The following is a 60,948-nucleotide window of genomic DNA, read 5'->3' on the forward strand; positions in this document are numbered from 1 at the left end:
CCGCCTTGGTCTTAGAAGATGAAAAAGTCTCCTCTTGGGAGGACAGCACAGGTGGCTTTGGCTTAGGCAATAGTCCCCTCCTCCACACAGGCCACAACACCAAAAGATCCCATAGCTCTAGCTAAACAGTCCTGAACCACAGATCCAGGGCCTGGCTCTTCAGATGTCTTCCCCTCACCCAAGAGATCCAGTCCCTCAGTGTCAATGATGAAGACCTAAGAGACCACATAGTAAAACCCTGTGTTGTACAAAAGACAACCAAGGCTCTTATGTGAAATCCACTCATCCATTTTTTAATTGACAAATATTCACTGCTTATCTGCTAGGAAGGTACTCATAAAAGGGAGAGACATAATGCTTATTTGCTGTCACAGCTTAGCACACTGATTCTCAGGGTGGCACCCAGAACAGTAGCATCAGCCTCACCTAAGACCTTGTTAGAAATGCATATGTATCACTCCAGACATATTAAAGCAGAGAATCTGAGAGTGAGGCCAAGGAAACTGTTTTAACCAAGCCTGTATGTATTTATTTTACTTTCTTTCCCAGATATTTCTGATACCCAATAATGTTTGGTCATTATTGATTTAGTGAAATGCCTCCTGCAGGTAGAAAATGAATATATATATGAATGTACATGTGTATGTCTATATATGTATATTGTATGTTGTTGTATGTATATGTGTATATATATATATTCTCTAATTTCTATAACAATCCATCACAAAGACATTACCAACTTACCGTTTGACAGAGGCGGAAACCTAATCCCATAGGATTTATGTGACTTGCCTAGTCGTGCAGCCAGATGTCATTCACAATCTACACTCTTTCTTGTTACACATGGTCCCACCCATCTTGGTCACAGCCTCTTCCATAGATCTTTCCTGTATCACCTAAGTCATTCTTCCAACATTTTGGAGTTGTCTCACAGGTTTTTCTCCACTTTCACCTTGCTTCTTCTCTGAAAATCCAGGCTGCTCTGCAATTGCACTTGCTCTGTGGCCTAGGTCCCAGAGGTCTGGCTGGGCCCCAGTGGCTCCCATGGGCATCTGAAGGTTTCCATCACCCAGGCCCTTGAGTTGGACTGAAGATAGCAGGACAGGGAGAGGCCTGGAAGCCCCAGATGGCAATTTTCATTAGATCTTTCCCCTGTTGTCACAAACACACTACTGACAGGAACCCCCTTGTCTGGGGGGAGGTGGGGAATACCCCCCTCCACCCCCTAACCCAGGTACAGAAGAAACTCAACTGGCTGGGAGGGAAAGGCTTTCACTTCTAAGAAACTGCTCCCTCTGCGGGTGCAGGAGAAGGTCATGATGCAGGCTCTTGATTACAGTGTCCCACTACCTGTCCTATCCTCAGGGGACACACTCTGGTCCCCAGGATAACTAGGTCTGGATATGCAAAGGGACTGGAAGATGGTGGAATATAGGGGTGCCTGGGTGAGTCAGTCTGGGGTTGAGCCAGGGAACCCCTGACAGCCTGGTGCCCCCTGGCAGACTGAGGCTGTGATGCCATCTCCCAGTAACCAGAGGGGCTCAAGGTCCAGCACTCCTCTCTCCCAGCACTAGTCTGAACTGGTCTCAATGGTCCTCCACTTCCTCTGACAGAATGCCCTGCCTTGAGCACCCAGGCAGGCCCATAGTGAAGAGTCACAACCCATCTTAGCACTCAGAGAAAAGGGGTACCCAGGAGAGTGTGTGTTACATGTCTTTTTGGAGGCTTTACATGTTTCTCAGTATGTCCGTTTGGCTGTTGTTTCTGTCTGTGTGCTTTAGAAGCTCAGGGCTTTTAAAATGCATTCGGCAGTGGGGGCTGGGGACTCAGAAGCAAGGTTCCGGAAACCCTGCAGTCCCTCAACACTCGCTTTGGATGGTCATCTGCTCACTCCCCACCCTCCATCTCTTTGCTGAATCTCTCTCTCTTTTCCTTCTACATCAACCATTTGAACAAAACTTAAAGTGTCTCCTGGACCAGGGCTGAACATTCCAGAGGATTAAAAAATCATTCTAAAATGCTTTAAAGGTGTTCAAAGACCTGTGAAAGACTCCACTTGAATTCCACACTAACCTGAGGCAACCCACGTGTTGCACAGTATCATTTCCATTTAACAATTTCATGGACTATTGCTAGAAATGCCACTGCACTAGCCAAGTCACAAGCAATGTGAGGCACGGGTCAGCCGAACCTCTGTGCCTAGCATCCAGTCATGCTGCATCAGTTTCCAGAGATGAGGGCTAAGTAGTCCAAGGGAATGTACGAAATTGGGTCTAAGGCTCAGGTCTCGTTCCTTGGAATCCTGCTTCTATCTCTCTGCAGTTCTCCTTTCTTTCCTTTCTTCTAAGCCTCCTTTTTTATTGCAAAATTCAGACTGAAATTGAAAAAAGTAGGGAAAACTACTAGACCATTCAGGTATGACCTAAATCAAATCCCTTACGATTAGACAGTGGAAGTGGCAGACAGATTCAAGGGATTAGATATGATAGACAGAATCCCTGAAGAGCAATGGACAGATGTTTGTGACATTGTAGAGGAGGCAGTGCTCAAGACCATCCCCCAGAAAAAGAAATGCGAAAAGGCAAAATGGTTGTCTGAGGAAGCCTTACAAATGCTGAGAAAAGAAGAGAAGCTAAAGGTCAAGGAGTCAAGGAAATATATACCCATTTGAATGTAGAGTTCCAAAGAATAGCAAGGAGAGATGAGAAAGCCTTCCTCAGTGATCAATGCAAAGAAATAGAGGAAAACAATAGGATGAGAAAGACTAGAGATCTCTTCAAGAAAATAAAAGATACCAAGGGAACATTTCATGCAAAGATGGGCACAATAAAGAACAGAAACGGCATGTACCTAACAGAAGCAGAAGATATTAAGAAGAGGTGGCAAAAATACACATAACTGTACAAAAAAGATCTTCATGACCCAGATCACCACGATGGTGTGATCAGCCACCTAAAGCCAGACATCCTGGAATGCGAAGTCAAGTGGGCCTTAAGAAACATCACAATGGACAAAACTAGTGGAGGTGATGGAATTCCAGCTGAGCTGTTTCAAATCCTAAAAGATGATGCTGTAAAAGTGGTGCACTCAATACGCCAGCAAATTTGGAAAACTCAGCAGTGGCCACAGGACTGGAAAAGGTTAGTTTTCATTCCAATCCTAAAGAAAGGCAATGCCAAAGAATGCTCAAACTACTGCACAATTGCACTCATCTTACATGCTAGCAAAGTAATGCTCAAAACTCTGCAAGCCAGGCTTCAACAGTACATGAACCATGAAATTACAGGTGTTCAAGCTGGATTTAGAAAAGGCAGAGGAACCAGAGATCAAATTGCCAACATCTGTTGGATCATGAAAAAAAACAAGAGAGTTCCAGAAACACATCTATTTCTGCCTTATTGACTACACCGAAGCCTTTGACTGTGTGAATCACAACAAACTGGAAAATTCTTAAAGAGATGGGAATATCAGACCACCTGACCTGCCTCCTGAGAAATCTGTATGCAGGTCAAGAAGCCACAGTTAGAACTGGGCATGGAACAACAGACTGGCTCCAAATTGGGAAATGAATACATCAAGGCTGTATACTGTCACCCTGCTTATTTAACTTAAATGCAGAGTACATCATGTGAAATGTGGGACTGGATGAAGCACAAGCTAGAATCAAGATTGCTGGGGAAAATACCAAAAACCTCAGATATGCAGATGACACCACCCTTATGTCAGAAAGTGAAGAAGAACTAAAGAGCCCCTTGATGAAAGAAAAGAGTAAAAAAGCTGTCTTAAAACTCAACATTCAGAAAATTAAGATCATGGTATCTGGTCCCATCACTTCATGGCAAATAGATGGGGAAACAATAAAAACAGTGAGACATATTATTTTGGGGGGCTCCAAAATCATTATAGATGGTGATTGCAGCCATGAAATTAAAAGACGCTTGCTCCTTGAAAGAAAAGCTGTGACCAACCTAGGAAGCATATTAAAAGCAGAGACATTACTTTGCCAACAAAGGTCCATCTAGTCAATGATATGATTTCTCCAGTAGTCATGTATGGATGTGAGAGTTGGACTATAAAGAAAGCTGAGCGCCAAAGAATTAATGCTTTTGAACTGTGGTGTTGATGAAGACTCTTGAGAGTCCCTTGGACTACAAGGAGATCAAACCAGTCTATCCAAAAGGAAATCAGTCCTGAATATTCATCGGAAGGACTGAGGCTGAAGCTGTAACTCCAATACTTTGGCTACCTGATGGGAAGAACTGACTTACTGGAAAAGACCCTGATTGAAGGCAGGAGGAGAAGGGGACAACAGAGGATGAAGTGGTATTACCGACTTGATGGACATGAGTTTGAGGAAGCTCCAGGAGTTGGTGATGGACAGGGAAGCCTGCGGTGCTGCAGTCCATGGGTTCACAAATAGTTGGACATGATTGTGTGACTGAACCAAACTGAACTGAAGCCTCCCTCCTTGAGATTAGCATCCTCACTGTCGAATGAGGAAATCAGCCCCTTAGGGGGTGTCTTCACACCAGGTAAATTTCCATAATTCCTCTTTGTTACAGGCACAAGGCTAAGGTGCAGTAAGCTGGGAACCCACTTAAAGACATGGAATCTAGGAACCAGCCCAGAACTACTTAATCTGAATTTCCAGCAATAAAATCTTGGACTATAGATGAAAATTATTCTAATTAGCTGGGTGGGGAGACCATTGCTACAGTGAACACCCAGGGGTCTGAGCTTACTTTATACCTACAAGGAACATTAAAGCTTGTACATATCTGGGTACAACATGAGTAGAATGTGGACATGATGGCAATAGGGTGCTGACCATTAAGCTTTCTTTCCTTTTTTTTTTTTTTTTTTGTGCGAGGTTTTAGGTAATTATCCTCTGTGTGGAGTCAAATTTATACTCAGTCTAGAAACACCTTAAGATAAAGTACTTCTTCCTTTCTCTCAGTTAAACCCCCAGCCCCACTGCCACTAAAAATACTTAGAATGGAGCACTTGTAAATGGCTGATGAGGGGCTGGGGTGGTGTCCAGTATATGTAAGATATTTTTGCTGGGATAGGAGAAACCAAGTTTTGGCATATCTCTCCTTTACCCAGGAATTTCCGAAATATTAAGAGGGAGAAATTCCACACTCCATAGTTTGTCCAACAGATTAGAATAGTCCAGGATGAATAAGCAAATGGAACTGTCATGCGTAAGGAAGTAGCTTGGCTGTTCATAATGGTTTAGTTAGGTCTATGGCAGTAATCAGAAGGCAGGCAGTGCACAATGAGTAGATACCTCGTTGACAAATGGGAGAATGGCCAAGTGGTGAGCAAGATTTGGTCCTTGGCCACAGCATACTCCTGATTTCTGACATGGTTGGACATCCCAGAGGATCCACATGCCTATGTCCTGAGACTAGCAAGGAAGAGAGGGTGATGATGATGCATGAGGACTCATGTTTTTCCCCATCACCAGGACAATCAAGATCATTCCTCCAAAGTAAGAAGCTCCCTGACCTGGAAGGTTAAAGTAGAAGTACCTAGCAGCCTAGAAATAACTCAAGATGTGCCAAACCTGCCCACCACATTCCTCACTACATCTTATCACGGGAGCCGTGAGCTGGGATAACACCTTCCCTCTGTTCCCTAGTACTAAACAGCTATCAGGGAAAAAAACCACATATCAACTCGTATCAACACATCCATTCATTTGGCAAATCTTTATGGAGCCTCAGTGCTCTGCCAGGAGCTGTGCTTATTCCAGGAGAGGCAGTGGTGAGCCAGGCAGATCCTGTTTGTCTCGCCAAGAGGTTAAGAGACAATAGAGGTCATAAGAGTTTCAGTGTAGGGGCACAGGGTACTGAGGAAGCCCACTGGAGGGGCACTTGCAGGGGTTAAGTGCCTGGAGGAGGCAGCTATGATCAGCAATGTGAAGGGCAAGTGGGAGTCATCTAATGAATGGAGGGAAGAGGACCTGTGTTCCAGACAGACATGATAATAGGTGTGCTGTCAGAGCAAATGGCATAATGGCAGAAGCCCTTGGAGGGGTAGTTCTTCCTTCATTGACCATCTCTTCTGGTTCCTAACACTTTTATGGTCCCCAGATTCCACTTTTATCCTGCTCTAATGAACTTCTTATCAGCCTCTTAGAGAAACACTTGAGAAGAAATTGACTGAAATTCCAGGTGTGGAATTCAAGGGATGGGGAAATTGAAGAGTAGGCAGTGATTCAACACAGGTTAGAATAATGAACTTCGTCTGAAAAGATAAAATATAGTTAAGATAAATGTGAAGTTATGAATTTAATTTAAAAGTTAGCCACACTTCAGATAAAGATGAGTTGGTATTTGTAAATCTGCACATATGGAGAAAGCATGGTTGATTGCAACTTAATACAGGCCAAGAGTGAGATTATCTGTGGCAAATGGCGATGAACTCTTGTTCTTTTAGTTAGGCATGAGTGTGCTGCTCTGCTTGAACACACAGTGCACACCTGTACCTAGTTTGTTCAGCTCAGATAAAATAGGAGTGAGGTTAGAAGATGATGACCTACTGTGTGCCAGCCACCACCTGAAGAGGAAACCTACATTCTTACTCACATTCACCCCTTGAAAAGATACTATGATTTGCTCCAGTTTACAGACAGTCTCCCTCTCTTTCTCTCTCTCTCTCTCACACACACACACACACAATCTGGCAAGGTTAACTAATTTATCTCGTCACACATCTAAGACCTGATAATGCTTACTCCCAAGCCCAAGAGACGTGGGTTTAATCCCTGGGATGGGAAGATCCTTTGGAGTAGGAAATGGGAACCCACTCCAGGTTTCTTGCCTGAGAAATTCCATGGAGAGTGGAACCTGGTAGGCAGGCTACAATCCCTGGGGTCACAAAGAGTTGGACACAGCTGAGCACACACACACACACACACACACACACACACACAACCTCTATCTGTGCAGAGCCCAGCCTCCTCCCTCGATTGTCCTGCTATTTTTATCTGGGAGTCTTGGTTCACCGGAAACTAACTCCAACTCCCCAGGGGCCCATCTATCTCCTGCCTCAAGCTGGGTCACGTAGAGGGGCTTGGAAGAAAAGCAATTGAAGAAGTAAAGGGACATGGAATGGCAGACAGAAGAGGGATAAAGTGATGGTGCTGGAAAATGGCTGGGGCAAAACACTGAATCTAGAAAGAGTAGAAGTTTTGAGATCAGAAAGTTCAAGTGCCAGGGTGGATGTTGGGTTTAAGGATACTGAGATGAGCAGCTATCACAAACGACCATCAGCTTATTGATGCTGTGCAGCCAGTTTACCACTGGTGTGTCTCCTTGGACCCGCCGGAGGGACAGGTGGTACCAGGGAGAAGAGGCTCTCCATCAATCAGAGATATCTTTTTGGCTTGAATGGAGATTGAGCCCTTAGTCACTCGAAGGCCTCCTGACTTGACCTTGCCTGGATAAAAAGGCTGGGTTGAACAAACATTTCATTCATCATTTATTTCCACAGCATCTCATTTGCATTCCTCAGAGGTTTGTTTTATTCAGTCAGACATGCAGGAGCTTTTTCCAATGAGCATAGTCTTAATCCTCCAGTAGCAAACTATATCGACATTTGTTGTCGTTTAGTCACTAAGTCATGTCTAGCTCTTTGCAGCCCCGTGGCCTGTAGTCCACCAGGCTCCTCTGTCCATGGAATTTCCCAGACAAGAATACCAGAGTGGGTTGCCAGGATACAAATACCACAGACCTATTCCTTATCTGAACCCCTTGGCACCAAACAAAATTTAGGACATTTTTAAAAAGGAGGATAGTCAATAAATATAATTTATTTTTGATAGTAATGCTGCAGGAATACTTCAGAGTTGGCCATGTACAACCCCAACACCATGGTTTTGTTGACCTAAAACAGACTGCCAGCTATTTCTCCAGTGAAGATGAGTTTATCTGGGATCCTTGGTGAATTGCAATGAGGTGTCTGCAACCATAGGGAGTCACGTACAAGTCCCTACATGGTGAGGAAAGGAGAACACTTTTATAAAGGGGAAAAGGAAGTTGGGAGGGCTGTAGTTAACAAGAGTCCATGGTTTTTCATTGGCTGAGTCCTTGCCAGAAGAGTCTTTGTCTTCCTGTTGGGCTCTGTTATCCTTGCAGGGCAGGAGAGCTCCCCCTGGTGGTGCCAGCCTCTATTTAATTGAGGTATTCACATTATTTTTTACAAACTCAAACCAAGGAGCCCACCACATCCTGGGGAGGCAAGACGTATAGTCCAGATCCTCCACACCCCATGGCTTCAGGGTTCCCTCAGAGAGGTCATTTGTATTTCTGCAACAGAACATAGGAACATTCACAGTAAGGTGAAGAGACCTCACTGTCAGCTCAGTTCAGTTTTTTTGCCACCAAATGACTGTCATAAACAATCAGACAAGAAATTCAGTTTTCAAAGGTCTTTGGATTTGGAATTCATGAGAAAGGGATTATCGATCTGTGACAACATCTAGGGGATTATCAGAGGTGGCATTTTCTCAGCTCTTCCCCTACTGCTGTCCTCCTCTGTCCCAAAGTCTCCTGCATGAATCCCCAGCATGAATGTGACTATCCTTACCCTGCTAAAATGACAAACATACAAGTAACAATAATAAAATTGAACCAAGATTTTTGGTGGATTTTTGGTGAACATTGCATAAAACCTGGGGGACTGACCGTGGCTGTAGTCTCCCCAAAATCTGGATCTAGTCTTCTTTTCTGCCTTATTCTGTGCCTCACTCTCCCTCCCTACTCCATCACACATGCCCTACATTCCAATCATGCTGGACCACTCTGCTCACAAAAGACCACCTGTATCCTCCTGCACCATACATGTTCTCACACTGCTCTTCTCCACTGAATGTCCTCCTGGTTCCACCCTAGGGATCAAGGCTTCACCACCCTTTAAAGCCTATATTCGTACCAGACCTCTTTGACAAATCTTTCTGGTTACCTTCTTCAGAATTTCTTTCTCTTTTACCTATTTTCCAAGACTAGTTTGTATCTTGCCCCTAGGCACACTTTACTACTTACTGGATTTTTTTGTTTGTTTATAACATTTTGGGTTTATTAATTAACAATTTTTATGAAATTTGGAAAATTTTTGACTGTTGTTGTAAAATATATTTCCTCCTCCATTCTATTTATTTTATCTTCTGGACTGTAACATGTATGTAGACAGTTTGCTATTTTTCAACAGATTATCAATCATCTGTTCATTTTTCCCCAATATTCTTTCTTCTCTTCCATTCAGTTTGAATAATTTTTTTCAAATTCAGGTTCACTAATCTGTTCTTCTGTGCTTTACAGTCTGCTAAGACCATCCAGTGAGTTTTCTGACATTATATTTAATTTTGAACTCATTTTTTTCAGATAATCTGTTTCACATTTTTAAAATTTCCATTTGGTTATTTTTAAACTTGTGGAACATAGGAAATCTATATCGCAATAATGAAAAAATTTTAATAAATATTGAATATGTCTGTTCTTAAGTATACCAGTCACACCACTTGAAGTCACACTTTAAGACCTTCTTTGGTCACTTTCTTTTTTTCACTTATCTCATTTTTATGTTACTTCATTCCTTCAGATTTGCCCCAGGAAATTATGAATTCTTTTCAGGCTATAATTTAGGGAAACATGCCTCTCTTCAGTCCTCTTCTCCTATTTTAATTCCAGAGGTCTCTTCATAAAGTCAGATTCATTGAGGTATATTGGGAAAAAATGGCATTTAGTTTTAATAAGATCCATCTATTTTTAAAAGATAGCTGTGGCTTAATAAAAGCCCACTGTCTGTTAAAAATTCAAGTCTGAATCTATTTTTCTTTATGCCTGTCTATCAGCCTGAACATCACTCAGTGCTGAATACCATTGGTCTACTTCCTCTTTGCCATCTTAATTTGTAGATCCTTAAGAAGACATTTCTATCATAATCTCAATTTAAAATATTAGAAAACTAAGGTTATGATAGAATATTCCATTATGATAAGATTCTAGTAATCAGAATATTCTGTTCTGATATGAAATATCACATGCCACATCAATAAACAGAGGATGTTACAGTCATCAGAGACTGCAGCCACCAGAGCTGGTGAGCCTCAAGGAAAAGAATACCTGCTATCCAGCAGTCATCAGATGCAGCCACTCCCCATGGTGAGCCCTCAGGAAATTTGGGATGTGTAAACAGGGGATACTGGCCCCAGATAGCTGAGGCACATATCAAAGGAATGATTTCAGTGAGCCCAGACTCTTGCATCTTCCCAAACAGAAAAGTGCTAAGTTCCTTAATTTAAGATTTCTGGTTTTCTTTTACTGATAGTAATCTTTTGCACCTACTGTTTGCCCTTTGTTGCAGAGCTCCTATATATCCTGGTTTCTCCCTCAGCTCTTCTCAATTTTCTCAGGGTTACTTGAGATGCTATTTCCAGGGCTTGAAGTCCTAAAAACTTTCACCAAAGAAAACACAACTCTAAACTCTTAGACTGTGAATATATGTTTTAGATGACAGTCATATACACATCCAGCCCCCCACCCACAATTTAGACATGTAGATTTTCACTTCAAGCTATCCAGATCCAAAGGTCCAGATGAAAAATTAATATCTAGGGTGGAAGGAAAAGCATCATGTGACCAGGTCCCTCAGTGTGAAGAGAAGGCTGTGAAGAGAGCCATCTTCCATGGAAAGGAAGGCAACAGAGGATTCCATGAATGCTGGTGTCTGTTTCCACCCACTATAGCCCTCATTTTAGGCAGGTGCTTTCCTAGCCAGGAACAGCTGCCCTGAGCCACGTGGAGGGAGGCAGGGAAGAACTGCCATTCATCACCTGTCACAGGAAACATGTGGGTGGCAAGAGGCGGTCCTCTCATGCCCAGATGCCCAGGCCCTGGCTCACACTTGAGGGCAGAGCCCAAGGCCAGGATAAAAGGGCCCTGGGGCCAGAGCACCTCCATACACTCCTCTCCTGAGGTGCTGAAGACTCTCTGCTGCGTGTGCACTGGTGAGTGTCCGCTGGGAATGGGAGCAGGGCCTTCCACAGAGGATGCTCAGACCAGAGGAGATGGCAGGGCAGAAACTTGGGGGCTGGAGTTGTGGCTGGCAAGGACAAAAGCCCAGGAAATCTGAAGGAGGGAAGGATAAGATGAGTGAGAGACCAAGAGCCCCTGGGAAGATCCTTGTGGCTAGTGCTGGAGCTTTAGAGAAATCAAATGGTTTTCGGTTGCTGGGTGTGTTTTTTTGCTTTTAGGGAATAAAAATATTGACTTCTAGATTATGCTGGAGTGGGGTGTATAATGGAAACATCATTTTGGAAACACATCCATTGTAGAAATAATGGACTGAGGATGTTGGTACTTAGTGGAGAGAATCAGAGACACTTGTGGATCTGTTTGGATTCCAACAAGAAGATCCATAGTGAGGCTGAGAAGCCTGGTGACAGGCCTAAGGAGCAGAATATAAGATAGTCTTTCGGTGGGGAGGCAGGGAACCTAGGGATGAAACTGTGATGTGTTTGTGAATAGCACTGGACCAGTGAATGTGCCTCTGTTTCAGTTTCTTATGAAATGAGCTGATTGAGACACATCGACTCCAAGGCCCTTTGCAGTTGCAATTTTCTATGTTCTGCAAAACAAAAACATAGAAATTCTTCAGGGAAAAGAAGATTTTGCTTTTTCCTTAATGAGGCTTTCAGCTCTAAAATGGTCCCTACATTGGACATTTTCAAGGATTTTGGTGATGTGGTAGAGAGAATGCTGATCTGGAGCCAATTTATTTCCTGGTTCTTTTTCTGACACTTGGGAAATGTTAATGAGCACGAAAGAGATGATTTTCTTATGTCTGATCTGAAGGCTTTCAAAGATAAAGGGTCTAGAAAGATGTTGAAAGTTCAGGAAGGGGCACAGAGGTCTCTGTGTGCTGGCCTGACCTGCTGTCTGTCTCTCCTTCAGCTCCTGAACCCACCCACCGAGATGTCCTGCCAGCAGAACCAGCAACAGTGTCAGCCTCCTCCCAAGTGTGCCCCCAAGTGCCCCACTCCTAAATGCCCCCCAAAGTGCCCCCCAGTCTCCTCCTGCTGTGGCCCCAGCTCCGGGTCTGGGGGCTGCTGCAGCTCCAGCTCCGGGGGCTGCTGCAGCTCTGGGTCTGGGGGCTGCTGCCTGAGCCACCACAGGCGCCGCAGGTCCCACCACTGCAGACCCCAGAGGTCTGACTGCTGCAGCCAGCCCTCAGGGGGCTCCGGGTGCTGTGGAGCGGGGAGTGGTCAGTCCTCTGGAGGCGGCTGCTGCTGAAGTGGACCCTGAGCCAAGAAGAGCTGAATTAGAGGCATGAAAAGGACAAGGCCATCTTCCTTCGGCCTGACTGCTGAGACGTATCAGTGAAGATTTCAAATTTTGTCCTAGAAGTTTCTTCTGACCTGGAATCCAGAAATCTGTGTTCTTTGCTAAAAACTCATCTGCCGATCCCTGATCCCATCTCTTCAAGCTGCCTTGGGAACCCCAGAGAATAATTCTTATGCCACCGGTAGTTCCCTACCTGAAATGAAACAATAAAACAAATCATCCTGAAATGAAACAATAAAACAAATCATCCGTTTACCACCTTGTCCTAGACTGCTTTCCTCCTACTTGTCGATGTACCGGGAAAGACAAGCATGTCTGCCCTCTGCCCTTTCTCCATTTGTCATCTGGACCCTAGAACAGTATCAGTTGCTTTTAAGACTCATTGAGTCCTTAAGATTAAATTCCTTCAATTTCTGTCCTCATTAAAGCTGAAACTAGTCACTCTCTTAGAAGAGATCAGGAAACAGAAATTAAGATGTTCGCTTTACCAGGGAGAAGTTTCTGTAAGGAACTGCTGACTTATTGAAGAACTGAAAGGCACATAAAGGTTGTTAAGTAGCAAGTTCAACTACCGCTGCCTCTAGACAGAGGGAGAAATGCTGATATAGGTCCTGATAGATGCTTCAAGGCCTGAAGCTCCTCACAAACAAGAAGACAAACTCTCTTGGATCTTCCCTTCTCTTTACCTTTTGATTTCTGGTGAGTCCAGAAGTCAATGTCCAGCAGTAGAGGCTGGATTTAATTTCTTCTCTGCCTCCCATGCATGGGAGCCCTCCTGCCCACACATAGGAAATTCTCCACAATTTCTGTTGAGTTTGAGGTCAGGATGTCCACACAGTCCAGGCAACACGTTAGGATACAGGATGCTCTCTCTGACCACCTCTTCCCCAGCTTAGACAGTCAAACCAGGGAGGAGAGTCAACCACCAGGGAGGAGTCAAACCACCATCTTTCACAGTCGTGGACTAGGGCAAGAAGGACAGGCTCTCCAGCAGACTTGTTGACCCTCATCTGTGCACTCTGAAAAACACCTGCTATTCTGTTACTGCTCTGAGTCCTGAGGACAGGGTGATATAAGAACTGTCAATGATGGAGCAATTCCAATTGTCAGGCTGTTGGTCTAGTGGCTAGGATTAGGTCCTTTCACTGCTACGACCTGGATTCAATTCCTGGTCAGGGAAAATGTGTTTGGGGGTGCTTAACTGGTGGTGCTAATAGTAAAGAACCTGCCTGCCAATGCAGGAGACATAAGAAATGTGGGTTTGATCACTGGGTTGGGAGAATCCCCTGGAGGACGAACTGGTAACCCACTCTGGTACTCTTGCCTGGAGAATTCCATGGACAGAGGAGCCTGGCAGGGTTAGGATTACTGTATTCTTATTATTGGTAATTGGCTTCAAGGAGCATCCTTATGCATATATTCTTTTCTTACCATTCCCTTATTTCCTTAGGCTAAGTTCCTATATATTCAAACACTGTATTCACACGTCATAAAGTCTGTATTAAATGAATGAATCATCATACTGTCATGCATGATAATTATACCAATTTATTTTCAAGCCAATGAAGTTTGAGTGCTCAATTCCATGCATCCACTCCAACAGTGAGAGTCTGTCAGACACGAAATCTTTGCCAGTGAATGAATACACTGGATTGACACTGTTCTATAAGACATTTCCTTTTAATTTGTCGATCTTTTTTGATTGGTAACATAGAATATATTTTCAATTTTTCTTTGGCTATTTGTATTTATTTTCTGATATGTGTGTCAACTGAAAAATATAGTCACAAACTGGAAGTAGAGAGTTGTTTTATTTGGTGGGAACTCTTGGGACTTCAAGCTCTGGAGGTAGTATCTCAAGTAGTCCTGAGAAACTGCTTTGAGGATGTAGGAGGAGTCAGGTTATACAGAAGTTTGCAACAAAAGGGCAGGCAGCAGGCAGTCTGAACAGCAAAAGATTATTGTCAATTAAGGACAACCAGATACCTCAAGTTAAGGAATTTAGCGTTCTTTTTTGTATGGGAAGATGCAAGCATCTGGACTCACTGAAATCATTCCTTTCATCTATACCTCAGCTATCTGGGGCCAGCATCTTGCTTCTTGAATTTTAGTGGTGGCATCCAATAGCTGCTGGATCACAGGCATTGTTCTCCCTTTCAGACACCCTCTGGGCTCAGAAATTTACATTTGGAGGTGCGGAAATCACTGATGGCTGTGACATCCTTGTTTACTGATATGGCAGGAAATACTCCATAGAGATACTCCAAATACAACGTGTGTTGCCTGTTCATGTTCTTTGCGCATCTGTTTGTTAGTGTGCTTGCATATTTGGACAGCGTCACTGAGTCAATGGACATGAGTTTGAGCAGGATCCGGGAGCTGGTGATGGACAGGGAAACCTGGCATGCTGCAGTCTATGGGGTGCAAAGAGTCGGACAAAACTGAGCGACTGAACTGAACTTACGTATTTTCTGTTGACTTGTGAGAGCTGTCTTCTATGTTCCCTGTAAATGTGTTGCAGTCTCCCCACTGATTCATTTTCATTCTGCTTTATTTGTGGGTGCTATTTGCTGTACAGATTTTTAACTTGATATACCCATTTATCAACTTTTCTTCTATATTTTTCCTCCAAAATAAGTTTATTTCTCAATGAATTAGAAATAATAAATATTTTCCCTTAATGCTTTTAAAATGTGCTTTAAAAATACTTTATAATATAAATAAAGGTTTTGATGGCCTCCCTGGCAGCTCAGAAGGTAAAGAATCTGCCTGCAATGCAGGAGACCCAGATTTGATCCCTGGGTTGGGAAAAGCCCCTGGAAAAGGGAATGGCAACCCACTCCAGTTTTCTTGCCTGGAGAATCCCATGGACAGAGGGGCCTGGCAGGCTATCATCCATGGAGTTGCAAAGAGTTGAACGTGACTAAGTGACTAACACTTTCACACTTTCACTTTCAAATGTTTTGAAGGGGAAGAGAAGAGAAGGGAAGGGAAGTAAAAATTGGTGATGTACAAGGTCCTGTCTCTGGAAAGGGCTGTAGGGTGCAGGGAATAAGAAAAATTCACCCAGTTTTAATAACTTCCTGTGAATCTCAGCAGTGTTTCCTACCATCCTGTGAAATTATCCAAGAACATGGGAGACAGATACCTTTGTGACAGGGCCTACATGGGGACTCATTGTTAACATAACTTATTATGCTGACCTCTCAAACAAAGGATAAAGTCACAGTCCCAAGGTCATAATGACCCTTGAGACTGACTTAATTGCCCAAACGACATTCTGCTTTCCTGCTGGCACCTACCTTCTGAAGGCTAGGAGATCACCAGATTCCAGACCTCCAGCTATGTGACTGCAGCACTCAGGTACAGGCTAAAAATTAACCATTCCTTCAGAGAATTTTTCACTGGAGGTATATAAGAAAGATCCCGTCAGAGAGGGAGGACACTGGTTCTTCTCAAGGGCCAGTCATCCTCTCGTTTTCCCTCTAATATATTTCCTTTCCTTGCCCGACTGCCTAGCTCACTCTCTTTCTCTACGCTTGCCTTACACTTTGATGAATAAATAACCTCAGAAAACCAATCCCTTGTAACTAAACATTTTTGTTTTCTTTTGAAATGTTACTGCATCAGTTGAACTCTAAAAGCCAAGGCTTAGAAAGAAGTCCTCAAGATATTGCAACCACACTGCTGATTAATCACCTATACCCAGAGTCAGACTCATGGAAGGTTGGGTACTGCCATGCCTAGAGGCAGAGGCGTGACCCAGTGGAACACCAGCTCCATCAACCTAGGAATCCATGAGCTGGGCTTTGGAGTAGTTACTGACTGTGTGAGTCAGGGAATCAATATCCCAATCTCTCCTTCCATAGCTATGCCCTTTAGAACATATTGAGAACAAATATTTCCCTTGACTAATATATAGAGAGATCTCTGTAGGATGATATGACCAGCACATATAACAGTACACATCTTAATATCAAACTGGTACCTGATTGACTTAAATCCCATGGAAAAGCTATGTGCAAACTCTTAGGTGCTAAGAAACCCTGGTGAAATGACTATCTGCATCTCTCCGCTCTAGGAGCAGAGGGGGATATAAATGTTTTATATCCAGACTCTGTTCTCAATAAATACTTGATCAGAAATATGTCACATAAGCAAAACAAAGATAAGGCATGAAGTAACCTGGTGGAACTAGTGGTAAAAACCCACCAGCCAGTGCAGGAGACATAGGAGGTGGGGGCTCGACCCACTGGAGAAGAAACAGCAACCCACTCCAGCAGTCTCGCCTGGAGTCCATAGCGTCACAAACAGTCGGACACGACTGAAGGGACTTAGCACGCACGCATGCAGCCTATTCAAAGAAGAGCTAATGAGCCAATTCAGTTTAAGAGAAGGATTTCTTCTCTTAAGGGAACAAAGAAAAAACCTTTAGAAACAGAAAAGGGTCATACTGTATAGATACTTGAATCAAGGCCAAGTTGTTTCGGTTTTATCCTGAATCAGTGAAGCCTCTTAAGAAGCCATCCTCTTACCATCATTGGATGGTAGTGTGACTATATCATCATTATCTGAACTGGAACAGGGTTGAATTTGAAAAAAAGGTTTATGCTGGGATAAAAGACACAATCTAAAATGGTCTCTGGCAAACTATGATGTATGGTTTTGGTCACCTTATTTGATGGTCATGGGTAATTATTTCTAGAAGAGTTCTAATGAATAAGATAGAGGAAAAAACCAGGAAAGTGGGATACAAAATAATAGCCAATGAAATACATCTATATACATAACACACACAATACCACTATAAAAATATATGTGTATGCATGTTTATATAAACACACATATTTAGTCTCTGTTTATATAATTTGTCCACCCAAATGTGTATATTACTCATTAATATCTTGTAACTATATGTTAACTGACTTCATTCTTCCCTCTGTGATGTGTTAAGTCATTATAATGTTCCAGATTCTGGGAAGCTTTTGATTTTCCCCAAATTTTTCTGTCACTGACAGGAAGGAGAGGGTTTTTCTTCATATGCTGCTTCTGGCTTCAGTGTGCCTTTTTCTAATTAATTAATTAGTTTCCTTTCAGAAAATCTCACCGTGGTGCTATACACCAACTTGAACTAAATGTGAATTATTATCCTTGCCTTTCAACTACTCAACTTGCTGGGGTAGAAAAACTTTAGAAGCAGAGAAATCTACAATAAAACCCTAGGGTCAGGAAGTTGCAAGGGGCTTAAAAAGAGCCTCTGGAGGTCGCTCTACCACCTCACCTCCAGGTGCCTAGGTGTCCCACTCTGTACTTCTCTGCTTCCCTACACATCATCTGTGACTGGCTGTTCTATGTGGAGCAATGCAGGGCTCATCTCCTCCTCACCACAAACTCCTTTCCTGGCCATATTTCATAGTAAAAAACATCAAGGTAGGGACTTCCTTGGTGGTTCAGTGATTAGGACTCCACAATTCCACTGCAGGGACATGGGTTTCATCCCTGGTCAGGGAAATAAGGTCTCACAAGCTGAGGGACATGGCCAAAAAAAAAAAAAAAAAAAAAAAACCAAGTCAAGATATTTAAGCAGAACAAGTAATTTGAAAAACAAAAGAATGAAAAAAAAAATCCAGATTTACCCTTCTTTGAAGGAAGTTATGGTTTAAAATTATATAATTTCTCTTTATTTGCAGATACATAGGCATCTTATAACTTGAGGATCCACCACATTACCAGTCTTCCACCAGTCCTTTTCTTTATACTGTCTAACTGACTGAAACAATATCCTTGTGAAATATTTTTATCACTACCTGTACTTTATAACTGAGGAACAAACAACCAAAACTAAAAATGACTCAAGTAATTTGGCATGGGCACACAGCTAGCAAGTGGCAGAATCAAGATTGTTTTCTATATCTGTCTGATCTCGAGCTCATAAAAGCAATGGGATACATCAGCAAACTTTGGTAAGGGCTAAAAAATAAATACTTTGGGCTTTGGGAACCCTAGGGAACCCAAACTATTTAATCCTGCCACCTCCATGTGAAAATAGCCCTGGAGAGTAAAGAAATGAGCAGGCCTGGTTCCAAGTAAAACTTTATGAACACTGAAATTTGAATTTATTATAACTTTCATGTTTCATGACAGAGTCTTCTTTTGATTTCTCTTCACAAACATTTAACATGTAAAACTATTCTTAGTTTGCAGGCTATGGTGAAACAAGCCATGGGGCATATCTGGGGGACAGATCAAGTTTTGCTGACCTTTGACAGACTGGCAGGGTAACCTAAGTGGAGAAATATGAAGACATCTCCAAATTACAGTCTGAAACAGACTGCCATGAGTAATGAATTTATATCTGAAGGAAGAAGAAAAGAAAGTGATTGGGCCCCGAGCAACAAAAACCGGAGCTAAGAGACTTCCATGCTGGTATTTCTCAAGGAGAATGAAACAGAAGATCCAAAGTAAAGTGTCTCCCAACTCCTCCACTCCTTGTTTCTAAGCAGCTCTATTCCATGCTACTTGGAGAGGCTGCCCTGAGTTCAGAGAGTGAGACAGGGAGGAGCTGCCAGTCATCGCTTGTCACAGGAGCCACGTGGGTGGCAGGAGGCGGTCCTCTCATGCCCAGATGCCCAGGCCCTGTCTCACCCCTGAGAGCAGAGACCAAGGCTGGGATAAAAGGACCTTGGGACCAGAGCACCTCCATGCACTCCTCTCCTGTGGTGCTGACAAACCTGTGCTGCGTGTGTACAGGTAAGCGTCCTCTGAGAACTGGAGTGGGGCCTTCCACAGAGGATGCTCAGATATGAACGAGAAGGCAGGAAGTTCACAGAGTAAGGTCATTGTGTCAGAGGAGCAGGGCACAGGAAGACTGAGGGAGGGATGCAAGGCGGGATCTGGTACCAACTGGGAACATAGGGAGAAGAGTCAGGCGGCTGTGCTCTAAAGGAAACAAGCTGGCCTGTAGTGGAGAGGGCCTCTCAGGACAGGGACACTGGTGACCTGACAGACACCAGGCTCCACTCTGACAGGTGTCAGGAGGGAGTGCACAAGGGAAAATATAGCCCCGCCCCCATCTGCAGTGAAGGAGCAGCCCGAGACAGAGACCTCAGGCTCCACTGGGATTTTTAAACTTGCTTATTATTAAACTTCTCCATGCTTATTCATGGGTCTGGAAGTGCATTTACAAACTTCCATGTTGATTAAGAAATAGTAAGCCTAAGGATCATCATTGCAACCCATCAGCTTAGGGAGACGGGACCTCCCTGGACTGAGATCAGAGGGCAGAGGTTCAAGTCCCAGGGCTGTACCGATTGAGAGGATTACTAATCTCTTCTTTAATAAAGGGCTTCCCTGGTGGCTCAGTGGTAAAACATCCACCTGCCAATGCAGGAGGTGAGGGTTTGATCCCTGGTCAGAATGATCACCTGGGGAAGGAAATGGCAACCCACTCCAGCCTTCTTGCCTGGGAAGTTCCACAGACAGAGGAGCCTGGTGGGCCGGTCCATGGTGTCGCAAAAGAGTCAGACATGATGAGCGACTAAACAACCACAGTGATCTTTAATATAAGTGAGCTTAATGAGAGCTGTAATCTGTAAGATTTTTTGCATTGCTGACTTTACAGAATAAAAAGTGCTGTATTTTTTCTTTAAGAAAGAATTTGTCCTTAAATGGCCTATAAACTGGACAATTTCAGATTTGGAAGACATAGATAGAATCAGTTCCAACTCCACTTATAAGATTTTAGACTCTTGGAGATGTTTTGTTATATTGTTTGGTCTTAGTTACTACTTTGTACAAATAGATGAAAGTTCTTATCTGACTTACAAGGCTGTGCTGAAGTTTCAAATATAAGATTCAAGAGTATGGGAAAGCTACTAAGAGTAGTAAAACTACTGGATATTTTGCTTTTAAGATTATAAGTGATGCTAAGAGAGCAAAAGGGAGAAGGGAGGTCTCTGTGTGCTGGATCTGACCTGCTGTCTGTCTCTCCCTCAGATCCTGAGCCCACCCACCAAGATGTCCTGCCAGCAGAACCAGCAGCAGTGCCAGCCCCCTCCCAAGTGCGCCCCCAAGTGCCCCACCCCTAAATGCCCCCCAAAGTGTCCCCCGAAGTGCCCCCCAGTCTCCTCCTGCTGTGGCCCCAGCTCCGGGGTCTGGGTGTGGGGGCTGCTGCCTGAGCCACCACAGGCGCCGCAGGTCCCACCGCCGCCGACCCCAGAGCTCTGATTGCTGCAGCCAGCCCTCGGGGGGCTCTGGGTGCTGCGGAGGGGGGAGTGGTCAGTCCTCTGGAGGCTGCTGCTGCTGAAGTGGACCCTGTGCCAAGAAGAGCTGACCTGGGGGACAGTCAGTGGACAAACACTTCCTCCTCCTCCTTCACCTCCTGCTGGGCCTGCCCGTCTTGCTGGGGAGTCTGGGTGAGGCCTTTGAGCTCTGGTCCTGAGAATCCTTGTGCTCTAGGGTCTAGGAGCCCCAGACCTCTCCCTGAAACCCATTTATTCACCTCCTTTGCCCTATGTGTGATGGCCCTGGGAATCCCAAGCATAGACCCCATGTCCCTCTGCAACTTCTGGCATCCTGCTGCCCGAGTTAAAATAATAAATACAGAGTCTGCTCACTGACTTGATGTAGACAGAGTTCATTTCATGTTTTGGCCACCATTATTCTATTCTTGTACCTTCTCTGCTGGTGCCTGCAGAGGCCTCAGTAGACAGTTGACAGGGTCATGGGTCAGAAGGGAAAAGTTTGTATTTTTATAGGTTTGCATTTTCTCCTAATTCTTTGTTTTCCCTTTTAACCAATATCCTGAAGCAGCATTAGCTGTGAACATAGCTTCTTCAACTTCTGGCTCCCTTCATCCCTTCATATACCTAACTGGGCCCTTCAGACATGACCAGGAGGCAGACAGCTTCTTCTTCCTCTCTCTTCCCACTGTCATCCTTCACTCCTATGCTCCGCATCCCTCACCCTTCTCCTAACAATCTCTACTTGACTCCTCCATCAGTTTAAATATACAAAATATATACATACAAAAATATAGATGGAATATATCTTTATTTTTAAAAAACTCACTTGTTTCTGTATAATTTACATGCAATAAAATTTGCTAATTTTAACATACAATTCAATGTTTTGTCAAATATATGTAGTCATATAACTACAAATACAATCAATACCTTTAAAATGTAGTTGGTAGTTAATTCTTTGGAGAAAACTTTAATTAAGAATAGCATAAGATCCACAGTATATAAAGGAAAATGTAGATACAGGTAATCTACATGGTTAAATATGTAAAAATTAAATTCTAAATGGTAGAAAATACCATTGAAAAGGTGCAGGAATACAAAATTGATGAGAAACTCAAAGTTTTCCTTCTGAGATCAGGTACAAGGCAAGAATGTCCCCTCTCACTACTCCTTTTCCACATGGTGGTATTGGATGTTCTAGCTAATGCAATTAGACAAGAAAAATAAGTTAAAGATATATTGGGAAGGATATGATTGGGAAGGAAGAAATAAACTGTTCACAACATTATTATCTTTGTAGAAAATTTAAAAGATAGTAATAAAGAGTTATAGCAAGGTGAAGGTACAAAGTTAAGCAAGTGGCAACTGCATTCCTATATACCAGAAATGAGCAAATGAAATTTGAAATTTTAAAATGCAACACCATTTATAATAGCGCCCCCAAGGTTAAGTACTCAGGTATAAATCTAATAAAATATGTGTAAAATCTATTTTAGGAAAACTATAAGACTCTGATAAATGAAATCATAGAACTTAATAAATGGAGAGATATTCCATGTTTATGGATAGAAAGACTCAATATTATCAAGATGTTGATTCTTCCCAATCTGTTCTATAAATCCAATGCACTTCCAATCAAAATCCCAAGAATTATTTTGTGGGTATCACCAAGCTGATTCTAAAGATTATATGATCTTCATATATGACCCAGAACAGCCAATACAATACTGAAGGAGAATCAACTCATAAGGATTGACATTACCTGACTTCAAGACTTACTATAAGTAAGTTACATAATCATCGCAGTTTGGTATTGGCAAAACAATAGGTAATAGATCAATGAAACAGAATAGAGAGCCCAGAAATAGACCCCCCTCCCAAACCTATAGTCAACTGGTACTTGGGAGAAAAAAGAAGCAATATAATGGAACAAAGATAGTCTTTTCATGTAATGGGGCTTGACATCAACATGCGAAAAAATGAATCTAGACACAGAACTTATATTCTTAACAAACAAACAAAAAATCCTGAAAATGGATCACAGACTTAAATGTAAAATGAGAATTATAGCATTCCTAGAAGAACAGAGGCAAACCTAGTCGATCTTGGGTATGGCAGTGACTTTTTAGATACAACACCAAAGTCAAGATACATGAAATAAATAATTGATGAGCTAGGTTGTACTGAATTAAAAATTTCTGCTTTGCAAAAGACAGTGTTAAGGCTGACAAAATAAGCCACAGACTGGAGAGAATATTTTCTACTATAAAGGAGTACTATCCAAAACATTCAAAGAGCTCTTAAAACTCAACAATCATCAGGAAAAAAAAAAAAAAAAAAAACAATTAAAAAATAGACAAAGGGCCTGATACCTCACTAGTGAAGACATACAGATGGCAAATAAGCATATGAAAAGATGCTTCATGTTGTATGCCATGGGGAATGCAAATTACAGCAATGAGATACCACTACACACCTGTCATAATGGCTAAAATCTTGAATTCTGACAACACCAAACACTGGTGAGGATGTGGAACAATAGGAATGTTAACTCATTGCTAATGGAAATGCAAAATTTTCCAACCATTTTGGAATACAACTTCTTAAAAAACCAAATGTTCTCTTACCATGTGATCTAGCAATCACATTTCTTGGTATTCACCTAAAATTGTTGAAAACTTACATCCATACAAAAATCTATAGACAGATGTTCAGAGTAGCTTTTTCATAATTGTCAAATCTTGGAAACAATCAAGATATCCTTTAGGAGGTGAATAAACAAACTGTGGTAGATCCAGACAATGGAATATTATTAAACACTACAAAGAAATGATCTATCATGCCATGAAAAGACAGAGAGGAAGCTTAAATACATATTATTAAGTGAAAGAAGCCAATATAAAAAGGCTACACATTGTATGGTTCCAACTATATGACATCATGGAAAAGGCAAAATGGTGCAAAAATTAAAAGATCAGTAATTGGGGCTTCCCCAGCGGTCCAGTGGTTAAGATTCCATCTTCCCATGCAGGGGGTATAAGTGTGATCTCTGGTCAGGGAACTATTAATAAGATCCCACATGCTCCAGGCTATGGCCAAAAGTTAAAATAAATCAATAGATAAGACTTGTTAAACAAAAGATCAGTGATTGCCAAGTTGTTGGGGTGGGAGAGGGATGTATAGGCAGGGTGTTTTTAGGATAGTGAAAATACTCTGTATGATACCATACTGGTGGGTATATGTCATTACGCATTTGTCCAAACTTACAAAATGTGGAACACTAAGAACACACGGTAATGTAAGCTATAGACTTTATATGATAATGATGTATAAGTGGAAGCTTCATCAAGTGTAACAAATGTACATGTCTGGTGGGGGATGTTGACAATGGAGGAAGCTAGGCAGGTGTTGGGATAGGAAGTATATGGGAAATAGCAGTAACTTCTCCCCAGTTTTTCTATGAACCTAAAATTGCTCTAAAAATTAATTTTAATAAAAATAATTAACTTGGGAAATAGATTACATATGATAGTTACAGTATCAATATCCCTAGAAAAACAGAGAGATGTTGTGGGGAGGGAGGTGGGAGGCGGGTTCATGTTTGGGAACGCATGTAAGAATTAAAGATTTTAAAATTTAAAAAATAAAAAACTAAAAAAAAAAGAATAAACAAGTAAACATTTCTATAAAAGATTTGGAAGAGTCATAAATGATCAATACAAAAAAAATGAAGAAAGAAATGAAAAAAATTTTCTAGTTTCCACTGAAATTAGATTAGAAAAAAAATTCCACCTCACTAATAAAGAATAGAACTTGTTTCTGCAGGAGGGACCTCTTAGATTCATAATATATTGTTGGAGATTAAAAAGGCTCCTAAGGGACTTCCTTAGTAATCCAGGGCCTAAGAATTCATCTTGCAATGCAGCAGACCCAGGTTTGATCCCTGGTTAGGGAACTAAGATCCCACATGCCATGGGGCAACTAAGCATAATTACCACAACTGCCTAGCCCAAGTTCTAGAACCTGGGTGCTACAACTAGAGAGTCTGTGCATTGCAATGAAAGATCTTGCATGACACAATGAAGATCTTTCGTGTGTTGCAACAAACACCCAACAAAACCAACCAAATAAATAAATAAGTGAATATTGTTTTAAAAAATGAAAAAAATGTTCCTAAAACTACTGTTGGTGGGTTGTATGCAAATGGTCCCTCAAAAAGCCTTGTTACTGGGAATGCAAATTAGCCTAATGATTCAGGGCATTCATTCAATGAATATTTATTGGGATACATTAATTAATTGCAGTAGAACTATTTAAAATCCTAAATGATGATGTTATTAAAGTGCTACACTCAATACATCAGCAAATTTGGAAAACTCAGCAGCGGCCACAGGACCAGGAAAGGTCAGTTTTCATTCTTATCTCAAAGAAGGACAGTGCCAAAGAATGTTCAGATTACTGAACAATTGCACTCATTTTGAATGCTAATAAGGTAATGCTCCAAATTCTTCAAGCTAAGCTCTAGGAGTTGGTGATGGACAGGGAAGCATGGCATGCTGCAGTCCATGGGGTTGCAAAGAGTTAAAGACTTAGCAACTAAACTACACACAGAAAAGCACTGATTCTTTAGTTTATAAACAGCTCTTCCCCATGACTTAGATCATCCTTCTAGGAGACCTCACCCTGAGATAGGCACCGTGAGCCGCGATGACCACGTCATCCTGCAGAGTTCTGCCCCTGTCTCACCTGGTTATGACACTGGCTCAGGTTGTTCCAATGATCTTAGTTATGGGGAGTGGCCAGGATATCCATGCCTTGGCTCACACAGGAGAGCCTGGCTCCTGATTCCTAGAATGAGAGGGTTAAGAGGTCATATGGTCCACACTTCTGCCTCAAGGCAGGGCAGCCTGAAACACTAATCTGTTTGGACTTAAGTAATGAGTCAGAGCTTTGGTTTGGATATTAGCTGTCAGTGGCTCTGGTACCGTTTTCACAACCAAAGGCTTTCTGAGGTCACCGATTCATCCAAGGATTCTATCTCTACATCATTCCCTCAAGTTAACAAGAAACTGGATATCTAATGGGAAGTAATCAGGCTGAGTTAATTTTCCTCTGTACTCTCCCACTCTTCAATGTTAACTACAAAGGAAAACATTAACACATGTTCCCTTCATGTAAATCTTCTTTTAAGTTATAAACAATGAAACAACACTCCAAAGAAATTGAAAGTATAAATGATTGTTGCTTAATTAATGAGGAGGAGAAGATATTTTAAAAGTGACACAAACCCATAATTTATAGAGGAAAAAATTAATAAACTAAATTTTAAAATGCCATTAAATTTTATTTTATTTTTAATTGAAGGATAGTTACTTTAAAATATTGTGATGGTTTCTGCCATACATCAACATGAATCAACCATAGGTATACATCCATCCTTCTTTAACCTCCCTCTCATCTCCCACCCCAACCCAATGCTCTATGTTGGCACAGAGCACCAGTTTTGGTTCCCTGTGTCATACAGCAAATCCCCACTGGCTATCTATTTTACATATGGTAATGTATATGTTTCAATGCTACTCTCTCAAATCATTCTACTTCTCTCTCCCTCACTGTGTCCCAAAGCCTTTTCTCTGTGTCTGCAATCTCCACTGCTGCCCTGTAGATAGGTTCATCAGTACCATCATTCTAAACTCCATGCTGCTGCTGCTGCTAAGTCACTTCAGTCGTGTCTGACTCTGTGTGACCCCATAGACGGCAGCCCACCAGGCTCCCTCGTCCCTGGGATTCTCCAGGCAAGAACACTGGAGTGGGTTGCCATTTCCCTCTCCAATGCATGAAAGTGAAAGGTGAAAGTGAAGTCGCTCAGTCATGTCTGACTCTTAGCGACCCCATGAACTGCAGCCCACCAGGCTCCTCCATCCATGGGATTTTCCAGGCAAGAGTACTGGAGTGGGGTGCCATTGCCTTCTCCATATGTATGTGTTAATATACAAAATTTGTCTTTCTCTTTCTGACTTACTTCACTCAGTATAATAAGCTCTAAGTTTATCCACCTCACTAAAACCAACTCAAATGCATTCTTTTTATAGCTCAGTAATATTCCACTGTGTATATGTACCTTGACTTCTTTATCCATTCATCTGTTGATAGACATCTAGGTTGCTTCCATGTCCTAGCTATTGTAAACAGTGCTGCAATGAACACTGGGGTACATGTGTCTTTTTAAATTCTGGTTTTCTCAGGGTATATGCCCAGTTGTAGGATTGCTGGGTCATATAGTAGTTTTATTCTTAATTTTTTAAAGGAATATCCATATTGTTCTCCATAGTGGCTATATCAATTTGTATTTCCACCAACAGTGCAAGGGTGTTCCCTTTTCTCCACACCCTCTCCAGCACTTATTGTTTGTAGACTTTTTGATGATGGCCATTCTGACGGACTTTACTTTCACCATGGGACACATCTACAACTGGGTGTTGTTTCCACTTTGGCTCAGCCTCTTCATTCTTTCTGAAGATATTTCTCCGCTCTTCTCCAGTAGGATGTTGGGCACCTACAGACCTGGGGAGTTCATTTCTCAATGTCATATCTTTTTGCCTTTTCATACTGTTCATGGAATTCTCAAGGCAAGAGGGCTGAGGTGGTTTGCTATTCCCTTCTCCAATGGACTATATTTTGTCAGAACTCTCCATCATGACCTGTCCATCTTGGGTGGCCTTACATGGCAGATAACCACAATAACTCAGACAACAATGATGATGTGATCACTCACATAGAGCCAGACATCCTGGAGTGTGAAGTCTAGTGGGCCTAAGGAAGCATCACTACAAACAAAGCAAGTAGAGGTGATGGAATTCCAGCTTAGCTATTTCAAACACTAAAAGATGATGTTGTGAAAGTGCTGCATTCTATATGCCAGCAAATTTGGAAAACTCAGTAGCGGCCACAGGACTGGAAAAGTCAGTTTTCGTTCCAATCCCAAAGAAAGGCAATGCCAAAGAATATTCAAACTATTGCACAATTGTACTCATCTCACATGCTAGCAAAATAATGCTCAAAATTCTCCAAGCCAGGCTTCAGCAGTACATGAACCATGAAATTCAGGATGTTTAAGCTGGATTTAGAAAAGGCAAAGGAACCAGAGATTAAATTACCAACATTCATTGAATCATAGAAAAAGCAAGAGAGTTCCAGAAAAACATCTACTTCTGCTTCATTGACTACACTAAAGCATTTGACTGTGTGGATCACAACAAAGGGTGGATAATTTTTAAAGATATGGGAATACCAGGACACTTTGCCTGTTTCCTGAGAAACCTGTATGTAAGTCAAGAAGAAACACTTAGAACTGGACATGGAAGAACAGACTGGTTCCAAATTGGGAAAAAAGTCCATCAAAGCTGTATATTGTCACCTTGTTTATTTAAGTTACATGCAGAGTACATCATGCAAAATGTGGGGCTGGATGAAGCAAAAGCTGGAATCAAGATTGCTGGGAGAAATATCAATAACCTTAGATATGCAGATGACACAACCCTTATGGCAGAAAGAGAAGAAGAACTAAAGAACCTCTTGATGAAGGTGAAAGAGGAGGGCAAAAAAATTGGCTGAAAACTAAACATTCAAAAAACTAAGATCATGGCATCTGGTTCCATCACTTCATGGCAAGTAGATGGGGAAACAATGGAAACAGTGACAGATTTAATTTTGGGGGGCTCCAAAATCACTGCAGATGACTATAGCCATAAAATTAAAGACACTTGCTCCTTGGAAGAAAAGCTATGAGCAACCTAGACAGCATATTGAAAAGCAGAGACATTAGTTTGCTGAGAAAGATCAGTCTAGTCAAAGCTATGGTTTTTCCAGTAGTCATGTATGGATGTAACAGTTGGACCATAAAGAAAACTGAGCACTGAAGAATTAATGCTTTTGAACTGTGGTGTTGGAGAAGCCTCTTGAGAGTCCCGTGGACTGCAAGGAGATCCAACCAGCCCATCGTAAAGGAAATCAATCCTGAATATTTATTGGAAGGACTGACGCTGAAGTTGAAAGTCCAATAATTTGTCTGCATGATGCGAAGAATTGACTCATTTGAAAAGACCCTGATGCTAGGAAAGATTGAAGACAGGAGGAGAAGGGGTGACAGAGGCCAGAATTATTGGATGGCATCACTGATTAAATGGACATGAGTTTGAGCAAGCTTCAGGAGATGATGAAAGATAGGGAAGCCTGGCATGCTGCAGTCCATGGGGTTGCAAAGAGTCAGACCTGACTGAACAACTGAACAACAATTCTGATCAGTGTGAGATGATACTTCATTGTAGTTTTGATTTGTATTTCTCTAATAGTCAATAATACTGAGCATCTTTTCATGTGCTTATTAGCCATCTGTGTGTCTTCTTTGGAGAAGTGTCTGTTGAAGTCTTCTGCCCACTTTTTCACTGGGTTGTCTGTTTTTCTGCTTTTGAGCTTCATGAACTCTTGCTTGTATATTTGGTGATTAGTCTTTTGTCAGTTGTTTCATTTGCTATTATTTTCTCCCATTCTGAAGGTTGTGTTTTCACCTTGTTTATAGTTTACTTCATTGTATAAAAGTTTTTAAGTTTAATTAGGTCCTGTGTGCAGAAAACTATAAGACACTATTGAAAGAAATTAAAGGTGACACAAATTGATGGAGAGATATACCACGTTCTTGGATTGGAGAAATCAATATTGTGAAAATGACTATACTACCCATAGCAATCTATAAATCCAATGCAATCCCTATCAAATTTTCACAATTTCTGTTGGTCAGGAGTATAGGATCAGCTTGGCTGTGTGGCTCTGTGCATGCATGCTCAGTCATGTCTGATTCTTTGTGACTCCATCGGCTGTAGCCTGCCAGGCTCCTCTGTCCATGGAATTTTCCAGGCAAGAATAATGAAGTGGGTTGCTATTTCCTCCAGCAGGGGATCTTTCTGACCCAGGGATCAAACTGACGTCTCCTGAGTCTGCTGTGTTGTTAGGCAGATTCTTTACCACTGAGCCACCTGGGATGCCCTATCAAATTACCAATGGTATTTTTCACAGAATTAAAACAAATAATTTCACAATTTGTATGGAAACACAATAGATCCCAAAGAGCCAAAGTAACCTTGGGAAAGAAGAATGAAGCTGGAGGAATCAACTGCCCTAACTTCAGAATATACTACAAAACTACAGTCATCAACATGGTATGGTACTGGCACAAAAGCAGAAATATAGACCAACGGAACAAAACAGAGAGCCCAGAAATAAATCTACGTACCTATGAGCACCTCAGTTTTGACAAAGAAAGCAACAATATACAGTAGAGAAAAGACAGTCTCTTCTATAAGTGGTGCTGAGAAAACTGGGCAGCAACGTGTAAAAGAATGAAATTAGAAAACTTCTTAACACCATACACAAAAATAAACTCAAAATTGATTAAAAACCTAAATGTAAGAGGAGAAACTATAAAACTCTTAGGGGAAAACCTAGGCAGAACACTCTTTTGCTGGCGACGGAATGAAACACCAACACTGCAGAGTGGTTTAAATCTTTATATTTTAACACTTGCTTCTTACAGCTGCTTTATTTTATATCCCTGGCACAACAACCTACAGGGCAAGCTGCCAAGCACTACGATTCAGAGACTATACAGTGCGCAGGCGCAGGGTGAGATAACCTTTACCTTGACCTATTTACTGCAGCTAAGACTTTGTTTTGGGGAACTTTCTTATCAATTTAGAATCCGTTTTGCCCCAGGGTCTGTTCCTATTGAGGAATCAGAGAAACATCTTTGTGTGCAAGAAATGTTCTTTTCCCACGGGAACAAACAGGATTCTTAGCTGAACATCTCGTTTGCAAGAATGTTCAGCTCAGGTTGAGAGTCTCCTTTGCAAGCACTTCTCAACCTTCCTTAAACCTAGCTCCCTACACTGGGCAGAACATCTCGTTTGCAAGAATGTTCAGCCCTGGTTGAGAGTCTCATTTGCAAGCACTTCTCAACCTTCTTTATACCTCGTTCCTTACACTCTTTGACATAAATCACAGCAAGATCCTTTATGACCCACCTTCTAGAGTAATGGAAATAAATACAAAAATATAATTTTATAGCATAAAATGCCATATATGAGATAAAAAAATCAAGAAAAGAAAAATACAATACATACCTGATAAAGAATTACTTTACTTAACATATAAATATATCTTATAAATCCAAAAATTAATAAACATACAAAAATGTAATGGATAAAAAACACAGAGAGCCCTTATTAGTCATACAAACACATATTCACACACATATTCATACGTATTAGTCAGAATTCTTCAGAGAAACACAATGAACAGGACATGTGCATGTAGCTAATGGAATTTATTTTAAGGAATTGGCTCCCATAGTTGTAGGGGCAGGTAAGCTTGACATCAGTAGAGTAGGTTGGCAGGTTGAAGATTCATGGCAGAGTTGATGTTGCAGCCTGCAGTCTGTAGGCAGAATTCCTTCTTCTCTTAGAGCGCTCAGTCTTTTAAGGCTTTCTGTTTATTGCATGAGGTCCACCCACACTATGGAGGATTTGTTTACTCAAAGTTCTACAGATTTAAATGTTAATAACATGTAACAAGAATCTAAACAGCGACATCTAGATTGGTGTTTAACTCACAATTTGGGTACCATGGTCTCACCAACTTAACACATAACGTTAACCATCACAGTTCACTACTTGTCAGCTTGGCACTTGTACACATCTCCTTACATGCGTGTGCACCCAGTCGCTTCAGTTGTGTCTTTGTGACCCCATGGACTGTAGCCTGCCAGGCTCCTCTGTCCACAGAATTCTCCAGGCAAGAATACTGGAGTGGGTTGCCATGCCTTCCTCCAGGGGAGTCTTCCTGACCCTGGGATCAAACCCAGGTCTCCTGCATTGCAGGCAGATTCTTTACCACTGAGCCACCAGTGAAACCCTATACATCTCCTTACATCACATTTACTCCCTAAATAAAGACAATGACAAGGCCACATTTCCAGCTAACATAATACAACCATGCTGTGTACATCAAAAAATGCACTAACCATTTCCCCAATAGAAGATGCAGCATCCTTGAGCAATGTTTACTCTTCTCCTTGATAGCCTAAACTCAAATATTGTGATACACAGTTGAATCAAACTTAAATACAGTAGTCAATACTCCTTATGTGATAAGGGGATTAGAAATAAAATAAAATTAGAAATAAAATAAAATTTTATTTTATTAGAAATAAAATAAAAAGACTTTGTATTCACACATACACACAAGCATATTCATAGCAAAATATGGAGGAAATATAATAATAATTAAACTCTTACTTGTGGTTCTTCTTTACCTGGTGGAGTGACCCAACATTAATTCCTAGAGAGTCTGGACCATTAGTAGTCCTGTCTGAATTAGACTGTTGTAGTTTTTCCACTGCCTTCAATGAAAGAGTATGGTAGTACTAAGGTATGCCCTAAGTGATTTTCGTATTCAAATATGTCCTTGTCTACCTCCATTCTGAAGTAATAGTCCAAATTCCTGCTGGTAATCGGACTTGATCACTCAACAAGTGCAGTAACCCCCTTCTTTGCCTGTTGATTCCGAGGCATGAGGAGGCTAAAGTGGCTGAGTGACAGTCTTAACTTCCAGTTCAGTGGAGTCATTGTGTGGCCTGGTGGAAGCATTCCTCCCTTAGGAACCTCTTGAACCTAAGGAACCTCTTGAACAGCATAAGGTCATAGGGACAGGAAGCAAAAATTTTGCTAGGAGATCTTTAAAAGTAACAGTGAGAGGTGCCACTCTATTTCCACCTTTTAACTCCTGGATCTGTATCATCTGACTGTAGAAGAAACAGAACCATAATACTGATTGCTGATCTTGAGCCTGTAGCATGTAGCCTCCTAAAGAGCCTTGCCCCAGCTCTGCAAGGTATTCCCACTATGCTGCTTCAGAAACTAGGTCTTTAAGAGGCCATTCCACAGTCTGATCAAGCCAGCTGCTTGAGGATGATAGGGAACATGGTGAGAACAGTGAATTCTATAAGTGGACCCGTTGCTATGCTTTATTTGCTGGATCTGTTAGCATTCTTCAGATAAACAAAAGTATGATTATATATATGTATGCATGAAGAGATTTATTTTTAAAATTGGGCTAATGCAATAAAGGATGCTGTAAAGTCCCAGAGAAAGCTGGTGGTGTACTTCAGTCCAAGTCTAAACGTCTGAGAATCAGGGGAGCTAATGGTGTAGATGCCAGTCTGGGCCAGAAAGCCAAGAACCAGCAGTGCCAAGAGCAGGAGAAGGTCAGTGTCCCAACACACAAAATTAGACAAAAATTTTTAAAGGGCAAAATCTTCCGTCCTCTGCTACTTGTTCTATTGAGGCTCTCAAAAAATTGTATTATGCCCAATCCACACTGGGAATAGTAATCTACTGAATCAATGATTCAAATACTAATCTCATCCAGAAACACCCTCACAGATGTATCCAGAGCTTGGGCACACCATGGCCACTCAGGCCAAAAAATAAAATTCAGTTCAGTTCAGTTGCTCAGTTGTGTCCGACTCTTTGTGACCCCATGAATCGCAGCATGCCAGGCCTCCCTGTCCATCATCAACTCCCGGAGTTCACTCAGATTCATGTCCATCGAGTCAGTGATGCCATCCAGCCATCTCATCCTCTGTCGTCCCCTTCTCCTCTTGCCCCCAATCCCTCTCAGCATCAAAGTCTTTTCCAATGAGTCAACTCTTTGCATGAGGTGACCAAAATACTGGAGTTTCAGCTTTAGCATCATTCCTTCCAAAGAAATCCCAGGGTTGATCTCCGTGAGAATGGACTGGTTGGATCTTCTTGCAGTCCAAGGGACTCTCAAGAGTCTTCTCCAACACCACAGTTCAAAAGCATCAATTCTTCGGCACTCAGCCTTCTTCACAGTCCAACTCTCACATCCATACATGACCACAGGAAAAACCATAGTTTTGACTAGATGGACCTTTGTTGGCAAAGTAATGTCTCTGCTTTTTAATATGCTGTCTAGGTTGGTCATAACTTTCCTTCCAAGGAGTAAGTGTCTTTTAATTTCATGGCTGCAGTCACCATCTGCACTGATTTTGGAGCCCCCCAAAATAAAGTCTGACACTGTTTCCACTGTTTCCCCATCTATTTCCCATGAAGTGATGGGACCGGATGCCATGATCTTCGTTTTCTGAATGTTGAGCTTTAAGCCAACTTTTTCACTCTCCTCTTTCACTGTCATAGAAACAGTGCTACGTGGAATACCATGATGATGGATAAGGCATTCTTATCCATCTTATCCTTTCTTATTAAGGCTCATTTGGATGAATGCTTTGGCAGAAAAACTGCATGCAAAAAAGCAAACCTGTATCCAGAGGAAGTCCTTATTCCAATAAGAGCAAAGCACTGCCCTTTCATGATGTGAGTGTTCTGATGCAGTCAACCTGCCACCAGGCAGTTGGCTGATCAACCCAATTAATAGTGTCTTATTGTGAATTCAGTGTTGGTCTTTATAGACACATCAGCCCTTATGAATAAAAATCCTGCTGAACCCATAAATAACCATAATCACCTAGGTAAAAGGTCCTAGGTCCCTTTGAGGAAAGTTGGGGGAAAGATTGACAGTATAACTTTTGGGCAGAGTACTGGGATCCTTCTTTAAGGGGACCTGGCCTCTCCTTAATTCAAAAAGTTCTGGGTCTGTAAACTAGCTCAAGACTAGAAACTGATTGGGGAGCATGTTCTTTCTTGTCAGAGTTTTGTTCACATGACTTAGAACTTTTCCACTTATATGGATCAACTGAGAATTTAGTAGACTTCCCGTCTACTTCACTTCTAAGTGCAGCATGATGAACTACCAGAGGCACAGCTCTCTGGGAGTCAGAACATCCTGACTACTGCTCTGATGTTGAGGTCCATTACAGTCACCACACCCACTTTGCTATTGGTGACTAAGTGCTGCCACTTGGCCCTGCCATCCAATTATTGCTATTGCATTTAGGTTTCCCAATTTAGTGACATCAGATGCCACTGTAGTTTTTGACTTAGAGAGATGAGCAATCACAGAGTTAGTCAAGGATGCTAGGGCTCTCCTTACAAATTGATTTCTCCTGGTTGTGGTAAAAGGTGAGTCCTCTGGACCTTTCTGGGATGGATGAGCAGATATAAATGATAACTTCACTCTAACATTCCAATCAACCCAAGCCTCTGGATCCCTTCCTCCGAAGTATACCAAGGAAGTTCTTGCATTTTCACCTTCATTTAGTGGAGACTGCCTTTTTCTTCATGGAAACCAATCAGCCAAACTGTTAAAGCCCTGTTTAACCCACAATGTTAGAATTTAAGTCTAGGAACATCTGCTTGCCTGATCATATCAATAAATTTGGCCTGAACCAACTTGAAGTTCCTTCCACAATTATCCTGTGCTCCTAATTTACATTCTACCCATACCCCTGGGTTTGTGTCTGTATAAATCAGGGAGTAAATCATGTAGTTCTTTTGGGCTATAATCCAATTGTTGGTTGGTCACAACTCATGCCTTTTCAGGCCTACTTGAACTTGAGCTCACTTATACATCTAAGAGCAAAGGGAGATGGTGAGAGTGGGTCCAGGTGAGAACCACCAGTCTCCTGCAAGGCAACTACTTCAGGCAAAGTTGTTATAATTTCTCTGGAACAGTACAAGATTAATTTACTTAGGTGGGATGGAAAGCCTGATTCTACTGAAAAAAAAAAAAAAAAAAAAAGCAATGGAATAGAATTTAATGTCTCACTTTTTCAGAATTTTCCCAAATACTTGCATTGCAATTTTCAGGGTTCCAGGAATGAGTCAATTACACATCATGTGAGGCATAACTTCTGACATGAAGGACATAGCACATCACTCCTGTGGGAACCATTACAAATATGCATAATCACATCTAGTCAGAAGAAATCTCAGACAAACCCCACTGAGTGTTTGTCCACAGAACCAACAGTTCATAAAAAACTGTCCAGGTCATGAAAGACAAAAAGCCTGAAGGACTGTCACAAACAGGAGGGAATCGAAGAAACATGCTACTAAATGCAATTTTGGATCCTGAATTAGATTCTGAATCAACAAAATTTTGTTTTGCTATAAAAGACATTAGTAGCACAAGAGGTGACTCTGAACAGGCCTATAGATACACATTAAGGGAACTAGGAGTTGAGGACAGAGTATGAGTAGATGAGGTAGGAATAGAAAATCAATCCGACAAGAAATACAGATTTCTAGTTTTATTGTTTCACATCAGCCTGATTTATGCAAAAATAGAAGCTGCAGAGGAACACGGAGTCTGTGCTTTGGGGTTCCCAAGGCTGCCACACATATGGGAAAGGAGGTGAATAAATGGGTTTGGGGGAGAGGTTTGGGGCTCCTGGACCTCAAGGCATAGGGATCCCCTGGACCAGAGCTCAAAGGCCTCACCCAAACCCTCAGCGACAGTGGCAGGCCCAGCAAGAGGTGTGGGAGGAGGAGAAGGAGGAAGTGTTTGTCCATCTGTTGTCCCCAGGTTGGCTCTTCTTGGCTCAGCGTCCACTTTAGCAGCAGCCGCCTCCAGAGGAATGACCACTCCCCCCTCCACAGCACCCGGAGCCCCCTGAGGGCTGGCTGCAGCAGTCAGAGCTCTGGAGTCGGTGGCGGTGGTGGGACCTGCGGCGCCTGTGGTGGCTCAGGCAGCAGCCCCCACACCCAGAGCTGCAGCAGCCCCCGGAGCTGGAGCCACAGCAGGAGGAGACTGGGGGGCACTTTGGGGGGCATTTAGGGGTGGGACACTTGGGGGCACACTTGGGGGCACACTTGGGAGGAGGCTGGCACTGCTGCTGGTTCTGCTGGCAGGACATCTTGGTGGGTGCTGAGGGAGAGACAGACAGCAGGTCAGACCAGCACAGAGAGACCTCCCTGCCCCTTCCTGAAATTTTAGAATCATTTCTAATACATGCATTTAAATAACCTGACACTTTTATCATTTTAATATCTTATCAACTACTCTTACAGCATCTCCTTTGAACCTCAACTTATCATTTTAAAGTAAAAAGAAGTCATCAATTGCTTCATAAATTTGAAGACTGAGACCAAATGATATTAACTAAAACATATTTTTTTCACTTACGTCATCCAAATATTACCAAAATATTTTCTTTATAGAAAAAATATTTTGTTAAGATTGCAAATAATTGAATATTTTAGACATTTACAACATTAGATTAGAAGGAGTCTTAGCAATTTCCTGGCTGGTTCACCTTGTTAGAGAGAAAAATAAGAGATCCCTTGACTCAGAGCCTGGCCTCTGACAGTCTCAGAGATACCTCTTACACTATCCTTGACCTAGAGAGCATTAAACTTTTTGTGCTTTTTCCCCCCTAGAGCTTGTACAATGCATTCCCAGGCTCTACCCTGACCCACGCATGCAACAATCTCCCAGAGTGCCTCTGATCCTCACCTAACTCTGAGAATTGCTTTCCCTAGATCATACTTTGCAGGGAATTCAGTATCTCTCAAAGGCAAGCTCCCTCTCTGAGACCTCTTTCAGAATGTCAGAGCAACCAATGGTTTCCTTTCATCCTGAGAGTCCCTCAGAGACTCTTTGGTTCCCTCATAGTGTCCTTAGTCATGACTAAACTCCTATGGTTCTCTCACTGTTCCTTCCAGTTCCTGGCTCCTTCTTCTTTCCAGGCCTAGTCTCTCTCTCTAATAATATGGGCCACAGCCCCCAAGGCCCTATCCCCTTCCCAGTGGATACTCACCAGAGTACAAGTAGCACAGAGTCGTCAGCACCTCAGGAGAGGAGTGGATGGAGGTGCTCTGGCCCCGAGGCCCTTTTATCCTGGCCTTGGGCTCTGCCCTCAGGTATGAGACAGGGCCTGGGCATGAGAGGACCACCTCCTGCCACCCACGTGGCTCCTGTGACAGGTGATGACTGGCAGCTCCTCCCTGCCTCCCTCCACGGGGCTCAGGGCATCCCCAGCATCGGTGCCCCCTCATTCACCTTACATTTGTCTGTCCCTCACACCTTCGTCTTAGAATTTGGCCTCCTGAGCACTCCTGTCCTAATTCCTTGATGCTCTGCTTTGAACTGAGATTCATGAAGTCTCCAAGTGTCTCTGTTGTGTCCCAGCCCCACAGGCCCATCACGTGTGTGTGCCCGTGTGTGTTTGCACCAGTCCACTTAAAAGCCTGGATTGGGTGTGAGACACACCAGGGACAGAATCCTGGTCCTGACACTCAGCTGTGTGATCTTGTGAAAATCACCCAACTTTTCTCATTCTTAGTTTCCTCAGCTTTAAATTAGTTGCTAAGAATCACTCTCAATGGTATCCTGAGGATCAACAGAACCATGGATGAAAGATGTTTTTCTTCCTGCAAAAGGCCCTGTAACACAATAGACCCTCACATATGAGCTGTCTACTCACTGATAATTAAAAATGAGTAGTTTTTTTTTTTTTAAGGTAAGTTATTTTCTAGGATAAGTGTATCTAACTTTTTTTTTTAATTTTTATTTTTAGTTTATTTTACTTTACAATACTGTATTGGTTTTGCCATACATTTTTAAATGAACACTTTTTTTCAACTGAGCTCTTTTGTACATTTTCATAAAATGATATCCATGTAGAGGAGCTAGAGAGTAAATCTGCATTGCCTTCTACGGTAGAATGAGAATTTGCCTTCCAAGGACCTTACACAGGAAAGAGGCTGAACTTGTGGGACCAGAAAGTAGCAAGGAGAGACAATGACAGAGTTCAATCCTGAAGCATTTGTACAGGAGGATGCTGTGGAAATGAGCCTCCAGCTGGTAGAGGTAGGAGGGCCTGACAGAATAGGAAGACTTCCACACAAGTGTTCCTTCAAGGACTTTTTTAAAAACCTTCAACCATTTTATGGAGATTAATATATTGGCTGATGTTAATTTTGTATGTATCCTCCCATGCCTACAGAGCAGCAGTATTTTTAAAAATCATCAAATTAATTAGATGAAGGCAAACTAGACCTAGGAGTTACCTATGAAAAGAAAGTGCTCCCTCCATAAATGTCCAAAATAATTTTCTAGAGTTTGAGAGGAGGTAGACATAACTCAGTCTTCGCAGGTGGTACAGCGGTAAAGAATCCGCCTGCCAATGCAGGAGATGCAAGAGACATGAGTTTAATCCTTGATCTTCCCTGGGTCAGGAAGATTCCCTGGAGGAGGAAATGGCAACTCACTCCAGTATTCTTGCCTGGAAAACTCCATGGGCAGAAAAGTCTGGCAAGCTATAGTCCATGGAATCCCAAAGAGTCAGACATGACTTAGCACACACACAAAGACGTAACTCAGTAGTATCTATGCCTAAGTCTGTCGGGCAAGGAGAATCAATATTTGGTGAGCTGTATGTGTGGACATAATTGTATTTTAAATTGCTTAACAGTATATATAATACATACATAGATATGAATACAGAATCCACCTTGTCTATGTTCTCAGCACAAGATATCTCAAGATGCGCAGCCTCCTCTGATGTTTCATCGCCTCCATGAGTTAGGATTTCTCCTTGATGCCAGTCTTCACTGGGATACAAGCATGTTCTCTCTCCACCATCCCACACTCTTGGAATCATTACCCCCACACTTTAAGGAAGTCTCATCTAGGGCTCCAGAGCATGTTCAGGATCAAGGGCAACACTTTGACATCCAAGGCTGTCTGCAATATGACTTAGCACACCTAATCCAATTTCTGATATGCTTCCCTAAAAGAACTGACATATTGGCTGTACTGAAAACATGTCTCTCCCTATCCTCATCGTTCAGTTGTTCAGTCATATCCGACTCTTTGTGACCACATGGACTGCAGCACGCCAGGCTTCCCCGTCCTTCACCATCTCCCTATCCTAGCCTATGCTTTATTCCATGATGTTTTCCTTTCTGAGTCAGGGAGTTCAAGTTCTGCTTATTCCATATCTTTTATGTGACATTTCTCACAAATTAAATTTTAATAGATACTCTGACAGTACAACTTGGGTCTTATATTTCTGATTCCCTTCAGCAACTGCACAAGGTTACACACACATGGGTGGTTCAGAGAGTCTTAAAAATCCTTTCATTAGCATTAGCACTGATACTGCAATTTACAAGTAGCTCTTCTCTATGACAGGTTATGCTCCTAGGAGACCACACACTGAGATAGGCACCATGAGTTGTGATAGCCACATCACCCTGCAGAGATCTGCCCCTGTCTCACCTGGTTATGACATTGGCCCAGGTTATTCCAATTAGCTTAGTTAAGGGGGAGTAGACAGGATATCTGTGTACTGGCTCACACACGATCCCAGCTTCTGATTCCTACAATGATGGGATAAAGAGGTCATCTGGTCCACACCTCTTCCTTGAGGTAGGGCAGAGCCCAAATATCAATCTAAATATTTGGACTTAGGTGATGAGTCAGAGCCGTGATTATAACCATATCACTTGGACTGACCCTTTGGCTTTGGATATTAGCTGTCAATGGCTTTGGCCTCATTCAATAAACAGTTTGGTTACCAAAGGCTTTCTGAGGTCACGTATTAACACAAGGGTTCTTTTTCTTATATTTTCATTCCTTCATCTTCTCAGTGAGTTGGAGGAGGCACTGCTGAGATTTAATGTGAAAGAATTCAGACTATTTTTTTCTGTGCCTTTTCACTCTCCTCCCTTTTAAGCTACAGACTGTACATGAACAAATTGTAGGTTTTCCTCATTCTTGAAAAACTTTCTTTTAAATTTTAAATGATGAGACAATACTATAAAGGAAACAGAATATATAGGTGATTGTTACTTCATTATTAAGTGTCCGGAAAATACTTTAAGAATGGCACAAATCCCATAATATGTAAGGAAAAGGTGGGTAAACTATACACACATTTAATTGCGTGTTGCAAAGGCAGAAGGACAAGTAATCAACCACACAGAAACACAGCACATGTGCCAGGTAAGGATTTAATACTCTTAATATAAAAACATGTCTTAAAAAGGAAAAAGAAAACACAAAAAATCTAATGGACAAAGGAAAGAGGCAGCCCATACTTATTCTCTCTCTCTCTCTCTCACACACACACACACACACGCACACACATATATGCGTGAGTGCATTTTCTCAAGCACAAAGGCTCAAAAAATTTGAAAAGATGTTTGTCTGAGGACAAAGGGAATGAAAAGTGGCCACCGAAATGAGAAGATATCTTGAGATGCAAAACAAAACAGACAACTCCTTAAAATAGAAACATGAAGTTTATTGTGGTTAAAATTCAAGTTAGTAGAATTGGGCAATGACGACCCAAAAGCATGAGCTGCTGCATTCTGAACCACCAAGTGGCCAGTAGGTCAGTTTTTTGTTTTTTGTTTTTTTTACTTTACAATACTGTATTGGTTTTGCCATACAGTGACATGAATCCACCATGGGTGTACTTGAGTTCCCAATCCTGAACCACCCCCCCACCTCTCTCCCCATATCATCTCTCTGGGGGTTCATACCAGTGAACTAGCCCCAAGCATCCTGTATCCTGTTTCGAACCTAGACTGGTGATTCGTTTCTTACATGATAGTATACATGTTTCAATGCCATTCTCCCAAATCATCACACCATCTCCCTCTCCCTCTCCCACAAGTCCAAAAGTCTGTTCTATACATCTCTGTCTCTTTTGCTGTCTGGCATACAGGGTTATCATTACTGTCTTTCTAAATTCCATATATATGTGTTAGTTTACTGTATTGGTGTTTTTCTTTCTGGCTTACTTCACACTGTATAATCGGCTCCAGTTTCATCCACCTCATTAGAACTGATTCAAATGTATTCTTTTTAATGGCTGAGTAATACTCCATTGTATATATGTACCACAGCTTTCTTATCCATTCATCTGCTGATGGATATCTATGTTGCTTCCGTGTCCTGGCTATTATAAACAGTGCTGCAATGAACATTGGGGTACATGTATCTCTTTAAATTCTGGTTTCCTCGGTGTGTATGCCCAGCAGTGGGATTGCTGGGTCATCAGTTCAGTTCAGTCGCTCAGTCGTGTCCGACTCTTTGTGACCCCATGAATCGCAGCACGCCAGGCCGCCCTGTCCATCACCAACTCCTGGAGTTCACTCAGACTCACGCCCATCAAGTCAGTGATGCCATCCAGCCATCTCATCCTCTGTCGTCCCCTTCTCCTCCTGCCCCCAAGCCCTCCCAGCATCAGAGTCTTTTCCAATGAGTCAACTCTTCGCATGAGGTGGCCAAAGTACTGGAGTTGCAGCTTTAGCATCATTCCTTCCAAACAAATCCCAGGGCTGATCTCCTTCAGAATGGACTGGTTGGATCTCCTTGCAGTCCAAGGGACTCTCAAGAGTCTTCTCCAACACCACAGTTCAAAAGCATCAATTCTTCAGCCCTCAGCATTCTTCACAGCCCAACTCTCATATCCATACATGACTACTGGAAAAACCATAGCCTTGAGTAGACGGGCCTCAGTTGGCAAAGTAATGTTTCTGCTTTTGAATATGCTATCTAGGTTGGTCATAACTTTTCTTCCAAGAGGTAAGCGTCTTTTAATTTCATGGCTGCAGTCACCATCTGCAGTGATTTTGGAGTCCAAAAAAATAAAGTCTGACACTGTTTCCCCATCTATTTCCCATGAAGTGATGTGACCAGATGCCATGATCTTCATTTTCTGAATGCTGAGCTTTAAGCCAACTTTTTCACTCTCCTCTTTTACTTTCCTCAACAGGCTTTTTAGTTCCTATGCTAATAAAGTAATGCTCAAAATTCTCCAAGCCAGGCTTCAGCAATACGTGAACCATGAACTTCCTGATGTTCAAGCTGGTTTTAGAAAAGGCAGAGGAACCAGAGATCAAATTGCCAACATCTGTTGGATCATTGAAAAAGCAAGAGAGTTCCAGAAAAACATCTATTTCTGCTTTATTGACTATGACAAAGCCTCTGACTGTGTGGATCACAATAAACTGTGGAAAATTCTGAGAGAGATGGGAATACCAGACCACCTGACCTGCCTCTTGAGAAATCTGTATGCAGGTCAGGAAGCATCAGATAGAACTGGACGTGGAACAACAGACTGGTTCCAAATAGGAAAAGGAGTTCATCAAGGCTGTATATTGTCACCCTGCTTATTTAACTTCTACACAGAGTACATCTTGAGAAACTCTGGACTGGAAGAAACACAAGCTGGAATCAAGATTGCCAGGAGAAATATCAATAACCTCAGATATGCAGATGACATGCTGTGTCATAAGGCAGTTCAATTTCCAGTTTTTTAAGGAATCGCCACACTGTTCTCCATAGTGGCTGCACTAGTTTGCATTCTCACCAACAGTGTAAGAGGATTCCCTTTTCTCCACACCCTCTCCAGCATTAATTTCTTGTAGACTTTTGGATCACAGCCATTCTGACTGGTGTGAAATGGTATCTCATTGTGGTCTTGATTATCTCCAATGATGAGTGATGTTGAGCATCTTTTCATGTGTTTGTTAGCCATCTGTATGTCTTCTTTAGAGAAATGTTTTATAGCTAATCTAGGGAATAGGGTATATGCTTGAAGACTGGGAGTGCATTCCTAAGCCAAGACCTTATCTTATTTATGATGGATAACTAGTCTCATGCATACTAGGAATATAGCAGCAAAGGTCTTTTTCATTGTCTGAGACTAACAGAACAGAGAGGCTACCTGAATCTAATAAGCATTAGACAATATCTATTAACTGTGCAGCCCTTGACTATAGAGAAAAGAGTTACTACACAGTACAGTCCTGGTAGGGTCAATGGAATTACAGTAATAACTGGGTATGCTCAACATGCCATCTGTTATGCTAAAAGTCATACCATGTTCAACATTACTAATATTTGAAACATTACAAAAAAAAGAACAAATATCTTATCTTTGGGGATGTGGTTTATCAGATTAATTTATCTGTTTCAAAATAACAATTATTGTAATGGCTAATAAAATTTTGGATGTGAGAATTTGTGGTAATAAACATTCAAATTTGATGGCGGCAATATAAATTGGCATAATTATTCTGGATGACAATTTAGTACTTACTACTGTGTAATCAATTTAAAATTAAAATGAACATAGCCTTTCATTTAATAACTTTGTATATGAACTTAACCTAAGAAAATAAAGATATGGTATAGGAAAAACTCATTTACAAGAATGTTCATTTCACTAAATTGAATAAAAGAGTTCAGCAAAGCAGCAGGATACAAGATCAATATATAAATCACAAATTATAATCAATGACATCAGTGACACCAGAGTAATAATTGTTTCATATAGAATGAACAGATTCCAAAAATGTTTGGGGTAAATATTTGGTAAAATATAGATATTTAAATACTATCAAAGTATCTCTCACCAGTTATTTTATTTTTTAAAATTTATTTATTTTTAATTGAAGGATAATTGCTATACAGTATTGAGTTGGTTTCTGCTCAACATCAACATGAATCAGCCATAGGTATACATATGTTGGGAGGGATTGGGGGCAGAAGGAGAAGGGGACGACAGAGGATGAGATGGCTGGATGGCATCCCCGACTCGATGGACGTGAGTTTGAGTGAACTCCGGGAGTTGGTGATGGACAGGGAGGCCTGGCGTGCTGCGATTCATGGGGTCACAAAGAGTCGGACACGACTGAGCGACTGAACTGAACTGAACTGAATACATAATGTTGCCTCCATCTTGAACCTCCCTGCTTCTTCCCTCCCCATCGCACTCCCTCTAGGTTGTTACAGAGCCCCGATTTGAGTTCCCCCAGTTGGAGAAAGCAACGGCACCCCACTCCACTACTCTTGCCTGGAAAATCCCATGGGCGGAGGAGCCTTGTAGACTGCAGTCCATGGCGTCGCTAAGAGCCGGACATGACTGAGGGGCTTCACTTTCACTTTTCACTTTCATGCATTGGAGAAGGAAATGGCAACCCACTCCAGTGTTCTTGCCTGGAGAATCCTAGGGACGGGAGAGCCTGGTGGGCTCCCGTCAATGGGGTCGCACAGAGTCGGACACGACTAAGCGACTTAGCAGGAGCAGCAGCAGTTAAATAGCAAATTCCTATTGGCTATCTGTTTTAAATATGGTAATATATGTTTCCATGTTAAAAAAAAAATAGTAAATAGGCAATGAACAACCGGGGTAGACATCACCTAAACCAGGCAGTCAAAATTGTATCACCAGGAATAGGACAAGTAATTATATACACTATGAAACTGAATATCAAATTCTAAGAAGGATATAGTACCACCTTCCCTCGTGGCTCAGATGGTAAAAAAATCTGCCTCCAATGCTGAAGACCCAGGTTCAGTCTCTGGGTAGGGAAGATCCCCTGGAGAAGGGAATGGCTACCCACTCCAGTATTCTTGCCTGGAGAATTCCATGGACAGAGAAGCCTAGTGAGCTACAGTCCGTGGGGTCACAAAGAATTGGACCTGACTGAGCAACTAACACTTTCACTTCACTTTCTATGGGATCCCTACAAAAATGCTAACTCACATCTAGTCGAGAAGAAATATTAGAAAAATCTGAATTGAGGAACACCATACAAAAACCAATGGCTCTTAAACAACCTTGGTCATGAAAGACAAAGAAACCTGAAGAACTGTCATAGATGGGAGACAAAAAAAAAACATGGCCACTAAATGCAGTATTGGATTCTGAATTAGATACTAAATCAATAACATTTTGTTTTGCTATAAAGGACATTAGCAGCACAAGAGATAAATCTGGAGTTTCAGCTTTAGCATCTTTCCTTCCAAAGAAATCCCAGGGTTGATCTCCTTCAGAATGGACTGGTTGGATTATACCTATGTATTTGGTTAACCAGCCCATATGTTGACCCTTTGCAATTCTGTTTATATATTATCTATCCGTATCTGTATTTGCTTGCATATATCTACACCTATGTATACAGGTATATATCTATTTCTATGTGTATATAAAATTGAGTTACCAGATCATTTTAGAAATAGAGAAGAGAGTCCTAAACCAATCAAGGCAAGCTGAATGTGAACCTAGGTTTTCTGGTCTAGTGAATCTAGTCTTGGTTATACACCGTTTATAACATATAACCATTTTTTTCACACTTTAGCAGGTGAATTTCAACATGTTACTCATTCAACTTATGAGTTTCTGATACAGATGACCAGGCACCACTTCTGACCGACTAAATGGAACTTCATGAGGGTGAGTCCCATGGGTCTCTGTGTTTATCAAACCCAAACTATGTTGCCTCTGATCTCCACTGTTTGAAAATCACTATGACCCTAGTAGAGGCTTTGTAGAAGAAACAGCCGATTTCTCCAGGGTAAGATTTTCATTCTGAAAGTTCTGTCTTATCTAAGTCTGAGAAACTCAAAAAGATATAGAACTAACTTAGAGCACAGAGCACAGATACGCAAATGCCACCTCCTGCTTCACAGCTCATCCTTCATCAGATTTCTAGATTTTCTCTCCAGCTCCCCTCATTCTTGCCATCCCCAAGGCCCTGAAAGGTTGTTGTTGAATTACGACACCAGGATTCTTGGCCCCCGGAGGAGAAGAATTCAATCCGGGGCCAGAGACGAGGCTTGATCACTCAGAGTTTTGTGTAATAAAGCTTTATTAAAGTATAAAGGAGATAGAGAAAGCTTCTGACATAGGCATCAGAAGGGGACAGAAAGAGTACGCCCCTGCTAGTCTTTGGCTGGATGTTATATAGTCACCAGCAGTCTGTTAATGAAAGAAAAGAATGTCTCAAAACTTAGAATGGCACTAGGCCCCTCACCCATAAGATGTATTTTGGGGTAACCTTGGCTCCAAATGGTTTATCTTGGGCCATAAAAGGATTAACTTGAATCTTGCGGAAGGGCACAGCACCATGGAAATAGTTTTATTTACATAGATTAGAGGAACAATATTGGAGTATAACATACTGGTTTATCAAGTAGGTTCTGAGCCCAAAAGGCAGAACCGGCTTGAAGACAGAGTTTGGGGTAAATGCACAGTACATTAGCATAGCTTGAAAGGCAGTGCAAAAGAATGCTCAAACTACCGCACAATTGCACGCATCTCACCTGCTAGTAAAGTAATGCTCAAAATTCTCCAAGCCAGGCTTCAGCAATATGTGAACCGTGAACTCTCTGATGTTCAAGCTGGTTTTAGAAAAGGCAGAGGAACCAGAGATCAAATTGCCAACATCTGCTGGATCATGGAAAAAGCAAGAGAGTTCCAGAAAAACATCTATTTCTGCTTTATTGACTATGCCAAAGCCTTTACCTGTGTGGATCACAATAAACTGTGGAAAATTCTGAGAGATGGGAATACCAGGTCACCTAACCTGCCTCTTGAGAAATCTGTATGCAGGTCAGGAAGCCACAGTTAGAACTGGACATGGAACAACAGACTGGTTCCAAATAGGAAAAGGAGTGTGTCAAGGCTGTATATTGTCACCCTGCTTATTTAACTTCTATGCAGAGTGCATCGTGAGAAACGCTGGACTGGAAGAAACACAAGCTGGAATCAAGATTGCCAGGAGAAATATCAGTAATCTCAGATATGCAGATGACACCACCCGTATGGCAGAAAGTGAAGAGGAACTAAAAAGCCTCTTGATGAAAGTGAAAGAGGAGAGTGAAAAAGGTGGCTTAAAGCTCAACATTCAGAAAACGAAGATCATGGCATCTGGTCCCATCACTTCATGGGAAATAGATGGGGAAACAGTGGAAACAGTGTCAGACTTTATTTTTTTGGACTCCAAAATCACTGCAGATGGTGACTGCAGCCATGAAATTAAAAGACGCTTACTCCTTGGAAGAAAAGTTATGACCAACCTAGATAGCATATTCAAAAGCAGAGACATTACTTTGCCAACTAAGGTCTGTCTAGTCAAGGCTATGGTTTTTCCTGTGGTCATGTATGGATGTGAGAGTTGGACTGTGAAGAAGGCTCAGCGCCGAAGAATTGATGCTTTTGAACTGTGGTGTTGGAGAGGACTCTTGAGAGTCCCTTGGACTGCAAGGAGATCCAACCAGTCCATTCTCACGGAGATCAACCCTGGGATTTCTTTGGAAGGAATGATGCTAAAGCTGAAGCCCCCGTACTTTGGCCACCTCATGCGAAGAGTTGACTCATTGGAAAAGATTCTAATGCTGGGAGGGATTGGGGCAGGAGGAGAAGGGGACGACAGAGGATGAGATGGCTGGATAGCATCATGGACTCGATGGACATGAGTCTGAGTGAACTCCGGGAGATGGTGATGGACAGGGAGGCCTGGCGTGCTTTGATTCATGGGTTCGCAAAGAGTCGGACACGACTGAGCGACTGAACTGAACTGAACTGAACTGAAGATAAACATTTCCATTAAAAAGGCAATGGTTAACTTCAAGTGAAACCAGGTGTCATTATGGCAACACAGAATTTTAAGAGAAACCTCCTTTTAAATTTGTATAGAGAAGGAAAAAATATCGCTAGTTTTTTTCCTCCTGCCGCTTAAGAGAGATAATAATGTCTGACACTTGCAGGCTATGTCCTCCTTTTGGAGACCCCTGGCCTTCCTGCCTGTTACCCTCTTATTCCCCCCTTTTCTTTTAGGAGAATAATGTTGCCTAGGGAAAAGGGGCGTCGTTTTCGTTCCATAACTGCTTCCGAGCTGAGAAGGGGCGTTGTCCCTAAATTGGCAAGGCAACATATTCTCCTAATCCTCATATTGAGGATATCTGATCCAGGGGCCCCAAATAGGCAGCTGCAGCAGTAGCAGGAGTTTGAGCAACCATTTGTAACTTGAAAGCTTTCATGCGGCTAGAAACAAATCCAGTTATACAGTTACAGATGCAGGGAACAAACAGTAAAAACAAAAAAATCAGAATTATTGTAATTAAGTTAGTTGTCCACCATGGGGAGCTAGTTAACGTCTCCCAAAGTGAGGCAAGTGAGGCTTCAGGAGTATCCATGGCCTCAATCATCCTGTTCATGTGTTTAGTAAAATGAGTAACATCCGTGCTCATATCAGGTATATATGTACAGCCTTGGGTATGAATAATAGCACACGTTCCTCCTTGTGCAGCTGTTGGAATATCTAAAGCCAATCTGTTTTGTAAAACCACCTTTTTAATTTGTGCTTGTTCAGCATTAAGAGCTGAAATAGCCTTTTGAGAATCTTGTAATGCCTGTTGAGTAAAATTAGTCAAAGCATCCACTTGTAGCATAACATCTGTAGTTCCCAAAGAGGGAACAAAGACTGCAGCCAAATAATCATACCAGTGAAATACAGACCTTGCCCACCAAGTTTTAAGGTGGGGTAAATTAGCAGGCTTTTCTGGAAGCTCTGAAAATATAAAGCCGTGAGTAAAGGCTAGACCCAGGGTGCATCTGCCTATCCAACCGGGGGAAGCCATGCCCATAGGTAAGAGCCACATATCCAATAAGTCCCGTTTGGAGCAAGCCAGCGCGACTGAGATATCCAGTCCCAATTAGTGCCTGGCCACACAAAGGGAGGACCTGAACTGGGGTTGGAAAACACAGGAATGATTGCATTGCATATTTCCTGAGGCAAAAATCCCAATTGTTTCCAATCATTGTAATTAAGTTGTTGGCTGACTTTGGGGGATGGCTCTGTTTGTTCCCAGCATATAGGGGCAGTAGATATTAAACGTCCTTTTTCAGGAGTTAGCCATATAACCTCATCCCATATTTGATAAATGTCAGGTAAAAAACCATTAGATCTAGATCTATTTGCCTATGTGTAGCAAAGTAGTCATTGAACCGAGACAATGTATAATCAAAATTAAAAGTCATATTATGTCCATAGTTAAAGTACAAAGTATTGCACCAATCCATTTTAGGGTTGGTAGATGTCTTCAGATGAAGGAGAGGCATCGCATGTGATTGTTGTCGAAGGTATTTACACACTTGGAGAAAGTCTTTTCCTTGAAGTGGAGATGTCCACCATGGGAAGCCTTCCACTGATGAAGAGGGGAGTGTTCCACAGACCCAGCAGTTAGACCGATTGTGGAATGCAGCATAGGAGTGAGCCCAGTACAGGAAGGCATTGTCTTGAGGATCAAATGGCAGACTCAGGATATTTGGAGTCAGCAGAAGTAAGCTCACATAGGTTATCAGGCCCATCTGAAAAGTACAAAGTCAGAGCATAGAAAATAAAGACATAAAAAGGTGTCACTTAGTTTTGGTCAGGGTGCCATCTCTTAACTCGAGTGTGATGTATCCATGAATCAATTCCTGGCACTTTGACAGCTCAGTTCCTGGCTCAAATAGAGGCTTGCTTGACTCAGAGGCAGGGTCAGGAGTCATCTGCCGGAGTTCTGTTAATGCCTGTTGAAAAGTTGAGAGCTGAGTTACATAACTAGTTAATTCCAAGGCTTCAGGATCTATAACAATGTCTGTGCATAAGAAAGGCCTTCCATAAATACATTCAAAGGGAGACAGTCCCTCCTTCCTGGGGGCAATTCGAGCCCTCATTAAAGCTATGGGTAGGACTTTAGTCCAATTGTCCTGCGTCTCTTGAGTTAATTTGCATAGAAGTCTTTTGATAATGCCATTAGCTTTTTCAACCTTTCCTGAGGATTGGGGTCTCCAGGAACAGTGTAAGTGATATTTTACTCCTAGAGCTTTGGATACCCCCTGTTACAGCAGCTTTAAAGGCGGAGCCATTGTCACTTTGAAGGCTCCGTGGCAGCCCAAACCTGGGGATAATTTCATGGATTAAAATCTTTATAACCTCCTTAGCCTGTTCACTACGACAGGGAAAAGCCTCAATCCATCCAGTAAAAGTATCTACCCAAACTTGAAGGAAGTATATCCATTAGCTTTTGGCATATGAGTAAAATATGCACTTTCCCAGTCCTCTCCAGGATACTTCCCACCTCGTTGTAATCCAGTTTTTGCTAGCTTTTCAGTCTTTGGGTTATTTTTCTGACAAACCTCACACTTTTTGATAATATTCTTTAAAGTTTTCATTACATTTTTACCTTCAAACAAACGAGAAGCCATTTGGTAAGTACTCTCTGCACCCAAATGAAAACTCTGATGTAAACCCTTAAGAATTTTCCATTGAGCATTTTCAGGAATTATTAATCGTCCATCCTCGGACTGTAACCATCCTTTATCAGTAATCTGTGCTCCTCTTTTTTCATATCTTTCTAATTCTTCCTCAGTATATTGTGGTTTTTCCTGCTCTACAGGACCTGTCCAGATCAAAGGCGTCTGCAGTGAAGGGGTTTCGTAAAGTGCCGCTTTTCTGGCTTGACAGTCAGCCAGCTGATTACCTTCCGGCTACTTTACTCCCATCCCTGCTGTGCCCTTTGCAATGCATAACAGCTACTTCTTCAGGACAATATATAGTGGTTAAAAGTCTCTTGATCTCTCTGAAATGTTTAATAGGTTCTCCTGTTGCTGCTTTAAACTGTCTTTCTTTCCATATTGCAGCATGAGCATGTAAAGTCAAATAAGCATACTTAGAATCCGTGTAGATATTTACCCGCTGCCCTTTGCTTAACTCTAGAGCTCGGGTCAGAGCCACAAGCTCTGCTAACTGCGCACTAGTTCCCTGGGGGAGAGATTTTGCTTCCAAAACCTGTTCAGCAGTCACCACGGCATAAACTGCTTTATGCTTTCCATCCCGAACAAAAGAACTGCCATCTGTAAATATTTCCATGTTAAGATTGTCTAATGGGGTATCCATTAGATCTTCCTGAGCTGCATAGTTTAAGGTTAGGAATTGAGAACAATCGTGATCAGGTGTTTCATTTTCCTTCTCAGAAGGAAAGTGGCAGGATTTAAATTTCCACAAGCTTTAATCTTAGTTACTGGTCCTTCTAACAATGACTGATATTTAAGAAGCCTACTGTCTGTCATCCAAATATTAACGTTAGAATTTAAGATTCCACTCGCATCATGAGAAGTCAGTACCGTAAGGTTTCGTCCATTAATTATTTTTAAAGCTTCAGGTGCTAATAAAGCCGCTGCCCCAATTACTCTTAGGCAGTGGGACCACCCACATGAAATTACATCTAATTCTCTGCTTAGATAAACAATACGTTGCTGGTGAGGCCCTTGGGGTTGTGTCAAAACTCCAAAGGCCAAACCTTTCTTTTCAGCGACAAATTAAATTCTGACCCTGTGGGTAAGCTCAGAGCTGGAGCTTGCAGGAGAGCAGTCTGAAGAACCTTAAAAGCCTTTTGAGTTTCTGGTGACCAAACCAATTTGTCAGTTTGGGCCTGCTGAGTTTCAGCTATAAGTTTATATAAAGGCCGGGCAAGTTCCCCATAACCCAGAATCCAAATGCCACAGTAACCTGTGATTCCCAAAAATCCTCTCAATTGCCTTAAAGTCATAGGTAGGGGATGAATTTAGTATAGGTTTAATTCTCTCAGGGCCTATGGCCCTAGTCCCTTCTGATATGATTAGGCCCAGATATCTAACTGATTGTTGACAAAGCTGAGCCTTTTCTCTTGATGCCTTGTAACCACAGCCTGCCAGAAAGTTTAAGAAATCTTCTGAGGCTCGCGAACAAGCTTTCTCTGTCTCAGCACAGAGCAAAATATCATCTACATATTGTAACATCACCGCTTCAGAGCTGTTCAGTTCAATCGCTCAGTCGTGTCCGACTCTTTGTGACCTCATGAATCGCAGCACACCAGGCCTCCCTGTCTATCACCAACTCCTGGAGTTCACTCAGACTCACGCCCATTGAGTCCGTGATGCCATCCAGCCATCTTATCCTCTGTCGTCCCCTTCTCGTCCTGCCCCCAATCCCTCCCAGCATCAGAGTCTTTTCCAATGGGTCAACTCTTTGCATGAGGTGGCCAAAGTACTGGGGCTTCAGCTTTAGCATCATTCCTTCCAAAGAAATCCCAGGGCTGATCTCCTTGAGAATGGACTTGTTGGATCTCCTTGCAGTCTAAGGGACTCTCAAGAGTCTTCTCCAACACCACAGTTCAAAAGCATCAATTCTTCGGAGCTCAGCCTTCTTCACAGTCCAACTCTCACATCCATACATGACTACTGAAAAAACAATAGCCTTGACTAGATGGACCTTAGTCAGCAAAGTAATATCTCTGTATCTCTGCTTTTGAATATGCTGTCTAGGTTGGTCATAACTTTTCTTCCAAGGAGTAAGTGTCTTTTAATTTCATGGCTACAATCACCATCTGCAGTGATTTTGAAGCCCAGAAAAAGAAAGTCTGACACTGTTTCCACTGTTTCCCTGTCTGTTTCACATAAAGTGATGGGACCAGATGCCATGATCTTCGTTTTCTGAATGCTGAGCTTTAAGCCAACTTTTTCACTCTCCTCTTTCACTTTCATCAAGAAGCTTTTTAGCTCCTCTTCACTTTCTGCCATACGGGTGGTGTCATCTGCATATCTGAGGTTATTGAGATTTCTCCCAGCAATCTTGATTCCAGCTTGTGCTTCTTCCAGTCCAGCGTTTCTCATGATGTACTCTGCATAGCAGTTAAATAAGCAGGGTGACAATATACAGCCTTGACATACTCCTTTTCCTATTTGGAACCAGTCTGTTGTTCCATGTCCAGTTCTAACTGTTGCCTCCTGACCTGCATGCAGATTTCTCAAGAGGTGGGTCAGGTGGTCTGGTATTCCCATCTCTCTCAGAATTTTCCACAGTTTATTGTGATCCACACAGTCAAAGGCTTTGGCATAGTCAATAAAGCAGAAACAGATGTTTTTCTGGAACTCTCTTGCTTTTTCCATGATCCAGCGGATGTTGGCAATTTGATCTCTGGTTCCTCTGCCTTTTCTAAAACCAGCTTAAACATTTGGAAGTTCACGGTTCACGTATTGCTGAAGCCTGGCTTGGAGAATTTTAAGCATTACTTTACTAGCATGTGAGATGAGTGCAATTGTGCGGTAGTCTGAACATTCTTTGGCATTGCCTTTCTTTGGGATTGGAATAAAAATTGACCTTTTCCTGTGGCCACTGCAGAGTTTTCCAAATTTGCTGGCATATTGAGTGGAGCACTTTCACAACATCATCTTTCAGGATTTGAATAGCTCAACTGGAATTCCATCACCCCCACTAACTTTGTTCATAGTGGTGCTTTCTAAGGCCACTTGACTTCACATTCCAGGATGTCTGGCTTTAGATGAGTGATCACACCATCGTGATTATCCAGGTCATGAAGACCTTTTTTGTACAGTTCCTCTGTGTATTCTTGCCACCTCTTCTAAATATCTTCTGCTTCTGTTAGATCCATACCATTTCTGTCCTTTTTTGAGCCCATCTTTGCATGAAATTTTCCCTTGGTATCTCTGATTTTCTTGAAGAGATCTCTAGTCTTTCCCATTCTGTTCTTTTCCTCTATTTCTTTGCATTGATCGCTGAAGAAGGCTTTCTTATCTCTTCTTGCTATTCTTTGGAACTCTGCATTCAGATGCTTATGTCTTTCCTTTTCTCCTTTGCTTTTCACTTCTCTTCTTTTCACAGCTATTTGTCAGGCCTCCTCAGACAGCCATTTTGCTTTTTTGCATTTCTTTTCCATGGGGATGGTCTTGATCCCTGTCTCCTGTACAATGTCACAAACCTCCATCCATAGTTCATCAGGCAGTCTATCTATCAGATCTAGGCCCTTAAATCTATTTCTCACTTCCACTGTATAATCATAAGGGATTTGATTTAGGTCATACCTGAATGGTCTAGTGGTTTTCTCCACTTTCTTCAATTTCAGTCTGAATTTGGCAATAATGAGCTCATGATCTGAGCCACAGTCAGCTCGCGGTCTTGTTTTTGTTGGCTGTATAGAGCTTCTCCATCTTTGGCTGCATAGAATATAATCAATCTGATTTCGGTGTTGACCATCTGGTGATGTCCATGTGTAGAGTCTTCTCTTGTGTTGTTGGAAGAGGGTGTTTGCTATGACCAGTGCATTTTCTTGGCAAAACTCTATTAGTCTTTGTCCTGCTTCATTCCGCATTCCAAGGCCTAATTTGCCTGTTACTCCAGGTGTTTCTTGACTTCCTACTTTTGCATTCCAGTCCGCTATAATGAAAAGGACATCTTTTTTGGGAGTTAGTTCTAAAAGGTCTTGTAGGTCTTCATAAAATTGTTCAACTTCAGCTTCTTCAGCATTACTGGTCAGGGCATAGACTTGGATTACTGTGATATTGAATGGTTTGCCTTGGAAACGAACAGAGATCATTCTGTCATGTTTGAGATTGCATCCAAGTACTGCATTTTGGACTCTTTTGTTGACCATAATGGCTACTCCATGTCTTCTGAGGGATTCCTGCCCACGGTAGTAGATATAATAGTCATCTGAGTTAAATTCACCCATTCCAGTCCATTTTAGTTCACTGATTCCTAGAATGTCGACGTTCACTCTTGCCATCTCCTGTTTGACCACTTCCAATTTGCCTTGATTCATGGACCTGACGTTCCAGGTTCCTATGCAATATTGCTCTTTACAGCATTGGACCTTGCTTCTATCACCAGTCACATCCACAGCTGGGTATTGTTTTTGCTTTGGCTTCATCCCTTCATTCTTTCTGGAGTTACTTCTCCACTGATCTCCAGTAGCATATTGGGCACCTACTGACCTGGGGAGTTCCTCTTTCAGTATCCTATCATTTTGCCTTTTCATACTGTTCATGGGGTTCTCAAGGCAAGAATACTGAAGTGGTTTGCAATTCCTTTCTCCAGTGGACCATATTCTGTCAGACCTCTCCACCATGACCCGCCCCTCTTGGGTTGCCCTGCAGGCATGGCTTAGTTTCATTGAGTTAGGCAAAGGTGTGGTCCTAGTGTGATTAGATTGACTAGTTTTCTGTGAGTATGGTTTCAGTGTGTCTGCCCTCTGATGCCCTCTTGCAACACCTACCACCTTACTTGGGTTCCTGTTACCTTGGGCTTGGGGTATCTCTTCACAGCTGCTCCAGCAAAGTGCAGCCACTGCTCCTTACCTTGGATGATGGGTATCTCCACACTACCACCCTTCCTGACCTTCAATGTGGGATAGCTCCTCTAGGCCTTCCTGTGCCCACGCAGCCACAGCTCCTTGGGTTGCTCCTCCCGGCCGTCCCCCCTGGCCTCAGGTGCGGGGTGGCTACTCCAGCCGCCCTGCGCTAAGTGCGCCACTCATGGCAGTTGCCTGCGCTTAGTGCTGTTAGGTAGGTAGAACAGGGAAAAGGAGTCCAAAATGGCGGTGGCTACAAGACAAGGAAGGGAAAAGCCCGAGAAAATGACACAAAAGAAGGTCTGAGGACCAGAGTGAGGACCTCAGGTAAAACAAACAACACTCCTGGCTGGCCCAATTTACACAGGACAGGCCCAGGGAGAGATAAACATATAAATAGAGGAGCCAAAGCCAGCTCTCTCTCTCTCCTGCGTACTGGGGTGCTCTTCTCCTCGTGTCTTTAGATCGACATGCCCTTATGCCTTGAAGATGGATTTTCCTGCTATCTTCTAAATAAAATAGAGCTGTAACACTGATTTGTCTAAGAGCTATAACATGGTCCATTCAAGACCTGAGAGCTATAACACGGTCTATCCAAGACCTAAGAGCTGTAACACACCGAGGGGGCTTTAATGTCTGTCACTCCAAATCTTTGTTGTGACGAGACAAAGAATCGAGGAACATACACGCGTGACAGAGCTATTAAAGTTTTGTAGACTCCGTGACAAACTTTGTCCAAATAAGTGAGGACTGTCACGAAATCCCTGGGGCAAAACTGTCCAGGTTAACTGAGAAGCTGGCTGCGTAGGGTCTTCAAAGGCAAATAGAAATTGACTTTTCTCCCCCAAGGGCACTGAATAGAAGGCATCTTTTAAATCAATTACTGAGAAATATTTGGCTCATTCAGAAATTTCAGACAATAGAGTATAAGGATTAGGCACCAAGGGGTGTAAAGGAACTACAGCCTCATTTATTATATGTAAATCTTGAACTAGTCTCCATTTACCATTTGATTTCTTTATACCCAAAATAGGAGTGTTGTAAGGACTGTTACAGGGAATTAACAGTCCTTGTTCCTTTAAATTTTCGATGATGGGTTTTAACCCTTTCTTAACCTCAGGTTTCAGGGGATACTGCTTCTTATGTGGAAATAAGTGTGGGTCTTTGAGCTTGACAACTACAGGAATAGCATTTTGCACTCGACCGACAGATTTTCCATCAGCCCATACTCTAGGATTTACATTTTGTTCAACTAGAGGGAGGGAAAGGGAGGGCTCCATATTCATAAAAACAGAGGCATGGACCTTGCTCAGTATATCCCTCCCCAAAAGGGGTGAGGGAGATTCTGGCACGATCAGAAACTCGTGTGAAAATAGCACAGAATCTCAGTTGCAAGATAAAGAATAACTGAAATAATATCTTTTGGCTCATCCAGACAGTCCCATTATGGAAGCGGATGGGGAAGAAAGTGGGCCAGGGGCTTCAGTAAGCACAGAGTAAGTTGCCTCAGTATCTAAAAGGAAATTGATGGATTGGCTCCCCACAATTATTAATACCCGGGGTTCTTCAGGTGTAATTAGGATGGGAGCTTGTGTGGGGACCCCCAGGCACCTTCAGTCTTGATTGTCTTGAGAGTTCGACCCCTGAGACCTACGCCTCTGAGGGCAGTCTCTCTTCCAGAGTGGTCCTTTGCAGACCGGACATGGAGCAGAGGGCGGCTTAGATGCCTGAGGGCAATCCCGCTTGAGGTGCCCCTCCTTTCCACAGTAATAGCAAGCCCATCCCTTTTCACCTGGGTCCCACTGGGCACTTTTCTCTGGCTGTTTAAGAAAGTTTTTCATAGCCATTGTGAAGGCTTCTGCCTTTTCCTTTGTCTTTCTTTGCCTTTTTTTCTTTTCTTCATATTCCCTACCATAACAGACCGTCTGAGCCAGTTGTAACAGAGTATCTAAAGACTGATTTGGTCCATACGCCCGTTTTTGTAGCTTATGGCAGATATCTGGAGCCGACTGAGTGATAAATCTATCTTTTAAGATCACTTTTCCCTTGTTCCTTACAGAATCGGTCTAATTGTAAAACAGTATTATACTTAGACCCTCCAACCGGCCACCATTTGCTGTCCTCCAATGGATACCGTGGCCATGCAGTATGGCATAGGAAGACCAGGTGTATCTTCTTTAAGCCCTGGGGATCAAATCTATCCCAGTTTTTCAGGATACAGTTCAAAGGAGTGAGGCTGGAATTGTTAGCTCTCATCTGTAAGAGGGAAAAAAAGCGACCAGCGCCATTTTTCTACCAGAGGCATCCCTCCCTGCTCTAGATGGGGGTGTAGACAGACTTTACACCAAAAGCTTTACCTTCCTGGTCGGACTTAGTCTGTCCCTTACCGATGCAGGCGCTGTCTTCGACCCTCTCGGTTCTACCATGGAGATGGGGTGGGGATGTACCAGGGGTAGTGTTGGGACCTAACACCATGAAAGGCTTCAGGCACTAAGGTAGGACTCACGGGAAAAGCTGAGTCATTGCCCAGTGAGGTCATCCCCGAGGATGCCAGGACTTGTCTAAGCAGCATACTCCCCGTAACCTGGTTTGAGTTTATCAGGACGTAAAAGACATCCCCCTGCAGCCAATAGCCAATTAGTAAATACCAGGAAACTCCTGCAGCCAATCAGCCCTTGCCAACTCTCTGTCTTTGTTCTCAACCTATAAATACTGCTGTAAATCTGGGCTCGGGGCTCTTGCTCCACTCCACTGCATTGGATGTGGCGGGAGCCCTAGCTCGAGCTAGAAATAAAACCCCTTCACGCTTTTGCATTGCTGTGGACGTCTTATTCTCTCAGTTTTGGGGACTCGGACTCTGGGCATAACAGGTAGACCTGATAGCATCTCTACCTGACATCCAGCTCTTCACCTTTAACCTTGCTTGTCTCTGATGCCATCCGGGGTGCAATCAGAGTAACCTTCTGGAATGCTTCCCAAGCTAAGACCGCTGAGGGAAACGTTCGTCACCTGAGTGCCTGTGCATGACCCTGAGTATATTCCTGACTACAATAAGACTGATACAAACATAAAGCTGGGATGTTCTTTTCAAGCATCACCACACCAGTATAAGAGCCTCCTCTGGTCCACTAAGAGCCAACGTTACCAAAGGAAAAAACCCATTGCAGTCCCAATCTGAGTAACCTTTAACCTCCGTGATGTTCTTGGGGCTAGAGCTCCATCTAGCTTCCGAACTTTCGATTCTTAACGAGGCTAGATGCTTTCTTGACTACCAGTCCAAGTTTGGGACCTCAGCTACAGTACGCAGTAACAGTATAGATCACAAGTCCCTTGAAAGTCTGTGATCCGACAGATTAGGTTAGTACTTCTAATTCCCAAGGAGTTGTGAATTGGTCAAAGAGACTGAAAAGTTTGACCAAGAAAGGAGAGTTTGGTCCACACGCTTTGCCCATTTCTGGTTGGTTCCCAAAGGAGTCATTGGGTGCTTCTTGGCATTGGCAGGTCGGTGTAAACCCCTGACAGGTTTCTGCCATAAGCCGTATGAGATCACCATGGAACCGCAGAGCAAGGCTCCTCACTTGCTTTGCGCAGGGCATGTCATTCATTCACACAAGCACACCGTAGAGTTAGTAAAGCACAGCAGAAAACGTGTTCGCTAAGAGAGCAAAGAACTAGAGCTCCAAGCATCCTTACCTTGTCCTGAAGGATCCTGGATGAGCCCCCAAGATGAAAGGTTGTTGTTGAATTACGACACCGGGATTCTTGGCCTGGAGGAGAAGAATTCAATCCGGGGCCAGAGACGAGGCTTGATCACTCAGAGTTTTGTGTAATAAAGTTTTATTAAAGTATAAAGGAGATAGAGAAAGCTTCTGACATAGGCATCAGAAGGGGGCAGAAAGAGTACCCCCCTGCTAGTCTTCAGCTGGATGTTATATAGTCACAAGCAGCTTGTTAATGAAACAAAGGAATGTCTCAAAACTCAGAATGGCACCAGGCCCCTCACCCATAAGATGTATTTTGGGATAACCTTGGCTCCAAATGGTTTATCTTGGGCCATAAAAGGATTAACTTGAACCTTGAAGAAGGGCAGAGCACCATAGAAATAGTTTCATTTACATAGATTAGAGGAACAATATTGGAGTATATAACATACTGGTTTATCAAGTAGGTTCTGAGCCCAAAAGGCAGAACCAGCTTGAAGACAGAGTTTGGGGTAAATGCATAGTACATTAGCATAGCTTAAGATAAACATTTCCATAAAAAAGGCATTGGTTAACTTCAAGTGAAACCAGGTGTCATTATGGTAACACAGAATTTTAAGAGAAACCTCCCTTTAAATGTGTATAGAGAAAGAAAAATATCCTTAGTTTGTTTCCTCCTGCCGCTTAAGAGAGATAAAATGTCTGACACTTGCAGGCTATTTCCTCCGTTTGGAGACTCCTGGCCTTCCTGCCTGTTACCCTCTCAGCCCTGCCCCGCACCCCCACCTTCCCTTCTGCTCTGAGCATCCTCTGTGGAAGGTCCTGCTCCCATTCCCAGGGGACACTCACTAGGGTACACATAGCACAGGGTTGTCAGCACCTCAGGAGAGGAGTGGATGGTGGTGCTCTGGGCCCAAGGCCCTTTTATCTTAATCTTGGGCTCTGCCCTCAGGTGTGAGACATGACCTGGGCGTGAGAAGACTGCCTCCTGCCACCCATGTGGCTCCTGTGACTGGTGACACTGGCAGTTCCTATCTGCCTCCCTCCATTTAGCTCCTGGCAGCTGCTCCCAAACAGGAATAGGACTGCTTAGAAAAGGTGGCAGGGAAGAAAATCCCTACCTATAATTCCAACCCCACTCTCTCTCCCTGAAAGATACCCACTTGATTAATTTTAGACCTTGAATTCCTGACTCTTTTTTTTTTCTTGTCTCCCAAGTCTTAATTCAAAGGTTCTGAGCAATCTGGTTTAAATCAAGTTTCACAGAATCTTCCAACTCTATTAGTGAGAGAGAGATAGTGTGTGTGTGTGTACCTTCAGGGGCATGAGTTTGGGGTTGTTTGCATATGTATATGTCCCACAACAACTAAGAACCTCATTTAAAGAGTCATACAGACCTGAGAGAATCATTCTGCCACCTACTGGCTGCACGATGGTGTGATCACTCATCTAGAGCCAGACATCCTGGAATGTGAAGTCAAGTGGGCCTTAGAAAGCATCATTATGAACAAAGCTAGTGGAGGTGATGGAATTCCATTTGAGCTATTTCAAATCCTGAAAGATGATGCTGTGAAAGTGCTGCACTCAATATGCCAGCAAATTTGGAAAACTCAGCAGTGGCCACAGGACTGGAAAAGGTCAGTTTTCATTCCAATCCCAAAGAAAGGCAATGCTAAAGAATGCTCAAACTACTGCATAATTGCA

The 60,948-nt window shown here is 42.4% G+C and overlaps 2 long non-coding RNA genes across 2 annotated transcripts; one reads left to right on the forward strand and one right to left on the reverse strand.

Annotated features, from left to right (window-relative positions):
• Positions 10,915-12,606, forward strand: LOC108635656. The gene is made up of 2 exons (XR_001917911.1): positions 10,915-11,014; positions 11,961-12,606. It is a non-coding gene; the product is annotated as an uncharacterized LOC108635656 (long non-coding RNA).
• On the reverse strand, positions 35,864-37,453 carry LOC108635657. Its single transcript, XR_001917912.1, has 2 exons — positions 37,386-37,453; positions 35,864-36,493 (listed from the first exon to the last, which is right to left on the reverse strand). It is a non-coding gene; the product is annotated as an uncharacterized LOC108635657 (long non-coding RNA).

The sequence above is a fragment of the Capra hircus genome, chromosome 3 (assembly GCF_001704415.2).
Source record: "Capra hircus breed San Clemente chromosome 3, ASM170441v1, whole genome shotgun sequence".
NCBI lineage: Eukaryota > Metazoa > Chordata > Mammalia > Artiodactyla > Bovidae > Capra > Capra hircus.